Genomic DNA, 66,848 nt, shown 5'->3' with positions numbered 1-66,848 from the left:
CATAAGTACCCACAAATGCTAGTGATACAAAAGTGGGTGCTTTTCTTTCCCAACCGGCTAATGGCTTTCCAAATCATCAACCTATTGCCTGTCATTTTACCACTTCGCTGAAATCCAGGGTTATCCAGTGGGAGAAAAGGAACACTGTGGGACGTGGTGACGGATGGAAAAAATACACACTAATCATACGGGTGTCCTTTTGGTGTCCACACGGACGATTAGCCATCCGTCTAGCTTACGAAGAATGTTCAGAATTTATAATAAATTTAGAGCTCTTTTTTGGCTACGGAAGCCCCCACAGTGCTTTTTACAGTGTAACATATGAATGGCGTTACCCACGTTGCCTCCGACAGGCTCTTGCTACGCTGCGGTTGCTCATTATTACGCAGTGCAATCGCTCTTGGCTGTGAAGATTATTGGTCCTCGGCTGCTTAGAAATTGAGTGAATACCATGCTATTGACATCTACAGCTAAGCTCCTGTTATCACAATTCAGAAAGAAAATGGGGGGAGCCCTATCACATTGGGGACGGCCTGCTTTGGCTGTAGTTCAACACAAAGCGACACTCCGTCGGTTGTACATTAATAACTTTATTCCGGAGTATCATGCCGCTCACGGCATACTGTCCTTTCCAATCTTGACATTGTTTGAATTCACGCTACACTGGGAAAGCTTTCGTAGTCTTTCTGATAGCGTGGGATGCGTCCCGCGGCAGGCGCATACGCACTGCCATGCCCACATTGCAAGGATTTAAAGCCGAAAACCCTCCTAGCCTTTGAGTTTTGAAAGGCCATGAGATCGTGAAAGGATTTGGATTACTCTGATCATGGACTTTGTCGTTGGATTGCCGCAGGCCAAGGGTGAGGACAGCATCTACTTCGCTGTCGATAGACTCGAGCCCATTTAATCCGTTGCACCAGCTCCGTTGTATGGTTCTTCCAACTCAACCCTGAAAGTTACACAATACCCTCCAGATAAAAGCTTACCTATGGGAATCTGGAGTTAATTTGTGAGTTCTGTTGTGCCATTATGAACTGCCTACATATCGAGAAAGCTAAGAATTATCCTAAGGAAGATCGACAGAATGGCCCCACCAGCTGCACTCCTCTGTAGTATATGCGACTCTGTACCAACATTCACCTATTTGCATCAAGAGGTTTTGTGCTGAGTGAATTTATCATTCAACAGTACATTCGTCTACCGGTTGCTCGTCCCCGGTCTCCACTGAGGAGCCCCTCTCGCAACACTACACGGACCTGGTAATTAGTGAAGTCAGCAACGACCCTTAGTAGCAGAGAATTTTACGGAACAAGTGGGCAGTGTGCACAAATCTATCACCAAAACTCAAGAATTACGCTCACAATATCTTGATAGGCGGCGGTAGTATGTGAGTTCCGAGCCAGGTTAGGCCCCGGTGGTTCGGCAGTCTCGAAGAGATGCACCATAAGATATGCAAACGGTGCTCGCCGCCCGGTGAATAGAAGCATTGGTGACTCACTTACGGAGCAATCCTCTGTGCTGTCCTATCGGGTTCCCTCAAAACTGAAGGTGCCACAGAACTATCGATTTTGGCCCGCTAGAAAGGTATTAAAGCTCCTCGAATTGTTTACTAGCTTTACCTAGCAGACAAGTGACCCCACTGGGAGCAGATGATCTAGAAGGAGCCTTGAAGTGCTGGATGCTAGGACTAGTGAGCGTTGATAGCGCACCAGACGGGAAATCGTAGTGCAGTGGGGTGGGTAACGTCAGCCTGAATGGTCGGGGGAAGATCAGCAGCGGGCTTCGTTGTTTGTGAGACAATTTGCCTCGCTGTCTGTGCCAGACGCCATGGAGGACGATCCTCACGTTCTTCGAAGCTGTCCCTGACGCGTGGTCTGCCTGAAATAGCAATCTCTATCTGTGGCCAAAGTTTGGAGAAAACCGCCCAGTACTGTTAACGTAATCCTCACACTTCGAATTATGCGCAGGCACTCTGAGGTATGTTGCCCCTAATTTCTTTCTTTTGCACTTGTCGGGACATTCGATTAACTGTATTCTGTGCAACGGCTGCGTTTTGCGGGCAGGCACTGTTTTTCGAGGTGTATGAACACTGCTAAACTGCTGTGTTTTCTGTCATTTTGTTTGACACATTTTACTTGTCTTCTGTTTTCTTGTGGCAGGAGGTTGACACGAAAGGCGCGCTAAAGATTGTGAGCCATCATGCCCGCGCTATCTTGTTGGTTCGGTCCCCAAATCGTTGCTGGCTAGTGCGTTCGCCCTCCTTCCATCGAATTTCTCTTTATCGGTTTACGCACGCACTGTTTTTCTCATCTGAACCGTTGTAGGGTTCGTGCCCACTTCAGGACTGGGTTGAGGGTGGAAAAACTTGTGCGATGCCCTGCACGCCTAATGACTCAAGGTACCGGTATGGGACACGAGAGAGCGTGTTTTCAACTGGGGAAAAGGGAAGATAGAGCGCTTTAAGATACATATGAACACGTTTTACTATGCTAGTTTAATTCGACTAAGTTCTACAATGCAAAGACTGGGTGATTTTTCTGCTTTTCTATCTTATTCATTGAAGAGCTGCTCTATTGAAACAAGAATACGCAATGATGTGTTTGTTCGTGCTGGATGTTACGTGCAGCTGGCTGTGGATGCTCGAAGTGTGTACAGTGTGCAGCTATGAGCACCCTAGCGGTCCCTCTCCCATCATCTCAAATGCTCTGATGAGTGCGGGTAAGGGAAGGACGAAGCTTTTTTGGAAAACACTCATTAAGCTTAGATTGACTTTGTGCTGTTTCTAGAATTATGTGTCTCCAAATGAAGACCTTCGGTAGAGCGTTACGCAGGCTCTTTTAGTTCATGTAGATAATTTTACCTAAATCGTTCAGCAAGCACAATTGCTGGTTCTTAGGGGTAAATAGCTGCCCACAGTGGCGTTTGAATGCAAGGCATCCCATCTGTACACCCAATTAATTTGCCAAAATAAGCGCCTATTCACAACGTTGCCTTACTAGGACATGGGGGGTGGTGGAGCTTGAACGCTGTACTGCTATGTGTTGCTTCTGTCAGCATCCTTGCTCATCATGTGGCTATTGCCATGAGCGTTGTTTCACATACTCTCCTTCTCCTGCTTGCATTGGGCAATGCTTTGCAGATTCCCCCGCCCCCAGCAGGCAAAACAATTTACGAGGATAGAAGATCTAATAATCCGTGTTCTTTAGTGTCTTCTGGCTGTATATTGTAATTTTAATTGGAGAGCTGGTTTTAGGGAAGATCCTACGCTACTGCCGCTGCAATTAATTGCTATACACTATGAGATGACTGTTGACCTGTTGATCCTTTGAGTCACTCATTTGTTGCTCGCGATGAATACTTTCACTCTGTGGCTTTTTTAGCCCCCACGCTTTGCATAAAACAATATGAGAAAGATTTCAATGCGGTAAGGAATAATGAGAATCAAAAGCTGTAGTTTACCGCACATTCTGGCAATCAACGCATTCTTGACGAGGTCACTTCCCCGCCTGGGTTGTTTGGTCCCACAGGGGGCAGGCACCACGAGCGTGACTCATGAACGCCCCATCTGTTTTTTAGCACTTACTAATTGTTATTATAGAAATTTTGTAACTTATTCGGTTCTTGGCTCTGAAATTTTCAACTGAGGGCCTTGAGACTTTTTCTCTCTGAGGTGTGCTGCAGCAGCAGAGCGCAGGCGTTCGGATATTGAGGGAGAACACAAGCCCTTCCCTGCAGCTGGACCCCTTTTAAGGCTAATCTGAGTATATGTAAAAATAATAGAGGACTCGGCGCAGTTAAGAAGCCAGTAAGCTCTCAAAAACTCACGGCTCGTCTTTCATCGGCAGCATGGAAGAATGGTACTGCAAGATATTAGGGCTATGATACTAACCATAACAAGTGATGAATTGCGGTTCACGCAACTTAAATACCGCTTTTAAACTGAGGTCCAGCCCAGGACTCTTACCTCTCTATGGTCTTCGGAATTCGTAGGCTGCACCGTGGTGCCGAAAACCCAGAGGTACATTAGCGCCTTTGATCGGAAAGATCAATATTAAACACACGTATGCGGAACCATATTGCGTCTTTGCTTTATGCTTTGGTTTCTCAGATAAAGAGCTTTTCCGCATTTCCATATGCTGGCCGTCCTATGGTGGGGGGTTTCTGTTGATTTTTTCAATTAAAAATACGTCCTTCTCTCCTTGGGTTCCTCAGTGAAAATACACTCGTAGGATACACCACAACATATGCACCTGGCAGCATATCTCTTCCTCATCGGCTCCCTGACTTCTGATCTCCGTAAGCGACTATTTTTTCTTCCTTGCCCCGTTGCGCAAATCGTTTGCTCGAAGAGGTGACTACTGCGTTTGCAAATGGATTCACCAGGGTTGGCAATGCTTGCCCTGCCAATAGGTGGGGCGTATGGTCCCCTGCTATCTTCTCCCTTTGCTTCTTCAAGATTCCATTGTTCCCTTGCCATCAAAAGGCTCATTCTGCTAATGCATGCATTCTTCGTGGTAGCCTCCGTAGCCAGCGACATGAAGGCATCCGAGCTCTACAAAGTCGGAGGCAACTACGCAGAACCACCAAACTCAAGTATCCTTTTGCAGCAGATCTACAAGGATGAGCTGAAGACGGAAAACCTGAAGCCTTCAGATGGCACTTCACCCAAAGATTTACAAGAACAAAAACATGCAGTACAAGGACAAGAATCTGCACTTAGCGGCCATTTGAAAGGGCAATCTCTAAACGTGGATTCTCTTTCCTCAACCCTTACCACCACAACTGTTTCTCTGCCGACAACAGCAGCGATAGAAGAGGGACAAGAAGGAAACAGAGGGGAAGGAAGATCGAATGCTAAAGTCACGAAGAGTACGCTGCGCTCTGATGATTCAGCACACCTGCCAACATCAAACCCATCTGAGGGCAACAACATAGCCAGCTCTCCTGCTGAAGATGGTCCAGCAGATGGTGCCATTGCCGATCCACCTCTGTCGCCTTCTGTACTTTTTCCGCCTGATTCTCTAGGAAGTGAGTCTAGCTTTTATCCTGTGATATCTCCATATGCGTCCCAAGAACATCCCATTATATGGCCAGGGGAAGTGACACTCTCTGGACAGGGTGTGCCTCACTGGGCTACGACCTCTAGTACCATAACAAACAATATTGCGATGCAACGTGCATGGGCATCAAGAAGCCCAAGATATGTCTCCGAAAATATTCTAGCAACTATCCCTATCCCAGTCTCAAGAAGCACAGTAAGCTTTGGAACAGCGAGGAGCCCGGCTGGTTATACAGGTCAGCAAGGCCGCATTTACTCGAGACTGCCCCGGACAGTGTGGACAGCGAGCCCTAGTGCTTCTACAAGGTGGCAGACGCGGTCCTTAGAGAATGCTGAAGAAAGAAGTTGAGCGGACCTGGCTTTCTGGTTGGATACCGCCATAATTAGCTGCAAAATGGTTTGTTATTTCTCCAGTTGGTGTATTGATATTGACATGCTTTGACGTAGTGCGTTGTCCGTTTTTATGGCGAAATTAGTGTCCGCGCTGCACTCAACGGCTAGAAGCAGCAATTGGGGTACTGCACTCTGAAGTAAGAGAAAGCACTTATGCTTAAATTTTACGAGGCGTCCGTGTTGTATTCACGGATCACCGCACGGCAATTGGGCCTTGTAATCGTACTAGTCAAGCAAGCTACCAACACATTCGGCCTTCAGGTGCTTCACGAAATGGCCCATTGTTTTTCACTGCATTCAGTTTGGGCCTTTCATTCTAGACTTTTATGCATATTGAACTGGGCGAAAGTCTAAAACAATGGGGTAAAAGTATCCTTCGGCAAACAGAAGCTAGTCCAAAACTACGAATCGCAAACACCAAATTAATTTTAGAGTCTGGAGCAAAGCAGTGCGAGAAAGCAGAACTTCTGCTTACCAGGTGTAGAGGCAGATTTAGTTTAAAACACATTGGACAAAATGCGTTTTGAGCGAATCGCGAAAGGAGGCAAAGAAAGAGTGAAAGAAACCCGCGAAGGCACATGATGTAAGTGGAACTAAAATAAATCAGCATGCTACGCTTATAGAGGGGCTCGCAGAGTCAAATAACACCAATAGACAGAACCAAAGTCACAGCCATAACTTTGTTACCTATATTCCGTACCCTACGAGCAGTCAAAGTGCTAAAATCTCAAGTTTATCTTTTGGGCTGGCACGACGGGTTCGCTGTTGTATTACAAAGGCAGTCTCCCTCGATCTTGCATTATCTGTAGCTGCTGATTTGCAATTTGTGTGGGCAAATGCACTAATCTGTATTTTATAAGTTTTCCCCCGGTTTTCGATTCCCCTACCGAACACTTTCCTGGTGCAAGGAGGCCCCCAACAGAGATATGTCTGCTCGGTAGTGTGAGGGGCTTCTCCCAGCTTCTTAATTAGATAAACAAAAACCTCATGAGACATGTTCACAAATGGCAGGTTTGCTGCGCCATTTTCTCCACTTCTCTCCATTTAGTTCTTGAACAGGATCGAGGGGCAAAATTGCTTGAAGGAATGGGAATCGGTGGTTTGTTCTTTTGCTTCCTTGAACAGAGCAGCAATAGCAACACAGCGCCGCTCCGTCAGACAACACAAATACACTGCAGAGCTCAGCAAGCCCGGTTCATTACTGGGAAGGTGTTCTGGGGGAACAAGGTCAGCTGTGTTCCCCAAAAGACTCTACTGATGGTCCTTTGTCAGCTTCCCTGAAGTCAACGAACGATGTGGAGATTCTTCGTCCTTGACAGCCTCATATTCATCCAGCGCGCCTCGGCACACAGTGGATTCAGCTGCACATAGCCCCCCCTTGCTTGCCTGTAGGCAAGAGGAAAGCTGAATGAGGGAGCCGGCAGAGGAGACCGACTGAGTGCGTGCAGAGGTCTCATCTATGCGGTCTGACACACGGTTTACATGTGCATCGCAACGACTTGCCGGTCTTTTCGTCGCGACAGATTCTTTTACCTTGTACTCTTCTGCAAACATATTTGTGCACTCAGCTCCTGGAAAAGTGGTGGCATCTGCCATCACTTTTTCGATCTGCATCTCTTTAATGCCTTGATCCAAGGAGGCACCATTGCTCGCAGCATTCCACTGCACGCCAGTGACGCAGAGTGCTGCCTGGTGCAGCGCCACCATAGGGTTGCTAGCGCGAGCTAACAAGTCTTCCAAAGAACCCACAGAAAGACAATAGGCGTCGTCATCAGTGTAGTTCCAGAGTTCTTGTGACAAGGAGCCTGCATGAGCCATAGCCACAAAGGCGTTCCCATTACGCGACGTAAGAAAGGGACTGCTTTCTCAATATAGGAGCTAAAACTGAGCCAGATTCTCTACACTATCCCGCTCGTTTTCTTTGTTTCTACTCCTTTCTTAATTACGCTCATGTTTACATTTTGCACCCATTAGCTTCCCTTTACCTTTATTCACATGATCCTTTGCCTCTTGATATGGGAAGTCCGCCAGGTTACCCGCGTGCCCCTCTGCCCCTTTACCCTTTTCCTTCAGAGCTACCTGGCCCTCATCCAGGGGGAATCCAAACGTGCAAGAGCTTAACAGTGCTGCCGAGCCCTCAATCATGTATATCACAGCTTCTAAGACGTTAGAAATTAACATCAAAGGAGTGCTGGCACCGCCAGGGCTACTAGCAGTACAGGAGCTTTCAGAACATGCAGTAGCTGCAGGCAAGTGCCTGTGTGACGCTTCGACCAAAGACAGTGCAGCTCTTCCCGATTTTGATGGTGATGATGGTCCTTTGCACCCTGGGTTTGCCATGCAGTGGGTTAATTCGAGCAACGAGAATTCTAGATTTTCTGAGATATCCGTATGTTCCCCGCTTTTCTCAAGGGACTCTTGAGTGGAGGAAGTAGTTGCTGATACTGGCGTCTGCTTTAGCGCTGGGTCAACCATCTCCTCTGAAGTAGGTGCTGCTTCTGCTGCAATACCTGATGAAGCACCTTCCTCAGGAATTGATGCCCACCAGTTCAGGTCTTCGTGGGGTTGTGCTGTGCAGCTTGACATGCCAAGCCCCAATACGGAAACGGTTTCGGAACCGTACTTGGAAGAAGATGCATGTGAAGCCTTCATAGACTCTCCCCTTCCGCCATCGACATTTCCTGCCAATCTGGAAATACATAAGACAGGATACCCCTGGGATTGCGGACCGAACGGGTCCCCGATGAGGAACTCTATGGGTAGCCATGAGAGTCTTTTTCTAGCAGTAGAGACCCACATTGTTGCGAGTTCCTTGTTAGTTTGTGCAGTCTTTGTAGTGTCCCCCGAGGTTCCATATGACTGTCGGCGCTTCCTTAAATTGTGTAAATGGCTCATTTCTAAACACAGGGAAGCACCACACATTCCCTCGAATTTCATATCGAAGTAAGTTGAAGCTCTCTTGGAAGACGCATCCGGGTTGTTTGCCATTGAAGTCCCTTTGGCCTCATGTTTGCCCTGTAATACCATTACCACCGAAGGCCGAATCCTTGATAATCCAGCTAGGCCACTGTTCCCCTCTTGAAATGACAAATCCGACTTATGCGCTTGTATTCCACCGTTATCGTGCTTGGATACTCTGCCCGTTAAAGCGGGAAGCTGCTGCGCAGCACTTGCGGGGATTGGCGGAGGGCACACGGAAAATATACCAAGCTTTGGGTATTGCGTCTCATCCTGAGGCTGCGAGTGTTTTTCAGTTGGTACCATTTGTGACTTAGAATTCTTTCTTTTCAGGATTTCGGCTATGCAACCCCGCAGCAGCTGTAGCGGGGACTTTGTCGCCGGTCTCTGAGAGCGATGGCGCAAGAGAGACTTAAGCGTCGAATTAAAACGTAGTTTTGCCGTAATTAGAGGCGAAGGCCTCGTGTGAAGCAGACTGAACAGCTTGACGGCACATCTAGGTCTCTTGTGTTGAGGCTGTGGGTCCCCCATCTTTCCTATTACAACTGTATTCACTTTTTGACTAGACGCTGTTTGACTAGGGTTCTTATGTAAGTAGTGTCCAGCAGGGCTGATGCCCCGCCAGAGAGGCACTGGTAAAATGAAAACGACGCAACATGGCACAACAATGCTCGGGGGAGAGCGATTGTGCACAGCGCGTTAGGCCGCCTGTGTCTTCGTCACCACAGTGGTCCCTGAAAGGCCAAGAAAAAAGTACGAAGTCCGAAGTTCAGCGGTATGCAAAACGTAGTAAGTGGATCAAATGTGCAGAATTGTCTTTATATTACTACGGCTGATACCCCATCCTCCAGCGGCACACGACTTTGCAGGCTGTTTTTGCCCTCAGCAGCGCCCTTGGAAGAACTGACTGGGGGTGAGACAGCTAGATGATATTTGCTTAAATTTTGACCGAGTAAAATGCCTCTGGGCCTTATATTTGTGGCTTTTAACGTTTTCAATGATGATAAAGGTTAAGAAATAGAGGATTAATGGACAAAAAGATTCCAGCTGTGCTGAGGCGTTCATCGACTGAAGAGCGATGCGGTACTGAGGATGTTGCGGAACTGCTGGGGGAATATAAATGCTTATTTGCATATTTGGCTGATAATTACTACTGAGCGCCTCTTACTTAGTCAGGGCTTATGAACGTTTTTTTTCAAGCATTGCGAGCAGTGTTTTGTTTTCTTCAATGTTGTCGGGCGAGACACTGAACGCACCGTCCCCTTGTAAAGATGGAACCCACATTGCATGGGTCACGCACTCCTAACACTGAAATCGTCAATCCGCCGCTTGTCATAGCATGGTTAAATGCTTATACAATCGCTATTCCTGGTTTTGGGGACGAAACAATGCAAAAGCTTTTTCGTTCATCAGTAGAACTACAGGTGAAGGGCGGACGCGTTGGGAGCACACGCGGTACGTTAAACGATGGTGCTACAAGCAGCCGGATTGCGCATATCAATAGATAAGCTAGTACGAATATTTAAGTGGCTGTGGCCACTTTTAACTCAACGACGGCCACTGCATCTTTGTTTTAAATATGAAAATTAGAGGCGATAGCTTATGGATTCTTCTCCAGTGGATCCCAGAAGGCATACAGATTAACACGAAAAAATACCACAAAGCAGCTAATAGAAAGCCACCGTATAGGGAGGACTTGCATCAGTACAGATTCGACTTGCGGAGCTGCCGTGCGGCTAGCAACGTGTCACTCATTCTCCATTACTACCCCCAAATGTGCCAATTTTATTAGAAACAAGCCTGCCATTGCTTCCATATCCAGGAACTATATTACACGCAGTGGTTTCCATCTCCCAAGGTACTTCAGGGATGCGTGTGTTTTTCATTGCGCTGACCGTGAAAACGCACGGTTTGGAGTGGCTGTCCGTTGCGCTGGTCAAAAGGTAAACCAATTATTTGCGCCGCATGAACCACTCAGTTTGCTTCCTTACCGTGTATTGCTTTGTAACGCAAATGGACAGCATCATCTCTCCAGCACCTATATATCTACCCACACGTATCTCACATACTAGTGTGCGATAATTGGATGCGCGTGTAGTATCTCCGTTTGTACTTTTTCGTTTACTTATTCTTACTCAGGCAGAAGGTTCGATTGTATATTGGATACCTGCATCTATATTATTTGAAAAGCTCTACGCCACACGATATTTACAGGTGTCGAAACGCTTGAGGACAAGGCACCGAGTATCTCTACACGGCTCATTTGCCCGGAAGAACGAACACACAATAGAAGTCTGATGCTCTCCAAAAACATTTTGGTGCATGTTTCGTGAGCACCCTTTCTGGAAGGTATCTGGTTTTATTGGCCTATTTTAGCAATGCGTGGTGTTGAGCAATTTTAAAAAAGGCTCGTAATGCTAAAATTTGCAGCAACATATCGCTTCCTACCGCATGACGTTTTGCTTCTAGAGTCAGTATAGTTAAGACAAAGGCAACAGCAAGCGCACCTGCCTCCTATTGGATGCGCCGCCCACACTTCTAGATTATCATGTTCTTTGCCTTACAAAGTCTCTGGTCTTCTTCCAATTCCCATTGCTTATGCGGCACTTACCCATCCCATAAATTACGAAAAATAGGCGTGGAAGCATCATACTAACAAACTGGTTATTGAGAGAGTCACTCGATTCCCTATCTACTGACTTCCTCAGGATCTCCATGTTACTATTAGGAATCGTGCACTCATTAAATTCAATAATTCGTTCTGACAGTAATTGAATATAGCGGTTTATCAGCGTTTAGCGTATGTGCCGAATTTATAATTGTATCACTAATCCTCAGCTCTGTACACGAAGTGACTCCCTGCGGGCTCACGGAAGCACTGCTGGATGCGCATTATGCATAGGTATCAAGACTATCTACATAGCAGCTTTAGAAGGGATATTTTCCTCGCTGCGAGGGGCTGTTTAAAAAAAAATATATTTCAAAGATTAAACATGGTCTTGCCTCAAGTGATGTATACTACACCAGAAGCCCTCCGACATAGTAGAAGGAAGAAAAACACACGGCAATCCATTCAGCAGTTCCACCGCCTGAACTTCCGACCGCTAATGCATGCGGGTTTCAGCTCAAAGACTGGTACATCGAGCGTTTATCGAATGAAAAGACCTGAGCTCTGGGGCAGGGTGTAAAGCACATGCAAGTAGCCCCTTGGCGAGGAATAGCGTACCAAGGGATATTTAAAAGCAGATCTTATATCTAAGGGCATCTAACTGAATACTGTAGTGCACCCGGTTGTGTTTCGGAAAGTCTTCGGGTTTCAGAACGCTTCGCCTTTTTGAATGCAAAAGTAACACTAGCTAAAGTTACAACTATACACGTGTGTACCACTGTGAAGGAAGACTAGGTAGGAATCGAATCCAAAAAATGCTTGTGTTTTCGTTCTACCGAGTTAATCTTGACCACAAATGCCTCGGTGGAAACTCTGAAGAAGATTTAAGAAAATATTGATCACCTTGCAATTGATTGTAGGTGGAAGTGGAGAAGAAACTGTTTTGTCTATCCGGGAACTAGCAAAACAGAAAAGGCTAGCGTTCGAGGCTTTGCATCTCGGTAAAGGAAGAGCACTGTGGACGCACATGTGCCGTATGGAATGATCTATGCTTACTCTAAATGCCTCAGTCTCACTCCTGCATCGTTCCATGCTCCAGGGGACCCTTATCTGCACATTGGACACTAATAGTAAAGCTTCCTAGCTATGGGAAGGCAGCATGGAAATGGGAAACAGCAAGCACTTGACTTGACCCTAAAGGCAACTTAGTGGGTTTGCCACTAAGCAAACGATGATTAGGAGACATACGAACAAAGTTTGGACAAAAAGCACAGCGCTGCATATGCAAAGTTTGTGGCCCCTGCCTTCTGCATTCACATCATCTGGACATTTACTGTCAATCCAAACTAGCTGTAATGCAGCTGAAGGGCTGTTCGACTACCTGGACCAACGAGTGGAGTAAGATACTGCACGGGAGTTTTCATTTATGAGAATTGTTAGGTGGATAGAATGTTCCCACAGCACCAAACACGAAAAACAGTGTCATGCCATGTACTGTTGGGTCGAAGGTTCCACGCAAAGCCAAATGGCCATCTATCATAGACAAGTGAAGGCACGCAAGGTTAGTACGAGAATTTCGACCCACAACTCCATATGGCATTTAAATCTGATTAATATTGAAATTGTCTATGATCTGGCCTCTACACTCAGATAGTCAGTATTTAGTGCCTTTAAGCTCGACCAACGATTGAAAACACGCTTGCAATGCTTCTTATGAAAGCACGAGTGTAGGAGCATCAAGCGAGAGATTAGGAGAAAGAAGCATCTGAATTCGAAGCCCAGCTCTTCAGAACTTTCAACAGGCATCATTGCAAAGGCGGAACTGTGCAAGCGTGAAAACAGGGGTTATGCTTTCGCTTGTGGATAGGATGTTACCCCAAAGTGCATCTGTGTATGGGCCTTGCTACGCTGCGCTTCATCCACATATGGAAAAATGAACGGAACAGAGAAGCAAGTAGAGTTAATACATATAGCTGCAGCACTACCACAACATTTTCACAGAGCTATATACCTTTTTTTTGTAAGAAACTCTCGAAGCCTAACCTTAGAGAAGACTGCACGCATACCCGTTGCCAGAATATTGAGCGCGACTTTGCAGTATAGGACTAAGATAGGCGTCGTGCGGGTTCTTTTGGATACATGCATTGTTAACTCTTACGCCAAAACTCTGAAGCAAATATTTACACACCAGCAGCTTTCTGGTCTGGCTGGGCTGCTGGTTCCTGCATTATAGCTCTTTCTTTAACCTCAATAGAGGGTCTTCGCATACGAATCCCGGATAAAAGACCTGTCCGAGTCGAGCGCAGGCCTTCAATTAGGCCTCTGTTCACGCAGTGGCGAATGCCCTGTTGGATTAAGCTGACGAAGGCTGAATTGTGCTGAGACCTGACGCGTGTCAGCCCATGCATATTTCTCTCCAACATCTGCACCATATGACGTGAAGCCTAGTGTCTCATCTAGAATGGTGGGACCAACCGCGCGTCCTTGGTTGGAGTATTCTTAGCCTATTACCGTTGTCAGCTTTCGCTGATTGATTGCTTGGGTAATTGGCTGGAATACGTTAGTCCATGAGCTGAAGTAGTCGCTTGCGGAGTGTTGAAATGCTCCCAAAACTGAAGAGGACCTTCGCAAGCACTACTTCTGTTCACAAGCCACTCGGCCTTCCGCTCATATACGAATATCAGAGTCGGTTAGTTGGAAGCCATATAGACTGCTGCTTGAAAATAAAAAACGGCAACCGGGGCCTATATGCCTCCTGAGGTCAAGGCTGAGATTACGTTTTTTAGAGAGCTCGCTGCTGACAGCGGCAGGACAGTCCCCAAGCAGGCAGACACGCAAAAACAGGGCAAATGAGAAAATCAACGCGCGCATCAACAGCTGTAGAGAAATCAAATGGAAGATATATAAACAGTATTTAACAACGAACGAGGGGCCAACTCTGCACGACCGCGGAGGCGCGATGGCTCGCTGTCATACGATCGCTGAAATGTGGTATTCGGCTGCTACGAGTTAACACAAACAATGAAAACATGCCGAGTGGATCAAAATACTTACAAACTCAGCATTGCCTTTGCCCCTTGTAGAGGAATGTCTGCATGTAAATACAGCCGTTGCTTGTGGTATAGTCAACCTTAGAGCCCTACAAGAGGCGTAAAGAAGAACGCAGGGACAACATACCTGAGAATGCACGCGCTTAAGGTAAAGCTTGGATAACACCTTCACAATAATAGCCGGAAAGTTTTTGAGGAAGGAACAGATAAAAGTTAGTTCACCTGGAGTACGCCCTGCTGAAGGACAATTACCAAAGAATGCGAGGAACACCGTCCACCGCTGCTAGCACTGTTATTCACACAGAGTTGCATATTCTCTTGCAAGCAACTCACCCAACAACTACTTCTGCGTCAACAACTCATGTGGGCATTTCCCACCCCATTGCAGTAGCAGCTGTTGCCTAGTGTGACTTTTACTTTTACAATCCTACCTTCCAACACTTCTGAGGCTCCCTGCAGATTTTCTGGCTACACACGAGTGACCTGCGTGCGCGGCAAAGTCTGCGAACGTTGGGGGAAGCGTTGAACGCTCTGGGGGTCCAAAATTGATAGTTTTGTGACATCTTCGATTTTAAGAACAATCGTTAAGTCGCAAGGAGCATTAATTCAGATGTGAACAACAAAAGCTCCAAGGCACCTGGGGGCGAGCGTGTTTGTCTGTGTACCTTCGGGCGCGCTTAGTGCAGTTTGCTGATCCCATGATCCAAATATTCACGGTGCCTAGGATGCTCCTATGCGTGGGCTTGTGGATCTCTATACATACATTTACGTACACTATTTAGTCGCCCTTAAATCCCTTCTCTGCAAAAGGTGACTGCGAACCCCGGGCCATTATATGAAGGTGTGGATCGAAGAGGGACTCTTGTTGTACAACAGGGACAAAGCAACTCGTAGACGAACGAACTAATGTATTATAAGTTCACTCAGTACAAGGAAGATACCCCAAAACCAAGCAATGCGCTGTTGGTAAGCAACGAGTCGCAAATACTACAGAAGACTGCAGTTGGTGCGCTTTTCCGGCCTATCTGCCTCAGGATCGTTCTCTGAGGTTACAAGCTGGTCTACGTGTAGGCGCGTCATAGAGACTCAACAGTGCACACTAACCCCAGATCCCTATTTGCAAAGGGCCTCTAGTGGCTTCAGTGTAGCTTCCAGACGTGGGTCACGGAATAGCTGCACGACCTCCTGAGCTGCAAAACACCTGGTGCACGGGATGAATTTGGCATAAGTGCTGAGTCTCTTAGCAACGACGATATTTTCCTAATTGTTGACCTGAAACTGTCCAAGATTATTTGGGGAATCAGTCCTAATTCCTTTACGATCGGAGAGCCGCGCAAAAGCGAGTGATTTCCGGTTTGAACAGTTGGCAATCTGGACATCGCGGTACATACGCCCCCACGGCCGGGCACATCTCAAGCCGACAGTTGTACTTTGAGAGCTTCCTTACTGTAATTCGAATGTGAATATGGCCGAAAAGTACATGATTATGTGCTTTGAGCAAACCAGCACTGTGGAGTGAAGGCAAAGTGTACAGACAGAGTTCTTGTCTGAGGTAAACCAAAGTAGGTCATCGTCAATATGGTTTGCTTTGCCCCTTGCCATTCTGGATTTTGGCCCCAGTATCACACGCGTGGGAATCAGCAGCACAACATGCGCACAATTTCAAGAGATTTAGTAGTCACTACGGACGTGGCTGGTTGCGTTGTACAACAGGGAGTTGCTGGTGCGTCCCGAGCGCATCGGCCCCTCGTTGGTGATAACCCAATTATACTACGCTGTAGAAATGCTCTGTGTGAGGCGCCAAAGCCAGTGAACGAGTTTAAAAGTATCAGAGTTCTGGCCATTGTTTGTAGGGTACAATCAGGACTGACTGGCGGTCTGGGCAGAGACATGATGCCCATATAAGTATTTCCAAGAATTTTCACGCCCTCTTCCACAGCAGGGAGTTGCGTTTCGCGTACTGGCTAGCGCTGCACGGTTTCGATAAAGCAGTCCATGGTGGTTTTGGAGTCTGTTGCCTGTTGAGTGAGGAATGGTGCCTATGCGTCCCTAAAATCGGTTGCTGGGAGGCAACGGCTTTGAAGGGCATCGCAAAATCCCGAGGAGTTATAGGCTATCCGATAAGCGCTCTTCATGTGGCATTATCTTCCTCGTCCCAATTGCTTATGGACTTACTTTTTTATGTAGATCAACTTAAGAAGCGACAAAACATCGCAGCGCCCTACCTCATACTCAAAGGCAATGCCCACTCCTTGACTGCTCCAGAATTTGCCCACAATTTTTGTGCCCAAAACACGAAGTCCGAGGGATGTATATGCCCTGAAGAAAATTGAACATTTGAGTACCTCTTTAAATACTACTGCTTGTCCCGCAACAGCTAAGGCGTACAACGTTGGTGCTGCAGTGCTCTTGAAGGTTCCTGCTAAGTAGAAAGAGTTCGTCCTTTCAAATGACCACTCCTGCATCCTTAATAGACTAAATGAAATCACGATAAAGCGACTTTGCAGTTTAGCTGGCGCATTAGGAAATTTCAGCTTCGTACACGTACGCTCCAATTGGCACATGCGTGTGTGGATCACAGTTTTGTGTCTCTCTGCTGAGTAAATACGGATTTTCGAGAAAGCATCAGTAGTGTCAAGCATCAAGTAGAGTGTGGTCCGCATAATGTATTTACTGATACCCGATATGAAGACTTCGGAACTTCTGCTTCACAGCGATCTCTTTCAAGAACTTGATGCTAACACACTTGCAGTTCCGGCATCGACGTGGGGTTATACTCGCAGGCGCTGCTAGATTCTTGCACTAAGCTTTTTCCTCAATAACTTATCCGCCTGCCCCTCGGCTTCCTCTTCGCGCTGTGGGGCCTTCTGGTGCTACGGAGCACAGCTCGGGGCTGACCCGAGTACTGCTTTAATACAGTGGGCTGGACGATCAGCAGATGGCCAGCCTGCTGGCAGCTCGTCAATCTTTAGCATATCCACGGGCGTTTCCTCGATGCTTCCCTACCTCTGCTGTTGTTCAAGTTGTGAGTTCAATTGCCTTCCCTATTAAAGAACCAGCTGGAGAGCTAGTAAGACGGGATGCAAGCGCAGAACAGTATTCTGTATTGCACCGCTGGCTGCCCGCAACAGACTTTGCCTCAACTTGATCAGATGTCGACTCTAACCCGATCGCCATACGTATATTAAGGGTTGTCAAGGAAAGCAGGAGGTGCTTTTTAGAGCTTCCAATCATACTAACTTCCAAACCACAGCTGCGGAGCGATGCAGGCCTTCCACCAGGTCTCCCATGATATACCTGAGATTGATTCAGACGCACGACAACAGAGAAGAAAACGGACCATGTTGATGAAACTCAGCCTCGATTCGCAGTGGCATACAGCTGCGATGGCCTTAAAAACTCGCGTTTTTCCGCCCCTTTGAGAACCTGAGTTTTAGGGACAGCTAACGACCGAACAGGCATGCACTTCCAAGGCCTCCTCTTCAATCACATAGCAAATTATCATTCAGTGTCAAGCAACTCTAGCAACCCTTGGTCACCAATGTGAACTGGGTTTTGCACAGAATTGGCTTGTGGTGGGTCTCCATCTGCAGCACTGTTCTCTGTCCTTCCCTTGACCAAACCACAGCCTGCATGAGAAGCTTCAATGTTTCTTATGTGTGTTTCCGTGCTCGTCAACCAGCCTGCTTCCGCTGAGTCTAGTTCCGTTGTCCAACCTATTTGGTTCTATGCCTGCGCTTGCACTTCGGGTGGTGTTTGAAGTTTCGCTGCAGAAATTTTATTGTTGAATTCTCAAGTAGCTTGAGCGAAATCAGAATACTCCAGTAGGGAAGCCTGACACTATATGTGCACAGTCTGTCGATGAATAGGAAATAGTTGGACCGAACCATGCGGGGCTACCAGCTGTAATGCTTTAAGTAAGGTTTCCATAGGGAGTTACGCAATCCCTGACTCAATACAAGCCTTTAAAAGCCTCCCAGTTAGTGCGTCCCAAAAGAACTTCTGACATTCCTTGCCCGTGCCCCTTGAAATTCCCGATATGAAGAGAGAAAGACACCTAGTGTGGGTGCCGCTACACCCTTTGATCCCTCAGAACATTCACAGCTAGCTCACCACAGCATCTAGCACACATGCACCCAGCATTGCTATGTGCAACAGACCCCACCCCTAGCTCTCGCTTTCCCGCGACGTCCAGAGCTATGAGGGCCGCGTGCAGGGAATGCACGGAGCTTGCTTGAAAAAGCACCCAATAGCTTTATGCTAAGTTTACATTTGTCTTGGGTGTAGGGTCTCCCTATGGAGAGCTTAGATGAAATGTGTGTGTGCACTCGGGCTACAGCAATACAGTGACACAAATGAGAATTGTGATCACCACACAATTTTTGATGCGGTGAAACACCGAGATTCGCAGACTAAGAGAGCTTTTCTTGCAGCCTTAGGGGGCTCGTGACTCGTAGACTTGGTGGTGCCTAGGAACACGGATGGAAGCGGTCTGCTTGCACTGTCATAAGATCCCCACACATCGCTTAGACTCAGCACTGCATCCTCAAAGCACGCATGCTCGTGAATTTCTCGATAACTTTGCCAGTGTGTGAAACACCTGTCGATCGTGTTGCATGCAGCACATAGACGGCTAACACCCAATCTCGTGTAAATGGTCTATTGGATTGGCAAAATGCCACGTGTTAATGCAGAGCAGAATCGCTGTTTATGCAAATCCAAGCCAATCAGCTCGAAAGACTGATATAAGTACTGCGTTGCACGTTACCGTTAACATTAGCTTTACGCAGAATCCAGCAAGGAGTCAAGCTCCACGATTCTGGTGGACTAACCTGTGAAGCCCTGCTGGTGGCCAGCCCAGTAGGCACAGTTTTAGCTAAACATGTGTGTTGACTCCGAATAAAGCTAATGTTTTCGTCTAAACGGCAAAGTTTGCAGAATGTACCGCGGTGAGGCCCAGTAGACCCGTGGTGCTGCGCTGTGGGCATTCGAGGGCCGGCCCCATCGTCGGGGCTGCGACTTGAACTTCCGTTCTTCTCCCACGAAAACGAAGCGCTACATCCTTTCCCACTTCAAATTGGTATCACTAGCTCAATTGCTTTGGTTCAGCGACTGCCCAAGTGGCAGCTACCCCAGTTACCCTTACGGACTCCACCTGCCCAGGAGGAACACAACGCGGCTTGCTCTCGGAGAGGCTCACTGCCGCAGATGAGGGCCCCATAGCCTTGTGCTTTTTGGCACTCTGTAGCATGAGGCCTCGACATGAGGCAGCAAATTAGTTAATGAGTGTGTATTTTGCGTCTGGGAGTCTACCTAGGGCTTTTTCCAGATTGGTGCATGACGAGCTCGACGGAGAATGCACACCGTGGAACCCTTGAGCCGTGATGTACTGCTGTAAGATTACTACGAAGGGGGCAACCGCCATTCATTTGTACACGATACCAGTTTATCGCTGGAAAGAGGAAACATCTCATCCTTCTGTGCTTAGGGAACAATTAGCAGCGCCTCAGGCGGCAGGAACTATGGGCCAAAAGAGAGACTATCGCCGATCCCCAGCTACACATTCCGCACATTGCCTTCATCTTTACTAATGCCGAAACTCTCTTTTCTGCATTATTACCTGATATTCCAAGCAGAACAGCCGCCGCCGCGCTCTCACACCGGCGGCTCGGCTATCCTTCCTCCATTTCTTTCGGCTCAGCCGAGCGCGGCATTCGCGCTGCAAGGATGACTCTGAAGGTGGGAGACAAGGTAGCCGTTTACGGCTACCCAGCAACGGTGAAGTATGTCGGCTCATTCCCCACCTGCAGGACTGCCGCTCGCGGCTCGGGACGACTCACAGGTCCAGTTGTTGGCGTCGAGTTTCACAAGAAAGGCGCAGGGGACTGTGACGGCACTTACCATGGACATAGATACTTCCAGTGCGCTCCGAGAATGGGGCGCTTTGTGCGCGAATTTTCCGTGAAGTCATACAGCCGTAAGGCGCGATACTTTTCTTCCGCGGTGCCTCGGGCACAACCCTCTCTCCATGCCCCTTACATACAGCAAATAGAGTGCCATTTCGTAGCCTTTACCCTCCTCAATCTTCTGCAGATTCTCTGCGTGAAAGACTCTGTGGCGACCGTGGCCATCTCACCACTGTGTGCCCGTATGGTGGCCAAAGTATATGCACACCTTCGCATCAGCCCTATCCCTAATGTCTTAGCACACTAGGGCCTTTATACAACCCCTGGAAGAAGCTGAAAGGCCCCAACAGTGTTACTGTACATACACGCGCTTAAAGCATTGACGGTTTCAGCAAGAAAATCTGAGGGACGATAGTCGTGCATTTTGCATGTGTGTGTTCGGCTGCTCAGCGGAAACCTGCGCTGCCATTCGCATCCAGGCCTGCTACCGCCGTTACCGAGCGGCTGAGACATTCCAAGAGCTGGCGGCTTTTCGATTTTGGAATGAACTTGACCATTTTGAGGAGAAGGACGCCCTTGTCAACAACAGGCAAGTCCCACAAACCATGGTTTATGTCTAGCTGGACTGGGCCTGCGTGTAATCGCGGGGTGGATCACATCGTCTTGTGCTTCCTCACTCCGCTGTATGTTCTCTCTCTCTCTCTCTCTCTCTCTCTCTCTCTCTCTCTCTCTCTCTCGAGGGTCCTTTCTGCGTGCAGTTCACCTGAACCTCAACTCAGGTGCATGTTGCTGGCTAATGCATATCGCTTGCTCTCATAGGGGTATGTGTATGGGCGCAGTTGATCAATCTTCTGCTGCACTATGTCCTGCAATCGGTCTTGCGCTGCATGTCTTCCGCCTACCAGAGATGTTGGCACCCCAACTCTCAACACGATTAAAAAGCAGATTCACGAAGCAGATGTCTTTGAAGTTGGTGATGTACCCACGGAGAGGCCGCACTCGGGCAGCAGCCTTCAAGTTCCGGGGGCTCCAGGAAGCGCTGCTCCAGGTGGCCGTTTGGCTAGACGACGCTCATCGACGAGAGTTAGTTTGTGCTTCTAGAAGCAACCGTTGAACGTACATGAATCAGACCAACCGATGCCTGAAAGACTGCTTGTCTGCTTCCTGAGTGCCTCACTACCGCGGGCTAGGCACTGCATATTCTGATCTGAGCCCCTACTGGGACCTTAGGAACAACCAGTAAACGTAGCAAAGGCGAGAAAATGCTCGAGAGATGCTTCCTGAGTCTGTACCTGGGCTACAGTGCACATCCTTTTAAAACCATCCGTCTTTCACTGCTCCTCAGCGTGTCTTGTGCCTCTTCCCCACCATGCGCCGGTGTGGCTGTGCTGCCACGGCCTTTTTGCCAGTCGTTGCGAGCTGCGCGGCGCGGGGGTTCCTCTTTTTGTGCGGTTGTCTTTCCCTGCATCGTGGATTGCACGGCTATGGCCCCTCTAGCCGCACCCCACAACCTCAGCCGTCCACAACTCGCGCCCTTTCACTGCGTTTCCTGCAGCGTTCGCAGCAGCGTCAGAGCATCGACGCTTCTACTATTGCTGAAGAGGGTCTTCCACCCGGCTACACGGGACCCCACCTCAAGTGGCCCATCACTAGGGAGTTTGCTTTGGACCTGATCGACCATTTCCGCGAGCACTCGGATGTGCGTTGAGTTTAGAGAAGGCACAGATCTACGAACTACTTACCTCGAGGCAGACAGCGCTTGCAGTGCACTGTGTTTTCAGGAACTGCTGCCGGCAGTTGTCTCATCTCAACAGAGTGTCTGATTGGAGCATGTTGGAGTGTTGATTCTCACCTCCCACGTACACTGATAATCAAGCTGTCCGCGGCATTTGCCTTCGCTTTTGCGCTCGCCGTAGGTCCCTCTGCCTCGCAAGTATGCGCTGGAGCTGGTGATGGCGGTGGAGGAACATTACAAACAGACGATGAAGGGTGCAGTTGCGGAAGTCGAGATCCCGAAGAAGCCCGGTGCCCGTCTTGTGGTGAGAATAAGAGACGAAAATCACATTTGTCTTCAACGTGGACTATTGCCAGTGTTTCTGGAGGTGTTGTTGGGAATGCGTGCTTTGGACCAATCTTCACTAGGTTGCTCTCTTTGCCCTTTCCTTGACTTCTAACCCCTTTCGCTCCTTTATCGCGCTGCTGTTGTAGCATCACGGTGTGCAAGGCGTGCACTTTTTTTGTTCCGTGGCCTTCTTACGCGGCTTTGTCAATTCCTGCCTCTCGCTGCCCTGGGATGTGTTGCAGCTCGTTGGCGACACGCATGGACAGCTGAACGACGTCCTTTGGATTCTGTACAAGTTTGGGCCTCCCTCTGCGACGAACGTGTATGTCCCCCTAGACATAGGCTGGCGATGAGTTGTACCATCTTCTGCAAAAATTGCCATTCGCCCTCTCAGAGTCAGAGGGTTTAGCCTTGCGCAAGGCGGAGCGGTGGCCGGAAATTGTAGCCACGCATGTATACGCTTATTATAGTGTATCCTTCAGGGGCGTTGTATGTGGATCGAGACGACGGACGAGCCGGTGGTTTCGTTTTGCGGTGCGCGCTCAGGTATCTGTTTAATGGAGATATAGCTGATCGAGGCCGCAGTTCAGTTGAAATATTTCTGCTTTTGTTTGCCTTCAAGCTGCAATGCCATTCTTCCGTGATTATCAACAGAGGGAATCACGAGAGCGCAGATATGAATGAGGTATACGGATTCGCTCAGGAGGTGCGGCAGAAGTACGGCGGGCTGCTATATCAGAAGTTCCAGGATATTTTTCACCTGCTACCCCTCTGCGTGGTGCTTGAGAAGCGCGTGTTTATTGTGCACGGAGGTCTCTGCCGAAAGGACAACATCACACTGCACCACATCGATCAGCTGCACAGGCAGCGACCCTGTCCGGCATCTCCCCACACCTTCGAGGACACCCTGATGTTCGATCTCCTTTGGTCTGATCCACAGCCAGACCGAGGTAGGGGATGGAGCACCAGGGGTGCAGACTGTATTGCATTTGGCCCCGACGTGACCGACGCTTTCCTCACGAAAAACAACCTCGAAGTCTGCATCAGATCCCACCAGGTGAAAGGAAGCATGGATCGTACACCTCTCCTCATCTCTCACAGAAATAAGTGCAAATTCCAGAAACTGTGTAGCGCCGCCGAACGGGTATAGGGCGGGTTGCGCGCGATGCAGATCTGTGTGATTGCCAGTTGCTGCTTCCTGCGCAGCCTTTGCGGTTGAGCAACGACAGCCAAAAATCCTTGTTCCGTCGTGTTATTCTTGTATCAGGCCTTTATGTCCGTTAGAAGGGCCGACGTTGAGGGTCTCAATCCCTGGTCATCGGCAAATGTGCCATGCGTATGTATTTCCGTCTTGTATTGCTCTGCTTCCCAGGGGGAAGCTTACATGCTGAGCATGTCTAGAATTCGTCTCCTAATGTGCTCCTTGTTGCTTTTGTTTGGGCATCCGTTCAGGTGCCGACGAACCTTCGAGGGTTCGAGCCAGTGCACGATGGGCGCTGTGTGACGCTTTTCTCCGCTTCCAATTACTGTGGGACTACGGGTAATTATGGGGGCGTGATTATCTTTGAGGCCAACCTATCATTTGAGATCCAAGAGTACATGGCGCCTACCCTGCAGGAAATACAGCAGCTGCACCGTGAGACTTGCGCGGCGACACAGAAGGTGCTGTTGCAGAAGAAGATAAAGGAACTAGAGACTCAGGCGAAACGGGCAAACAGACGGTCAGCCGCGGCAAGGATGAGCCAAGAAATCGTCCAGAAAATGTGCAAGATGGTATGCGAGAAGAAACAAGACCTCTGGTGGTGTTATTTTAATATGGACGCTGAAGGATCGGGGAAAATCACACCCGCGCAGTGGCGGTAGGTGAACCGATTTATTCAAGATTGAAGAACATGCAGAGGAAAAGCAGAATGCATGTGCATGCGTATGGCATTGTTTGGCACTTCGCTCGTGACTAGCTGCTTGGTACATAATGAAGTGTATATATGCTGCTAAACAGGCGCAAGAATGTTCAGCCTGCACCCAGCATTGTATAGATATGCCTTTTAGTACAAATACAAGCGCATATCTCGGGACCCGTGTAGATATCCATGCTGCATGCCACTGTATTAATGTGCTTGCTGGGCTTGATAGTATTTAGTTGGATGTTTGTTCATTGGCAAACGCTGGCGCACTCGGACGATTGTTTGAGAATGGACACGTGCTTGCTATTTGAAACCTTGCGCTTTCCCTTCTGCAGAGAAGCATGTTCAATAGTACTGGGACAGGAATTGCCGTGGGTGAATATCATGAAGTGTCTGAAGGCGGTCAGCAAGGATGGATTCGTTCATTACAATGACTTCCTGTATCGATACAAAGTTGATTTTAGGCCACCAATTTGCAAGCACCTTAATTGGAGACAGGAATGCGTTGCAAGGGTGCGTCAGGAAGAGTGATCATTGTGGGGTTGTTTTATGGTTGCTGCTGTGCGACTCTTCATTGGATTTGCGGTTCGCGTTGTGAAGGATGAAGAAACAGGGATGAGGCCTTTGCTGAGTTCATCTAGGTGTTGTGCATCATGCACCACTTATTAAGATACGAATGAGGGTCTCTATGTGGTGCTCAGGTGTTCGAGTCCATCATGAGCGCGGATTTGAGTTTAAAGGAAACACTGATGCTATTTGACAGAAATTGTGACGGAACGGTGTCGGTCAGAGAATTCAACGAGCTCCTGTCTGAACTAGATATTGGTAAGAAGGAGCACACGAAAGACCATCTCTGCCTACGCAGGCTAGATAGAATGTTTAACGGGGAAGCAAAGATAACGTAAGCTCAAGTAGCCGTTTTCGTGGATCCACAGTGGGCAGCAGCAAAAGCAGACTCTTTCCCAACCGAAAGGGTGTAGGGGCTGCAGCAGAAGCAGCTGCACAAGCAACCATCACAGTGCCGTCATGTCGGCGCAACAGGTGCCTTTTGCTGTGTACTGTCTGCTTTGTGCTTCTTTGTCTTTTTTTTCTGATCTTCCCGTAATGTATGCACAATTTTGCCGTGCCTTGATGCCCTGTGCCTGCTTCAGTTCTCCCACTCAACTCTTTGTCCTCGACTGCTGCCCTTGCCGTGTCTCGCTTGTTCCTCGATGCACGGCATTTCTCTGGAAATTTGTTCTGCTTCTGTATGTCGCAGGTCTCAGTGAACCCCAGGTGCGTATCCTTATGCGCCTGATCACTGCGAGTCCAGCGTTTAACGCTGCAGCAGGCAGCATCGACGTTGCGGAATTCCTGGGCAGATTCAAAGTTGTGTACTCAAACTCAATTAAGGAGGAGTAAGTATGAAGGAGAAAGATACAGAGACAGAGAACAGCAGCCAAAGGCGGGGAGATGGGCGGAGGCATCCGCAGAGAAAAACAGCGAAGCAGTCTCACAGATAAAGTAGCGGAGCCTTACAGCACAACCAAGCACATGAATACACGTGCACGTAAAGCCACCAGCTGATCTATAATGCTTTGTTCGAGTTCTCTTTGTTCTCTGTGCCTTCCTTCCCGCAGCCCTCAGGCGAAGACTCCCTGGTTGAGCCGAGCGCTGCACTGCATTGGGAAGGCAATTTTAGCCGACAAAGCAGAGGCTGCGTCTCGTCACTATGAGCAGCAACAGTTACAGGAAGGAGGCTTCATGGGCGAAGGAGGCAGCAGAAGAAGAAGCTCGGCAGACAGGGCGGTTGCACTCTTCCAAAAGTTTAAAGATTACAATGAGGGAGGCGACGGTGAGGGGCATCGACATATGCGACGTTTCTTGGTTGTGCTCTTTAATGTACATGGGCTACATTCCGTCGTACCAACCCTTTTCTAGTTCTCTGGGAGTAATGCTGTTGCAAGGACGTAAACGTGGTATGGTATTGTGCCATTTAATCTCAAAATCCTAAGCGTCGAATGCACAACTGGTGCTCATAGGATGCTCTTCTTCATATGCTTAGCACCTCCAAGTTTTCTGAAAAAGTCTACATTGGTCTGGTGTGCCCAAATGCGGAGTGTGCATTCTTTTGTTCATATTCTGTTCTCGCTTGCTGCTGAGTCTCATGGCTTTCCCATCTCCAGATTCTGCTGATGGAAGTGAAGTATCTGTGTTCCTCTGCATTTATCTCCGTGTGATTCTCTTCGTCTGTGATTTGCACTATGTCCGTGGTATCTTCGATGTGTTTGCCCCTCAGCTTCGTTTTTCCTTTTTATTAAGTGTAGCTGCTGTCAGATTTTTCTTTTATCTTCCTGCATGTGCGTGCTTGCGTCACTTTTTTCTCTCAGGTTATTTGTCATACGATGATTTTATATCTGGTATCAAGCGCCTGAATATAGACGAAGAGGAGCTTGGCTTTGCCCTCACCGATGCGCACCTTTACAGAGTGCGTTGTTTGCCTTTTGAGTACCCTTGCATTCTTAAATATGTTTTGGCATGTCCTAGGACGATTTTGTTTTCTTTCCTGCTTTTCTAGCGGCACTGCCCACGTATGTTATACTGTTCGATGCACGTATGTGATTCCTTCTCCTTTTCTCCTGTAGGTGGTTGAGGCGATCGACCTAACGGGTTCCAAGCGCATCAACTATCTGGAGTTCCTTCAGGCATTCCACGTCGTCGACAGCAGCTCAAAGAACAACCTTGCTGAAGAGGTACGCAAGGCAGAGCGGCGAAGAAAGGGAGCTATCTGATCTGTGTGTTGGTTATTTAAATTTAACGTCATAGGTTGCTTGTTTGTTTTTTTTATTTATTGTGTATACTCTGCCCCTTACTGAGAAGGAAAGGGAGTGAATATGCGTGCAAGGGAGCAAGTGATATACGCTTTGGTGATCGAATTTGATTTTCCAATTTTTTTCTTTTTGCGTTCGTCGGTGATTTCCTGTTCTGTTGTTTGTTTGTGTGGCATTTGCTGCGCTGCAGCTGTGGGGTCAGATCTGCACGACCCTTTTCCAGCACTCCAACAGCATCCGGAGAGCTCTCCATCAGTTTGATCCAGACTTGACTGGAAAGGTGGACTCTGAAGACTTCCGCTCCGCCCTCGTGACGCTCAATACTGTTTTGGCTAGAACAGAGTGCGTTAGCAAATCCAGAGCATATTTGAGGGAGCGAAGAGAAGGAAAATGATTAGAGAGATATTTGTGAAGTGCACGGGTTATTGGGACAGTGAGAAGGGTCATGGCGTCAGTGGGATGACAAGGGGCTACAAATGAGACGCGCAAGGAATTTCGGGCAGAACGGGGGTAGAGCAGAAACGACGAGATTGTTAGAGGAATTGCGCACAACAGAAAGTCATAGATGAGACGGGAGTGATGGACCGAGGAGCAACGGGACCGATGCTGCCTGCTGCGGTTGAAAGGAAGAGGCAGAGGCTAGGGAAGAGGCAGAGGCTAGATTTCTGGTGTAAAAGCTAATTGGGTCACTCTGTGTGCTAACCTCTAGTTTTGGATTGATCTAACGTGCGCCAACTTTAGCGCAAGGCTGTAGCGTCCTCCTCTCTTGTGTTGTTTCCTGTTTGCCACTTAGGGCACCCCTGACCGAGGAGCAGATCGATTTACTCGTTAATTTCATGGATCTAGACAGCGAAGGAATGGTAGAATACGAAGAATTCCTGGATTCGTTTATTCCGGTTGACAGTTACTGCACCGGTCCTAGTGGCCTGCCGTGCCTTCCGGATGCAACAGAAGCCGCTCCTGCATCCACATCGTCTGCTCCTCCTGCCACTGCTCCTAATGGAGATAACTTTTCTGCGAAGCAAGCAGGCTTGAAGGTTAATGATGGAAAAGGTGGCAGCAGCGGCATCGCCGATCCTCAGAAACCCGCAGCAACAGCTAGTAGCACTGCGAAAAGCAGCAAGCATTCAATGGAAGTTGACGAAGGGAACAGGCGGTTCACGTTTAGTAGCCATGTCGGAAGGTAGAGTAAAAGCATGGAGAACTGAGTTGCCGCCGAAAGATTCAGATGTGTAGCCTGAAACCAAGCCCGAGCTACGCAGGGTGTTTTCAAAAGGGGAGCGTCGACAGGTGTTCCAAAGTAAAGCAACTCCATGGGGATGATGTAAATCAGCAGGGGCCTGGGCGTGTTTGTCGCTTTATGGGCGGTGTGGGAGTGCGATAGCAGAGATCGAAGAGACGGACAGCACTGTTGCCAACGCTGTAACAGTTTCAGCACGCAATTATTCTGAGGGAGAGTGCAACGGAAAATCGGAAACGGTGGGAAGCGGCGAGTCAGGAAGGCAGTGGGAAAGGCGGATTTACATCAAGAGTACTTTCTTCTAATCTTTGATAAGCGGTCGATTCGCCTTGCTTTCCCTTCCCTCTTCCTGGGCGTTGTCGGGGACTGCACCGGGGCACAGTTGTGCACCTTTTTTCTTCTTTGAAGGTAAGCAGCCAGCAGCGGACCAAAGAACAGCGAGGGGGAACGAGACACGAGACAGGCAGGGTGTTTCTCGGCCCCTGTAGCAGACAAGAAGAAACTGAGAAGAGAGACGTAGCGAGGCACACGGATATGCGTGTTGTGCAGTATCGTTGTCTGCTTCCCTTATTTTGCCCGCGCCTCATTCCTGCTCGTCTCTCGTTTCGGCTGTTCTTTTTTCCTGTCTGATGAGGATGCGCGTTCTTGCCACGATCTTTACTTGTGTTGCTTTGGGCTCTTGTTCGCTTGGCGGTTCGAGGGAGGGGCTATGGCTGCCAGTTTTGCTTCCCCTCCCAATTTCGCGTATTCCTGGGACATCCGCCTTCACAAGTTGCATCTTAACTTCGCAGTGGGTTTTGTAGGTGGGCGCGAGTTGTACGCATGGAGACAGATCCGTTCATGTGCCTACTCTACATCCCGTTCGCATAACATCCATTTGTAGCTGTATACAGACTAGTGTACCGGTAGGGGTACAGGTATACTTGCACACCTGCTTTTCTATACTGTAGAAAGCAAGCAAGTAAAAAATTCTCAGGCACTAGTCGCTTGATGTCTGTATGGACATCGGTGAATGCCTACACAGTAGTCAAGAGACATGTAATACCGGGAAAGCCCATCCACTTGATCAAATCCCACAAAACAGATATGCCTATCTGCATTATAGACTCAGTACATTCCCTCCTTTAGCCGCGCAGTTTCCCGGTGTGCGCGTGGCTATCTTCACGGTCCGTCAGTGGACGCAGGGCCTTAAGGACGCCGTCAAGAGACAGGCCTTCTAGTGGTACGCAGTCATCCAGGACAAAGCACCCCTGGCGCGTCCTTACCTATGGCAAAAGACACATGGGTTCAGTCCCCAAAATTGATGGAGGGTTCGGAAGGCGAGGAGGGTACACCGGATGGTTGGCAGACGCGTGCATATCACTCGGGAGGGCTAAGGGCCGGGACGGGGATGTAGAGCAGCTATCACCCCGACATAGATGTGCACATAAAAAGACGCCCAGAGAGGGGTGCAAGAGATATATGGGAAAAGAGGGTAAGAAAAGGCTGCATATGATTCTGAGGGCGGAGAGGGGTTAGGGGACGACCACGGGTTCTACCCCTTAGGATCAGGCAACTAGGAGCCAGACAATAACACAGGGAGCCGAGGATACGCGTGGCCTGCACGTATGAGCAATTGGTATGCCTTACGAGCATTTGCAGATGGCCAACTGTGCCAAGTTCTGCAGCGATGTCAGCCGCCAACTGGCGGATATAGGTGCCCTTCGAGCAGCGGACGGCGAATTCGAAGTCTGGGAGCTGAAACAAGCTCGAAATGGCGCACAACAAACACCCGAGCACGACTAACTGCACGAATGCAGCCGAGACGATTGATACAAATGCCCACCTTGAATGCAGCTCAAACGTTTTGGATCAGGGAAGGACTGTGAGAGTAGTACACGCAAAGCGAGTTTGCAAAAACATTGGTGCCTTTTTCTGGCGTGGCTACTGCCCTTCGGACTGTTTACCAGTACTTCTGCGCGTCTCAATATTTTGATTTGGTCGATCGAGACGAGAGAAGCCGGCGGCCTGTCCGCAGGTGTGTAAGCAGTGCCCTCCCGAGCTAACTCGTAAGAATGACGCCCCCGTATTCTCTTCGCTGAGTTATAACATCCGCAATTCACCACGAACGTGTAATGAATGGTCAGGCGTTCACGTTCGGCGCCAACAAACGAACAAAGACTGCCTCCCTGATGAGACTCTGAGAAAGGCACGGCCCTAGTTGTACATCCTCAATGATGCTGCAGCTACTGGGTTTGCAGTGGCCGACCAAAATAAATTAGCTGGAGCCACCAACAACGGCTAGAACAAAGCAGCTTTCTAAGGAGGAAGGAAAGGGGTGTAGAAACACCAGACAATTGAGGCACGCTGATAAAATATACCGAGTCCGTCCGCTGGAGAGGCAGCGATCGAGCCAGAGGCCGAGCAAGCCTACCGGAGAAAAGAGGTGGTTGTTGTAGATACGACAGACCGTTGAATCTCCCGATAACTTGCTCGAGTCGTTCGAAGCTGACGGTTTCCCAGGGCACCTCCCGCACCTTTTTTCCCTTAAGGCACCAACAAGAAGAGTCAGCGCACATCGTTCTGAGGTTTCCATCTAGCCCCTTGGAGGCGGCCACGCCGCAGCGGACTGTGGCGACAGCGAGCGGCAACACTCCAAAAGGCGAGACCGCAGAACAAATATACTGAACTGAAGCAGCGGGGAAAAGGCTAAAGCAGCGCGCGCACAGTAGAAGGAAAGCCAGCGATAAGGAAGCCAAGATGGAGTCGATGACGCGGCAAGGCGCCAGGAACAGAGAGGCGATGCACAAGGGCCACACGGGAGAAACACAAGGTAGAGGGGGTGGCTCTGAGAGAGTCTGTCTCTCGACCTCAAACCTACCGCAGCATCTAGCGTATCTGTTTCTATTCCAAGGCGAACGCGTGCTACGTATTCCTTGGGGCCTACAGAGGCGCAAACATCAATGTACATACGAACGACCTTATGTCGTTCTCTGTCGATTTTGTCGTTTGGGTGCGTCCCCCAAACCGCATCTAGTATATCTTGTTCTCTCTTCATTTCCGCACTCTATGGAGATGGCACTGTCAGGGGTGTGAACTCCGTCCTGCGCCCCTTCTACCGACTCCCTCTCATGCGGTCTCGCCTGTGCTGCTCCTATTGTTGCGCTCTGCCTACCGTCTAGAAGCCCCTTCAGGTGTGCAGTTCCCCTGCCGACGCCTAAAACCAAGACGCCTGAGAAAAAGCCACTCAAGCCCACAAGAAGAAGTAGGTGCCACCGGTCATAGTTGGTGAAAAAGCATTACACTAGACGCAGATGCCCTCCCCTCCTCCGTAGATGAAGGACGCAGAACGACCACCAAAAAGCCTTCGAGGGAAGTGCCAAAGGAACAACACACAGCTTGGGGGCGCCAGCCCAACTAAGGGCACACAGAAGGGCGCAGAGCAAGCAGGAGAGAGAGGGAGGGGGTAGACACAGAGATCGAGAGAGAATGCTTCTGAACAGCTAAGCAAATATCACATGGGGAACGACCCCAATGTGACGGGGGGAGGTAAGATGAACAAAACTGCAGCTGGGGGAAAAACGAGGAGAGCATTCTGACAGGCGCAGCCTTGAATAACGCGAGACGCGCGCGGACGGACGGAGGCAGGCAGCGGTAGGGAAGGGCTGGCATATGAGGCAGGTGCCTTACCGGACGCTGGAGGATCGAGCGTCCCACCATGACCAACTCGCAGCTTCTGCCTCTGCTGCAGCTCTGGAGTTTGAAAATTTGTTCCGTGAAGGCACTCGCCATAGGAAGGTTTGTCTGGCAGGCGGAGCGGCTCTGTCTCGTGGGCACTCGCTCTCTCTGAGAAGCGTGGGTACGGAGTTTTGAGTATATGGCGGACGACTCGACAGACGTCTGCTGAAGTTATTCCCCTGGGCTTTAGAATGGGTAGCAAGCCATCTATGCACCTTAAGTCGTGAAACATGTCTCCATTTTTTTTCCTCTCTCTGCGTGAGGCCTCATCTTCCCGTAGAGTGGCCACCAACTGGAGGAGATCTCTAGACGCCGGGGTGTCCACTAAATGACTAGGCAGTCCTTCATGAAGCCCCCTCGAATCCTGTACACCTGCAGATGCATTTGCCCAGCTGGTTGACGTCGCTGCAGCTTCCACACGAGACGAAGGGCAACGATGGAACCAAGGCGATGCCCAAGACGAAGCAGCTGACGGAGGAAGGTATGCATCCGCACACGGTTCCACGATCCACACCGCCACCTGTGTAGCTAGTAAACGAATGCCCCGCATGCCATTCCGGATGAGGGTTGGGACTTTTGTTTCTGGAAAAGGCCTCCGTTGCTGATGCAGGAGAGCGTAAGCAGATAGAATTGCGGGAAATACGGACACAAGCAACAAGAGGGCTTTCAGAAGAAGAGAGAATGAAAGCAATCAATCTTGGCTGAAGGGTTATTCGTCTTTGAGAAATTCCTTCCCCTCCACTTTCGGTGGGCCCCCCTTCGGACGGCCTCCTGTATGAAATGTATTAGGGTACGTGTCTGGTCAGTGCTGCTGCTTAACAGTGGCCCTTCGTTGTTATATCCAGAATTATAACATTTCACACATTAAAATAAGAAGGCAAACAGGTAGACCGTGCCCTGTTGCTATAGCTGCCCGAAAGGTATCGATGCAGTATGCAAGGAAGTAGCACAGGATAGTGGCATCCCACGAGTATATATTCTGCTCCTCCTGCCCCCCACCTTTAAAAAAGCATTAGAAGAAAATACGGTCAAAATCAGACAAGAATTTCGGAAAGTTGCCCATATCGATACTTTGTGCTCTGTCGGCTGAAAAGTTTATACGCAGCTTTCCGTTTAGCTTCGTCCCCCCATGTAGTAAGAGTGACCTCACAACTGGACTCCCAAAATTCTGGTATAGCTGGTGTGTACAGACTGCTAAAATGTGAGAAGCCATAATTCGGTATCGCCAGGTGCATGCAGAGGGACTGATTCTCCGTTTCAGTATTCTCCAAACGGGAGTGCTTAAGGACCCATATGCACGCCTATTAACCATTCATTGATGGCAAACCTCCATTTGTACCATGCTTGCAGCAAAGCATAGGAAACCCATTTTTCTTCGGAAAAGGCAACCCTCTAATTTCACGATCAGAAATACGCATATAACGAAAAGCATGTTCATTTTGTGCTTTATTTCGTCCCTCAAAGAAGTGCAGTACCTTCCTATTTTCCTCTTCCCGTTCGCTGTTGTATTACCTTTCGCTGACACTCAGGACGCAGAGCCATATATTTTCCCTGTGCGTCCATTCCTGCGATTTGGCGGGTTAGACTGCGATGCTGGCTTCACAGCAGACTGCATGACTTTATTCAAAGCAACAGGACCTCAGTTCATGCAGAGAACCAGAATCTGCCAGTGGGCAAGACCAGTGCATATACAGCTGAGCGCCGTGCATCATGCACTGAAGCCAGCAGTAGCTACTGCAGCACCAATGCTTGCTGCTAATGTTGGTTTTGCTGTTTCTCTTCTTAGACAAAATCATGGCACCAAGCAATCACTATACCTTTTTTTTATTGGATAGGGAACAGGGAAACCTTTTGGCCGCTGCAGCATTACGTAGCTTCCTTTGTGAGAGGCACGCAGTAGCGAGAGTGCTGCAGTTGGGGTGCACTCAATGAGGCTGACACAATACAAATCTGGTTTCTCTTAGGTGGTTCTTAGATCGGGAGGCAGCATCAGCTACCACTAGCAATGACGCAGATGGGCGGCGTTTTGCTGTGAGGCGGTTGCGCGTGTATCTAGGTAAAGGGGAGGACAAAGACGAATAAAAGCTCTTTGCAGAACACTGTTTAGTGGGTGTTTGTATTGCCACAGGGAGGAGCATTGCTGCGAACACCGTTGGCCTTTGCAGTGCCAGCCACTACCCTCATCCCTGCAATGTAGCTTGTCCTTCTTTGCTGTCGAACTGACATATTTCTTCCATCCACCTTTGTGTGGTTCTGGAGGTACCACCTGTGAGCTGCTGATGCGACTACCGAAAATGCCACAGCGGACACCGCTGGAGCTGCTATATTATTAGACACAATGTGGTAGTGGCTCTTGCTGCTGCTCTGTTGTCGCACAGCGTCTACGTGACCTACCGTTGATTAAGCAGCAGCCGAACAGTGCAGCGCCCAGCATGGTCTGCTATAATTAAGCCTCCAGAGAGTCTGAGTGACCAATACTGTTGCTTTTGATGTGATCATCTTGAGTTTCTGGTCTCTTAGGCAGTTACTAAAAGAGGCGTACCTTATGCATCCACTGCTGCACTTGCCCTCCCAAGCATAGCTACTGATGATGCTGCCGCTGCTGCTGCAGGCCCTGGTTTCTGCTCCCCAGTTCCCTTGTAGGACAGTTCCTGTAACAGATAATCAGCTGCTGCTGCCGTACGATGCACGCTGCAGCCCATTCGATTGGAGCCCCTGAGAGCTCGTAGAGACAGTGCTGGTGCTACTTTTTCGGGGGAGCAGGATGTTGTCTTGTTGCAGTTACAAACCAGTCGCTGTATTTTCATGTAGCGGCAGCACAGCTTCAAGCACAATGAAGCCTTAACGACGACGGCGGTGCCCTGGGGCGGACAAGTTTGCTACATGGCCTGGCAGTTGTTCTTTTATACGCTTGGTCTTCTCCTACTGCCCCTACTTCCGCAGCTGCCCTTCTGTGGTTAGCCTTCATTTAGGGTCTAAAGTAGTGAAAGCGTACATGAGGCTTACTGCTCAGCAGCGGCCTTAGGCATAAAACGTTTTGTAGTTTATGCGTTTTCCTTGGCAGCCGCGACGGACCTGTGTATGCTGCTGCTGCTTGCGTTCCAGTTCTTCCGAATTACAGGCATGCAACCGTGACTGACATGCGCTCAGTTTGCTGTGCTTTGGTAAAACAGCGTGGGCTGCAGAACTGCCCAGTTTCTAGTGAGAAGAGAAAGCCGTGGTGAGTCGCCATCAAGATCATCAGCAGTAGCACATGCGAGCAGGAAAGCACTGTGGCACATTCATGATCCCGTGACGCATCATCACATCTTGCACCTGTTGCACGTGAACTGGCAGCGCAAACGGAATTGCCGAGTAAATGAATGGCAACTACCACGATTGTTATTGCGTTCTTGGGTTTTCGAGCCCTAGAGTTCTTGAGGAATCCGCCAATTTCTAAACCCCCCAAAGCTTTATCGGCGCTCTATTGCAGCTGTGTCAAGTACGCAAGTGCAGGTGTACTAAGGTCTGCTGTTGCCGTTTGACGCTACCCTTGCAAGGCGGCAGTCAATAAACGTGTCACTACGTATTCGCGCACACTTGGTCAGCAAGTTGGCTGAGCAGCTGGTACTTCAGGTGCTGTTTGCTCTTCGCGAAGTTCCACACAGACCTTTATCGTGTCCGAGTCTTAGTTGTTTTGCCTAGATTAGCAAGCAGGATATTGAAAGCAGAAACAATCCAAGGGCACATACTTTCGGCCTATGTGTGGGCGCATACCATTAGGTAGGGTCCTCTATTCCCCTCTTGGGCTGCACATAGCAATGTCGTTGAATTATGTGTGTGTATTAAGGAGTGCAAACTGCTTGCCTTCGGCCTAACAATACGGCAGATAAATACGATGAAATGAGGTGCCGGCGCACTGGGGATCCCCCTTTTGCTACACTCTCAAATACTGATCCTTGCAACTAATTTCTTCGGACGAAAATCCTCTAGATGTGAAATTTTCGTCATGGCGATAGCAGCACTTGTGGATCGAGGCGAGATAGTTATCCGCTGTTCCTTCAAACCCTAAAGTGCCCCTTCACTCCGCCTTTGAGCCCATGTTGCGACGCACCTGGGGCACCTGTGTGACGTGCCGTTGCCGCCCACCTTTTTCTACAGCCTGCTTTGTCTGTCCTTTCCCACAGCGCAAAGGAACCTGGGACAGCACGCTCCCTAGCTCATAAAGCTTCATTCCTTCATCATCCCATGCTATGATCCTCACATGCTGAGCCTGAAGTGTTCTGCTTTAGAGCTACATTCACAGCAGCTGCCGGTCGAACGAGCGAAGAGGTTGGTTCCAGACCCTTGCAATACCTCTTGATCACTCAGCATGCGCTGCTCTGCCCTTCACATGGGTCGTGCGACTTTCTTGAAACAGGCACTGCTGTGAACCCTTAATCCGAGCTTCTCAATTGGTAGCCACCAAAACATGGCACTTGGGGAGAATCGCTCTGAAGCGCAAGGACTTTATGCCGGGAACAAGTGCAGGTCTTAAGGCGGTGGGCGTTCAAATTCCGCATGCGGCAAATACAGCTAGTTTAGCACCTGTGAACTTTCCAAGATTGCCTATACTTGCGCCCTGCAGTCATATGCCACACACAAAACCAATGGTCTCGTTTGATTCAGACAGCAGCAGTTAAATCCTGGACTGTGGCGGGTTCCACTCCAGTACGGCATTACCCTCATAGTGTGGCTGCTCGTATCTGATCCTGCTGAAGAGTAAAAGGTTTTGTTCAATCTTCTTTGGATAAATGCTGTGCGCCTGTGTTCTAAATGCCAGGCACAACTAGCCGTGAATGTTCAGGGTGCGTAGACGGTGCGGCAACGCGAACCCTAGCTGCCCCTCTTGCCTCATGCCACAACCCTTAGGAGTATAGGGGGCAAGAGAAGCAAAGAAGTTGGCGGCACGAACTCTCACTTATTTCCAAATAAAGGCTGCTCTGTGTCTGCTGGCTTAGGTCTCTCTGTTGAAACCCTAAGCAGTGTGGGATACGATCAAAACGCACGTGCACAGTATCGGGCCAAGCTACGTTTTGAAGTGTTTTGCTACACTAAATGTATCAAAACTCCACTTGTAAAAGATTGCCTGCTTGATTTGCCTGTTTGTGTATCTTATGTACTACAAAGTTGTATTCCCATGATACAAGAAAACCCAATGTTGCATGCGTGTGTGCTAGAGGTTATGTCAAACTAGCTGTGGATGCTCCGAGTACGTAGTGGGTGCAGCTACGAGTAGTTTAGCATTCGTCCGCCTTTCTTGTTAGGATCTATGAGGGACATAACAGTATAAGAAGAGAGCTCTTCTGAAACATCCCAAAACTTCTAACAAGTTTGCACCGCCTTTGGAGTCAAGTGTCTGTCTACTAAAAGACACTGAAGATAGCTAGTGTATTCTGTCATGCTAAATGACTCGCTTACAAAATGACCATAACTTGACCACTAAGAACCACCCTAAGACATGTAGGAAGGAGGAGCTTACCGACTGCACTCATGTGCAGTATTTGTGACTAATCTCAAAAAATCCAATCGCTTAATTTGACGGTTTTACTTCTTTAGAGCAAGTTTAGATAACAATAGAATAACTGGATCTAGGTTGCTGTTTCCGCTTTCTGGCTTACAATTAGGACGCCCTCCCCCGCTTCAGACCTGGATCTGGTGCTCCGGGGACTGCAGCCACCCATGACAGTTGAGCGCCTCAAGGAAACGCTCCTAAATGCACGCGAATGTATATGAAAAGCACAAGAGAGCCAAGCACGGAATTCATATTAGTGGCGGCTCTCTGTGTAATGCTTTATGTAAAGTCTCCGCGGGGATATACCTTCGCTAGGATAACTACAGGTTTGTGAAGACGTTATTGGGTGTTTATCAACAAAAAATCAGCCTCTGAGACCCTCGCCCCTCAAAGTTGTCCATGAGCAGAGCGATACTGCTAAGATTTTCGCAGCTGCACCCTGCAGGCACTCCGAAAATTTACAGGCAGCTGCGCATAGCACCTAGCAAAAACACGCACAACATTGTCTCTTTTTGTACCATGGTAAGACTAATCTGCACTAAATAAGATAGAAAGCAGAAAAGCCAATAGGTGAATTCATTACCATTCTTAGACAGGTATCCCTAGTGTAGTAGAAAGTTTCAAAGCGTAGCTTAGCGCGGTACAGGCATATTAACGGATTTGGCAAGAACTGACAAACATAATTCGCTTGTCTGTTCGTATATCTTATCTTTTTAAGATTAGTATTATCACGATACAAGAGGACGCAATGTTGTGTGCATGTGCGTTAGAAGCCGTGTGCAACTTGGGGTGAACGCTCTGAGTGCCTAAAAGGAAAAGCTACAAGGATTTTAGCAGTCCCTTGCGTTCATGTTAGGGACTATGCCGTGTGCAGCCAGTGAAAGAACCGAAATTCATGAGAAATTCCTCAATAGCGGTCTATCTGGTATGTATAAAGCCTACAGTCAAGTGTCTCGTGACGGTGATCTAACATGGGTCGCTATCGACACAGTCTTCCCGTTTTATTATACGCTCCTCTTTCCTCGATTTCATCCCACAAGCTATGTTCTATACGGGGAGAAATTCCATCCGTAGTGCAAGTGACTAAGCCCTCTTAGAAGTCTGGATAACTGCAAATAGCCACCAAGCCCACACGCATACAGCATCGACCGTTGTGCTCAGGAACCGGCTGTGCTGCGCCAATAATAAAGCAGATGAACAGTCCACTCATGATACAAGGCATTCGTAACCCTATAGTTGGCGCATATTGGTGCAATTGTGATCATCCACTGGTACTCAAGCCGATGTAAGAGCAGGTAAGTCACACGCTAAGAGGAAAGCCGGCGTAGGCAAAGAGGTTTTAGCCAGTGAAATAGGAAGGAGCCTAATAAGGGGGAAATGAAATAAGCAACAGATGGTCTAATTATCTATTTGGGCATAAATGGGGTCAATACGACCAGAGCTAGGTGCTTTACAGAACACTGCAGGCTGGATTGCTATGGGACACCGTCTAGACCAAGTTAATTACTTCAGCGGCAATGAGAACAGTGATTCCGGCGAGTCAAAATCTAAACTTCTGTTTGTGAATATATTTTCTTTTCATCGATACTGTTTTCCCCTCTTCTCTCTCTAGGCCTCCCGCCTTTGCATGCAGTCAGCATAAGCGGTGGCTGCCTTGGGACTTCCCGGGGTCAAAGCTGTTCTCATGTGGGCAGATCCTTTTAATAGACTTTTAGTTTTACTGTATGATTTCATCTTCATGATTTTTTTGAATCGGATAGCTTAAGTCAAACTGCTTTGTTTCCTTCTAAAGCTTGTTTTTTTGTCTCGCTTGGTTTTCCACTCTATCTCGTATTTCGCCCTTCTGGGAATCCCCCAATCTCTTGAAACAAGGCACTAAACCCCAGTATCTTCTGCACCACGGTGTTTGATTAGAAGGGCTCTTCACCCTTCCTACAGCTGTTTCCTCTAGAGCGGGCAGCCTCTTCTTTTGAGGCTGATTGTGGCCGTGATTTCAGCGGGCATTATTTATACTGCAGCCTTCACTATAGGGGCACTACAGCTACTGTGCCTGTGGTATTATCGTCGGGATTAGCATCACCCAAGAAAGGCGCAGTGAACTCACACCTGCGCCGTGGTCAAGCAAGCAAGGGGAACGAGGTATATTTATTCATTAGGTTTTGCTCTTCTGTTTGATCCCCTTGATGCGAGGGCTGCCCAGTGCAGATAGGGGCCTTAATCACTTGGCTTCAGCTGCTTCTCTTCCGTGTAAAGCAGCTTTACAACGAAGCAACCAAGGAGAACATCAGTCCGGGAGGGAGGAGCGTGGAAGGTAACAGCACCACAAATTGTACAGGAAAACGAAAAGAACACTTAAAGATGGTGCGGGCATTAGAGGACAGAAAGTGCGATTTGATTGCAGCCCTAGAGTCACGCACTTCAAGTTCAAAAACGAAAAATGCGGCGCTGAAGGCTTTGAAGAAGTTTACTCCAATGCCACACAAGGACCTGGATGAGGAATTCGACCAAAGGCAGTGCAACATGAAGAAATACGTGCAAATGCAATACTTTATGTAAGGCAGCACAATCAACCACCTTCACGAAAGCGTGATGTCAAAAGAGCCACACTTCACTATTCTGTGGGCCTTGAATGCCCATGTTGGAGTGTGTCTGTGCTACCTAGACAACTAAATTAGCAGTCAGGCGATTCCGTTTCTTTACCTGTCTCTTTTGCTTGTTCGTGTCTTTTCTTTTAAGGTGCTGGAGATGTGACAAGGCGAAGGCCACAAACTGTAAAGTCCTGTGGAGCACTTCAAAAGGCAAGGCAAATTTCCTGCGCATGTATTTTCCCCACCCCCCTTTTCTTTTGATTTGCTTCCCGAATTTTCAAAGATAACGGATAAGTAGATGTGTATACAGGGACGTTTGCCGTTTTCATTTGTCATTTGCAGATTGTGTATAGGCTGCAGAAGACGTGTGTCAAGTTAACCTCATACTCAATTCCTGACAGAAGTGGCGTTCCGTCTGTTTGCCTGTGGGAGCCGCATCATCCGAGCTCTACCCGTGCATGCTTCATAAGTGTGCTCTTTTGTGCTTGTGTGCATGCAGGACTGAAGATCGTATGCCCCGCTTGCTACAATGCCTTGCTAGACTTTGTTGAGTTGCAGCGTGCAAAGAGGGAAAATGCAATTTATTTTGACTTCCAGAAAAAAAAATCGCAAAAAGGCGATGCGAAATAGAAGCTATTGCATGTAGAGGTAAAAGCAGAAGCTGCTATGAAGTATTAGTGGACGAAGGCTTTCTGGCGAAGAACTAATCGGCCTCGCTAGGCCATTTTCCATACGCGCTTCCTGAAGCCTCAGGGAAGCCGAGAAGGAATATTGTCGCCTGACTCTAAAACCTTTTCCTGCAAACGTTTTAAAAAGTTAGCTCGTTCTTCATTTTGAGCGCATCTTGCGATGTAAAGCTTGGATATTTCTTTTTAAAGGACCTCTTTCCTCAATGCATGCTCCGATCACCCACCACCGACTGTGCAGACGCGGACACCCCGCGCGAGTGTCAGTTTATTTCACGCTGTTGAACTCATGCCAATAAGAAATCCAAGGCCATCGGAATACACATGCGTATGTCAGGAACGGGGAAGTGTTGCCTCAACTCATTCACTTGGCAACTCCTGCGCTACAGGCTAGCAGGCCAGTCATGATGCTAGTTCGTTGGACGAGTTTAGGGTCATCCAACCCGATCAGTTTTCACAATGAGTTCACAATAGTTGATCTGGCAATTAGCAGCTGTACTCTGCTACCGTCTACACTCTACCACAATCGTTTACATCCAAAGACCTGTTTGCACCCCTACCCCCGTAATTTTCCCCAGCTTTCCTCCCCCTCTCCTCTCTGAAGGGGTTTGCTGCGCACCGATTTCCAGAGCACTCTACGCGGAGGCTACGCCGTCGTGGACGCTGGCTCAGCTTGTCATATAGGAGCTGCTGGCCGCTTGCCTCCACACAGGAGCTGTTGTCCACAATGCGCCTCTTGCTAACCTCCCAATGTACTGTTAGCACGCACAGCCGACCCATAAAAAGCAACCCGAAGGACCAATTTCTACGAATTCGTGCATAAGTAACAGGCGAAGTTACACGTAAACACTTCAGTTCCGCTAGTTATAACTACGCAATAGGTAAGATTTAGCCGATTGGTTTTTGCCGGTTCATGTGCATCTCTTATCTAAAGCACACTGATCCCAACTCCATAAAAGGAAATGCAATGTGTGTGTGCGCGCATATGAGCTAGGTGCTATATGCAACTATCCAAGAGTGCTCGAAAAACCTAGAGGGTGCAGCAAGGGAGGCTCCAGCAGGCCCTCTCCACGCACTTTAAACACTGTGAGGGGCGCAAGGACGGAGACGCAAAATCTTTCTGAAAATAGCCAATAACTTCCTATTTGAAATACGCATTGGTAAGTCTGAGTTAAGTGTCTCCCTACGGACACCTTAAATGGAGCTTGACTGCAGCACTTTCAGAACGGTCCGTCGGTCTTTCTCCAGCGCCACTAACAAACTCCCAATCCCTCTGGTTCAAAATAGTGGCAGAGAAAACACCGAAGCGTCAGGCGAGGAAACAGATGTGTGAGTGAGTGAAAGAGCACTGGTTACTGCCGATGCGCCGCATCACTGCGGGCTACCAGTTCGTCAGTCATCCGTTCTTGCATTTACTCGTCGCTCCACAGAGGCGCATTCGAGGCGCAAGCTACCGGAACATGACAGCGGCCAACTCGCTCGCCAACTTAAGCTCCGTCTATCTGGAAATCCAGGGAGATACAGCAGGCGCCTGTGAGGCAACTAGCCAAATCGCTGCATAGCTAGCTAGCAGCCACCACCAGTCTGCTGGACCATGGCATCAATAACATCTCCATCTTCAATGCCCAGATCCATAGGCGTCTTCTCCGGTTTGACACGCTCTCCATCATACAGAAACCGCACAGAGTCAATAGACTGACCTAGCCTGTTGCAGTAGGCCGTCATGAGCTTTTCCAGCTTTGTGCGGCGCTTGATCTTGAAGTACACCTCGCTCCCGTCCTGAGGCGCAGACAGACAGAGATACAAACTGGGAGGAACCATGCAGCGCGCACACATCCGCATGCCTGCCTCGCCACGAAACCTCTTCCTGAACAAAAAATATGAATCCTCCGGTCCGACATTCGCATAGGCCTAATTCGTTACATGGGGGGGGGGCGAAGCGCGTCCAGCTGTCGCAGAAGCGAGAATTCCCCCCTGCTTCATCCCCCAGACAGAAAGGTGGCCGCTACCAATCGCACGAGCTGCAGCTTTTCACTGACAATAGCGTAAACGGGGGGTGGGCATGAAGGAGACGCGGCAGTTGCACGGAATGTGGCCCATGTCCAACCCACCAGCCTTCTCAACCCCCCTAGTGCGTCACGCGAGGTCAAACGCATCACTGGGTAGCAACTGCCTGCCACCCACACTCCTCCCGCCACAACCTATCGCCGCTGAGGTGCCAACCCCATCAGCGGCAACCGTAGACTTCGAAGGGGAAAGCAGACAAAGTGCAATTTACCGGGGACCGGACTTTGAGCTGCATATGCTCCTTCTCGGGGTTGTCTCCGTCCTTTTTATCTTCAGACATTTTCGCAACAGGTTCAGGAGCACGAAGGGAGTGGCGCGAGAGGCAACTCTGCCTTGACGGCGCGTGCAAGTGGGGAGCGGCGGCAGCAAAGGCAGCCGCTGGAAAAGAGAAGGAATCCAACAAGCAAAAACCACTACTCCACGAAGAGTCCACCCCGGTAACACAAATAACAACAGTCAAAGAGCGCGGTCAGCCGTGCCACGCTAAAGTGCAGGAGGCGTGGCGCAGCTGCGGATGTGGCTTACACATACCATGGGACTGAGACTGCCGCAGCCCCTCCACCCCGTTGCTCCATCAGGGGACGCTAGTGCAGCTGTAGAGTTCGGATTTTGATCTTCCACTTAGAGCCGGGTTTAGTGGCAGCTTTGCTTCACAAGCCAGCAATCGAACAGAGCAAGATCAGCGGCAGACGAAAGCGGCGGAGGGCAGGCCCTAGGCAGCGCAGTCTCCTGGCTTCGGTCGTCGCTGCATTCCGTCATGCCGTCTGCCTTCTCAGCTGTTCAATAAGCGCGAATCAGACCATACGCAGTGTTTGCTTCCAGAAGTGGCCCAAGGGTTGCCAGAAGCTGGCAGAAGGCTGAGAAATTCGAGGCAGACAGCATGCTCCGGCGCACTGCGCCGGCAGCAACGGACTTGGCGGTTGCAGCTACAGTCGTTGCAAGTGGGGACAGGAGTACAATAAATCGAGAGACAGTCCTCACGCTGAACTCCACGCGTGTGCCTTGCTTCCTTAGCCTCCAGCCCCCTTTGCGGCTTCGGGGTGTCACTGCAGGTGCCTTCCAGGGAGAAAGCGAGGCGTCTTCGACGACAATCCCAGCGGGAACAGCAGGAACAGCAGCAGCAGCAGTAGCAGAAGCTCCACCGGAGGCGTCTAGCTCCGCTGTACATGAGAGGAAGGCAGATCATTCGCGCGCTTTGCCAGCTTCTGATGCTGCCTCTGAGCTGAAAGCCGCTATTGATCCCGTGGAGGTTGTCTTGCCGAACACCCAAGCGAGTGGTGGACAGTCCACAAGCATCCGATCAACGACATTCAGCAAGACTTCTGCTACTGTCTTCGAAGGGGGCACAGCTGTGGAGGAGGAAGCCATCATTGCATACGAAGAAGTGAACCTGCAAGACCTGGAGTTTGATGCCTTGGATCAGCAGTTTCTGTATCCGTGCCCGTGTGGCGATTTATTCGAGCTGACTGTGGCAGACTTGCAGGCGGCTGTGGCTGCTGCTGCGAGTCCATCTCCTGCTTTCAGCGGGTTTGCCATTGCCTCATGCCCGTCCTGTTCATTACAGGTGAAAGTTCTCTTTGAAATCGAGCAGCTGAGGCATTTGGAGCAGCATCTGGGCCTTACTCTTTTGCCCGATGGCGAAGCGTGAGAACGCGGAGTGTACCACGCAGCAGCAGTAGCATCTACAGCGGCACCGACTCGACGAGGATGGAGAGGCCAGCGGCTCCTGGAGTCGTGAAGGGTCGTCCTCCGACTTCAGCCTCTCTTTCTGAAGCTGCTTCTGCTACTGGCGTGGCAGTGGAAAGTCACAGATCCTCATCGCTCCACGGGCAGCCTTTGCAGGAGGTGAATGCCCCCTTTCCACTCTATGTCAGGCTGAAACGGCACAGGACGGAGCCACCTCCACCGTTCTTGTGCGTCTTACGACCTTCGAAGCGGCGAGAATTCGCACAAGGGGGGGGGCCAAGTTCAACCCTTTCGGGGGATACCTCTGATCCTTTGAGTCGAGCGCTTGTGTTCAAGTATGTGGATGCTGCCCCTCCGCCTGTGTCTCGATGCCCACCTCCGGTTACCCATCAGCATCAGCATCAGCAATATCAGCAGCAATATCAGCATCAGCAATATCAGCAGCAATATCAGCAGCCTGGCGAGGCCGTTCGGCGAGCATCGGAGGAGGAGGTCGTGCATGCGATCAGCGTTGAGAAGGAGAAAGAGGGAGGGTCTGTGACGAGAGGCGAAGGCGCACAGGCTCAGCTCCTGTCTTCACCGGACGTTTCCCGAGAGGAGGCCTCTTCTTCTGCAAGGGAGGTAGGCGTCGAGGAGAGTGCCACCTTCTGGAGTGCCTTCAACACACCCCTCCGTGCCGAAGTCTTTGGCCTCGCCAAGGATACCTCGGCAGCGGGGAAGGCTGAGCGACGGGGGGTAGCAGCCTTAGAGGGCGCTTATCATAACGCCATTGAAGAAGCTGTCCGAAGCCTTCGACGGTTCCGCGTGGATGGCTCCCAGCATCAGGCTGGCGAGGACCTTTCAAGCTCCTGGAACACCCAGCAGCACAGCAGTCTGCTGTTGCGCGATGGCGTCGCAACTGCCAACGTGATCGACGTGTGCTGTACGGACGGCCCCCGCGGCGCTGCAGACTCCGCGGGAGCAGGGGCAGACGCAGAGGAGTATGACTATGATCTGTATGCCATTGAGTGCGATGGCGAGGGGTATGAGGATATCCGACGAAAGGGCACGCAGGACTGTTGCGGGAGCCTTCTGGAGTCGCACAGGCGCCGTCTGTTGGAGCTGCTGCAGCAGGACAGCAGTGCCGTTGCGTTGGTGGAAGTGGAAGACGTGGATCCCGAGACGGGCACTGTCGTCCAGCGTAGTGGCGGCATGCAGTTGTTCCTTGAGGAATACGGTGACATAGATGACAGTGCCTCAGGTGAGTGTGTGTGGAGAGTATCAGCGCGCGCGAATGCCAGAAAGCGTGGCAGGCGGTGGTATGTGGCCAACATGCGCATGGCAATGCACACAGAGAGTCTGCTGTGGGTGCAGGGAAGGATTGGCAAACTGCCGCCCCGCCCTCCTGCGCGCATTCTCATGTGCTGTGTGGACAATTGTATCGATAACTGCGTGTTTGAATGCTCGGTTTTGGGATGCGTGGATTCTGATTTCTTGTTAAAGTGGATGGATAATTGCATGAGTACTTGCTATTCATTCATCTGGTGCGTGCGTGCGTGCGCGCGCGGCTCGTTTCTGGGGGTTGGGGGTCGTGGTTTGGGGGAACCCGCACACAGTTGAACGTGTGAGGAAAGCACATAGAAATTGTCTTGTGCACACGTGCGCTGCAGACGAGGGCGGGGAGATTGACTACCCGAGTAGTGAGAGCAGTGGCGACTCCTCTGGGAGAAGCCGTAGCTCAAGGAGAGGCACTTCGAACTTCATGCGTGAGGGATCAAAGTCTTATCCGGCGTGGGATTACGATGAGGACTTGGGGTGTTATGATGATGAAGACAGAAGCAGTGCTTCAGATGGCAGTGACTACTATGACGAAGATGAGTATTGAACAGCAATGAGGGTCCATGCCGGCACAACACACGCGCGGCCAAAACTTTGTGTGTTTTCGTAGCCAACACATTCCCACGCGAGGGAAAATTTTTCTACCTTTCTGAACTTGCCATCTACTCGCGGTGGCATTTTGCGGGCTGCTGGGATTGCATCAACAAATAAGTAACTAAGCTTATTCATGCGCATTGGAGGCAGCTAAGTAACTCGCGCCGTTGAGTCTAATTAGTTGAGACGTCGCGTTCTCAGGCCGTCAACAGGAAAGCAGAAACGAATCAGGGGTGTTCAAAGATGCCTATTTAATAGAAAGCCGCTCGATCGATGCGCGAAGTGCGTGCAAGGAGAAAAATCTTCTTGTTGATCAGCATCAGCGAAACTCAAGTGGCAGGCCGGCATACCCGAAGAGAAGCCCTTTTGCTCTAGAGCAACTGGCAAGGGGCTTAGGCCAAAGAAGGAGGCACTTTTTAGCAGACGCATGAGTGATGCACTGTTCAATACATAGTGGATTTTCCCAATAGGAGCACGTGTTATCCTAAGTTTAAGTGCAGGGTTGAGTGCGAGTTGCATGATGCTGCTTGTATTCGCGTTCGTGCTTTTTGGCGCTGATGGTGGTGCTGTCTAGGCGTGCAAAGCAAAGGCAGGACTACCGGCGTGAAGCGGACTACCCATGTAAGCATTCCTTTATAAAAGGATGCTTCAGCAAAATGCTGGCGTTGACCCTTTCATCCGGCTTCCACTTAAGAAGACTCGTAATGATTTGCACCAGGCTTTTGTCTCTGTCGGAAAGAGAAATGGGGGGAATGGCAACCACGATGTATGGATGTACTCACTGCGGTGGGCAAAACGCATGCAGCACATCTTGTAAGTTCAAAGGCTCAGTGTTCCGCATTCGCCTGAGTGCCTCTTTTGCCAGAACCTGAAGAAGAACGAAATCAAGCAACACAAGAAAAGTGCACCCAATGCTCATGCCCCGTACAGCAAGGCAAAACCAGGTGGGCGGCTCACTCGTGTTGTCGGCCGGCATCCAACACAAAGGCTGTTAATTTCTTCCCTAAATCAATTTTAAACATAATGAGAAAGTATAAGAACTGCGTTTCTTGAATCTCAGCCCATTGTGGTGTTTCCGCGTTTTTCGCACTCATTCGGTGATCCAAGAAGCTCTACGAGCGCCATCAGCTGAAACACTTCAGAAGCGAAACCACTCTCTCGGGTATGCTCCGCAGGTTTTGCCTGAGTGCAAAATGGTACTTCGCATTCCAGCAAAGGCCGCAGACAAATAAGCTCGGCAAGGAGACATCCTAATGCTGAAAGACGTGCAGAAATGTGCATACGAGACCACTGAATCTATCCCAGCACCAGCAGGGATGAGGATGCTCGGAAATTATGGGTTTCGCTTTCGGCTTTGTTGTCTTACACCAGAGATCCACGGCCATCTACATTAAAAGAGACATCAAAGCAAATGCCGGAATACCTACATTCATGCACTGGAGTAGTTTTTGCTGAAATTATTCTCACTGAATATTGAGTCGCGCCCAGAAGTAATTCAGGTGCTCTGTACCTAAAAATGAACACATTGTTTTTCTGAATTCCTTATTAGGTGCTGTGCGACTATTTATTTTAAATTGCCACTCTACGGGCCCCACCATCTCGAGCAAATGTATGGCATGGAATGTTCGTCCTTGTAGGTTAGCCGCTTGCTGGAGCCTGATAATTTTGTCTGTCTTTGGGTTTCTCGCAGGCAACAGCAGCATGTATACCCATATCGCATATCCGAACGGTCATTGAGCCGTTTGGTTTGTCATCAATCTAAAAGGAAATGGAATGGCTGGTTCCTATTTGCAATAGACGAGAGGTCCACGCAGTACCAATACATTTTCTGGCTTGAGGTCGCGATGGAGGATCCCCCTAGAGTGCAGCTCGTATACTCCGTGAACAATTTGGCTAGCCATGTGGCGAATCCATGGAAAAGTATTGCCTGCAGAGTTATCTGCCCGACGTTCTTTTCTAATCTTTGAAAGAAACGACTGAAGTGAACACCCCATGTACTCCATTAGAACGTTTTGCACTGTGAAGCCGCCGGGCGTCGTTGAGTAGAAAATTGAATCAGCGGCTACCAACGACGCGGATCCGCGGCTCTCTTCCATGCAAAGAACTTCCCTAGAAGCTGTGCGCTTCCATTTTTGTGTTCTTTTCAGCGCTTTTAACTTTCCGGTGGAGGTGTCGCGTACGAGGTACACTTTCCCAAACGTCCCTTGACCCAGCAATTTTTCAACGTGAAATTGTGGGCGTATACTTCGAGCTTCATTCGAATATAAGATATCTATAGCCGCAGACATATTTGAAGGTCTTTTAATGATTTTTAGTCAACACTGAGCAGGTTTAAGGTGAATTGAATTCATGGTACTACAGCAAACCGATGAGCAGGTCAGGGCTCCCCGGTGTATCGACCGAGTTGCGTGCGATTGATCTCGACATGCACCAAGCATTTCCAATGACAATAGCATCAATTCTAAAAGTCGCTCGTTTAGCTTGCGAACGATTGTAAAAACAGAGCTACGTGCCGTGCCATGCAACTGCCTCTTAAAGAAAATGTCGCCCAGTGGTATTCATAGGTAAAGCGGCTCAAATAATGACGACAGTTCATAAGTAGCTACCGTAGGTGGCTATGCCGGTTTGCACTTGTAGCTTTTATTTGTATGTGCCCTTGCATTCGGTGATATGCGTGCTACGTGGCCAGTCTCATGGAGTTTGCAGAAATGAACCGAGATAGGGGCCCACAGTGTTTCGTGTTATAAGCTTCGGCGTTCGCATTTAAAAAGTAAAATCAAATAATAGAGCAAGCGATAGAATTCAAGAATTGTGGCGCTGAACTTTCAGATCAAGGCAGCGTTTCCCCTACCAGTGGTTGCAGTATAGGCAAATCCAGTGGTCTGCGTGACACTGACTGAATAGACCCGTGGTCCTGTTCCATTGCACATTATACGATGTGTTGATCGCGAACTAAAAACAAATAAGCCGTATGATTTTAAATGGTGGAGAATGTTCTGTCTAAAGACGGCGAAGATAGCGCGGACGATTGCATGCTTTTGCAGGGCTCCCCCGCATCGATGCTGCGGACTGCTTTCAGTTTTTTGTGCTTCGGCCTATGTCTTCTTCAAGGTATATGGCGTAGAATGTTCGTTTTATACTGCTGTATACCAGATGTGTGTGCTGGATCTGGGCTTTCTACGCAGTGGCGCGTCAAGCCCAGCTTGTAAAAAAAGTGTTCAGTGTTTCCTCCTTCGTGCAGGAGCCAATGCGGCTGAAACTATACTGCTGCATCATTTGCATTCCTCGGGCTTGGATTCAGTAAAACAATATATTGGAATATTGAACAAGCCACCTGCACGTCTCCTGTTCTTCGGTCTGAGATGCAAGCGCATGTGGCATCTGTGTTTGTTTAACCTGCTGAATGTCTTCATTGGGATACGTGAGGCTAAGGATGGGGGAAAGACGTGTGCGTTACCAGACCGCGGATTACTCTTTCATGCTAACTTCAAGTTTGAACTCACCGAATGCAGCTAAGCTTATTTCTGCAATTGCTGCCCTTTTGCACAACCAGATCGATGCTGACGTGAAAAAGCCAAGAAGTGAAAATCCAGAATTTATGGTCTTTGACGAAGACATGTATCTCGAAGGTTCGTGCCTTTAGAAAAAAAGAGATATTGTTAAGCTTAATTGATTACTCGGTGAAGTTGGAGAGGCCGTTTTTTCTCCCGCTTGCCACTTCAGCCTGATAGAGTTTGTAGGCGAAACAATTTACGCCGTACTTCCGCAACTTACTCTCGCTACTATATAGTCGTTCTCTGAGGCGTGACTTTTTTCTTTTTGTGAAGGTACTGACGCGGGTCAAGAGAAGCTACACACCTGCCCAACAGTAGAGGAAATAGTTGACTTCTTTTCGGCTCTTTATGATGCTGCTCAGTACTCAGCGGAATGCAACGTTCTGGCCCTTTTGTACATCAACAGACTCATAGCCTTCTCGGGTTTAACGCTCAACAAATCGAATTGGCGCCCAATAATTTTCACTGCTCTACTTATTGCACAGGTCAGCGGGAAATTACAGAATAATTTATTCCATGGCAGCTTTAGAATCGTTTCCCACCCAAGAAAAGTGCATTATCATGTATTAGTACGAACTCAGATGCAGCATTGGCCTATCCCATGTTGTTGCATGTGCTTGGCGCTTTTCAGAAGGTGTGGGATGACAAGCTGTTATCTAACGCTTCTTTCGCTTTTATATATCCGTTCTTCACTCGGGAGGAGATAAACAAACTCGAGGCAACTTTCTTAGATCTACTGCATTTCGAGGTGGTCGTAAGGCCGTCCATCTATGCCATGTACTATTTCGAACTCCGAGCGGTACACGAGGTGAGCCTGTTCAGTGAGCGCCCTGTAGTTGACACTTTGGTATTTCTAATTCGCAGCCCTGGCAGTAGCGTACTTATCTAGAGAATCAGCAAAAATAAAGTGCGAATAACCAATTCGCATTAAGCCGTTTTTGCATAACTCATCTCATACTGTCGTCTTGAAGACATGCACAACTAACGAATACCCGATCTTGCTAGCAGTGTACGAATGCTGGTGTGAGACAGCAAGCACAGGCCGGGTGCAGTCGGCTGTGCGTCTGCCTATTTACTTGTCCTCCTTCGTCAGAACCCAGCCAATTTTCTCGAGCCACTTTCTTCCGAGTCTGCTCTTGCACTTGAGGAAAGATCTCGCCGCTTCCAACAAACGGCACATCAGCAGTTCTTGGAATGCAAATCCATGACGATGATCTAACTTAAGCTTGTAGAGCAGCTGCTCTTTTCTCAGTACACTAGATGGCCCGAAACAAGGCTTGAGGCCTGGAGTTGTGGTCTTGGGGTGTGCACCTCAAGTACAGGTGGCTTTGTTTTATAAAGAGTGTCACAGTCTTGGTGAGAGTCGATGGGGAATGGAAATTCCTGTGATTTACATCTAAGCAACAATAGCTGTCATACGTTGGAAGAATTTCCCTCATCTACTGGGAGGATGCTGGACTGCAGTGCCGTGAGCACTTCAGGAAGTACCTGCTCAAGAGAGGAGCAACCAACATAAGGCGACAGAGTCCCCTGAATGTTTATTTGATATTCAGTGGCTTTGCCTATGCTAGATCATACGGTGCATTTTGGGATAAGTGGGTTACTCGCAGCTCGTAGTGCCCTTCAAATAGTCCCTAGACCAAAAGCTGCCTGCGTTGTTTGTTAGTCACGCACGAAGCAGGGTGGCCGGGAGGAGGAGTAGCAAACAAAAAGAGCAAGTGGATTAAAAGGAAAGAACTTACTTCAGCCTGCATCCAACTCGGTTCCGGGAGAGACAACGAACGGAGAAATGGCGGGTTCCACTGCTTCGCTTTATACAGATGTCCTGCAAAGCCCGAGGAAGGGAATAAGAACTAAGTTCAAGCTTGAGATCCCTCAGACTGCCTCATCGGTACTTTCAAGGCTTTGCATTCTACATCGAGGTTTGCTGGCGTAATTACAAGGCAATTCATGCAAACCCTGGTAACGCTCCCTAGCCCAGGTGCCTTATCCCGAGGTGCCTGACGATATGCCCGTTCCCCAGCCGCGCTTTTAACTGTTTAGAGTGCAGCTTGGCGTCGATATGCCTCTCTAAGGCTCTGTGCAGGACTCTAAAGGTGGAACACTGCAGTGAGGAATGCATGTAAAAAGTTGCTGAAAAGTTGCGCTTCGCGAAATTCTGGAAACCCACCCCGCAAGGATACGATTCGCTTTATTAGTGCCTCAAGTTGTTTTTCGCCCACTAGGGTTCATACGCTTACCATAGTCGCACAGCACGGTGACGATGGTGTGACCGGGTCCTAATGCCTTCGCGAGGCGCACAGCGCCTGCCACGTTTAGTCCAGAAGTCATTCCCAAGGGCAAGCCTTCCTGCAAGAGAACACAGCAACCGAACGAGTTACATTCGCCGCAAGTTCAGGGGCAGGGGCCTCTGTACCGGGCAGAAATTTTAGAGCCTCCAAGATGCAGCAGCTGAGCTAGTGAGGATGCGCGCTGGTCGCTTGCCCCTGGCAAAAACGTTAATGGTTTGAGCTCTAGCGCTATCTGTCGGGAGGGTGGGTGCAATCGGGGGTATGAGACGCAGTGGTTAGCTAGCCGACGCTTCAGGACGCATTTTTCGGGACAGGATGCAACAGGTGTTTTCCTCTTCGAGGTACAGAAGCGCAGTCGCCAGTGGCAAGTGTTTGTAGGGCTGGTGTGGAGGGTCCTGCCTCTTGAAGAAGGCGGTGAGTCCATGTGAGCACTTCTGCATCCGGAACCTCGCATGCGAAATCCGGAGAAAAATCTTTGAGGTTGCCGGTCACGCGGTTTTGTCCTGCGCAGATACATATACATATATGCATATATGTATACGCGCAAATAGGCGCTGTTTGAATAACATGCATGAATTTCCTGTTGCCGATCGCGCATGTCCACGAGATCATCCCGCAAGTGTGCGCCGTTTAGATCGCCATGTTTGATTGCACTTGTTGCCTCTGCGGCTGCGTGAGATTGACTTGCCCACGTTCTCCACAATAGAGGTTCCCTCTGCGTCAAGCGTCCCTGTGGTGTAAAGTCGGAACAGCCCGGCTCCCTGGATGTCGGCAATGCCAATGCAAGGCCATCCAGAGGCGACCAAGTGTGCCAGACGCTTCTCCGTGACAGATTTCGAGGTTGGCAGGTGGATGTCGCGTGTGCAGTGTATGGATCCCTGTTTTGCAGATCCTCCTTCTGCAGCGAGACTGCGCTCCGGCAGAGGAGCGTCTGAACAGGCTAACGGGTAAGGAGAAGGCGACTTTAGGAAGGGCAGTTTCTCCTTGTCCGGTGCTCTCCTGCCGCGCTGCAAGCAGCTATTCAGCCGAAGGCGAGAAGCAGTTCCCACCAGAGTGCCCCCTGTGCCAGCTGCACAAATGAACCCGTGTATTCTTCCTCCTGTTTGCTGCCTGAAAAAAGCAGATGACGCTGCTGCCGCGGTGCGTGTCAAAGCAGACAGGATCGCTTCGACGGTATTGGCCTTTGCGGATGCGCATTCGGGCTTTACTTTTACACTCTGTGGGTGCTTCGCTAATGGCAAAGAATCAGGCAGCAGTCCTTGTTTAAGCACTTTTTACTTCCTTAGGATGGAAGGGGGGAGTTGACTCATAAAGTACCAGATCTCTTGCCCAGTTGTCTCAAAGTGCGCCTGTCGATTTGCCTGCGGAAAGCCAGAGGAGGCCACTGTTGCATGCACTTCATGCCCCCAAGCGCCCCTTTTCCTCGATTTCCCCGCAGCGCTTAGCCCAGACAGCACCCCAGCCCTAAGCGTGCTTTACAGACGTTCCGGATCGCAAAATGGAATTCCACAGGAGCCAAGATCGAAGCCTAAAGTCGCTGTCTGGTGTCTCAGAATCTCAGTACAAGAGGTCGTGGAGTGCCAACGAAAAACAGCAAGACAACCAGGCAGCACCATTCGCAGCAGCGGCACTCAGCAGCGACACAGCGGCGGGAAGGAAGAAGCAGCGGCGGCTTGCCTGATTGTCAAACTGCCCACAATAGAAGCCGCCTATAGTGCTGGCCAGTCGCTCAGCGATTTTCGTGTAATGGTTGGGATGTGCTACTTTTTGGAAGGGCACGCGCAACACCACGGCACCTAAGGTCATCAGCAGGTCCTGCAAGAGCAAAGCAGGCAGCCGAGTCGCAGAGGCAGTCCGGGGGAGTGTTGCCTCTGCGTGGAGGGAGAAACGCATGCAGCCTCAAGTGTACCTTCTTTTCTTCTGTTTGCGTGTCAGGCATCACGCAGACGACCCGATACTGCTTTGCCTTGGCGGCAAGTGTTAAGGCAATGGCGGTATTCCCAGCCGATGCCTCCACCACCCAGCCGCCTTGCTGCAGCTGTCCTAACAGCCGAACAAAGAAGCCACACAACAAGGTAAGAATAGTTTGGCGTTCACACGCTACACTGTGTGGCCTGGCCGCTAATCTGCTAAGAACGTTCGACCTAAGCTGCACCGGCGGCGTGGTGCCCGTCGGCGCAGAACGAAGGGCAACAGGCAGTAGGTCAGGGGGGGCGGGAGGGGGTTGCTGCGGCGAGAACGAAATAGCTCTCTACTTTGCTAAGTCTCACTGGGGAGGCGGAGAAGCCACTACAAAACGATCTACTTTGGGCTACTCCCACCCACGCCTTTTGTGCCTTTTGCTTTCGCGTGACACGGAAGTGCTGGCTGCCTTGCCTGATCTTTCTGCCCTTTGCAGCATGTACACTGCAGGCCGGTCCTTAACGGACCCCCCAGGATTCAAGAATTCGCATTTCCCCCAAATGTTGCAGCCAGTCTCTGCCGAGGCCCCGCACAACTTGAGGAGAGGCGTCTCGCCGATGGCCTCTCTAAAGCCTCTACAGACTCGCAGGGGGGAAGCCTGTCTTCTTGGCAGCTGCTCACGACGAGGGTTAGCAGAAGAAGTCAAAGGGACGGCTGTGCTACAAGAAGAATTCGAAGGGCTAGCTACCGATCTCACCGTAGCTGCTGCCTGCTGGAGCCCTTGGCGGCACTTCTCCACGAGCCTTCCCAGTGCCATTGGCAGTGGCCTGCGTGTTTGCACTCCGACAGAAGTGCCTTTGCCCCTCCGGCTTTCTCTGTGCTCTGCCGTAGGCCGTGTGCCTCCTGAGTTTGTGAGGCTGACAGGCGTTGAATGCCGGTTATGCAAGCTGAGATGCTCTAATGTGCGTAGATCTACGGGTCCACTATGACCCAAAAGGGCGATTCGCTGTGGTGAAGGAGCCTCTGACGCGGTGTAACAAGATGCAAGCAGGCGCGGCAAGCAGTTGACGGAGGACACAGTGGCTTTTCTTCGTGAGACCTTCTACAAATACACGAGTAGAACGGCTTTAGGAGGACGAACAAAACACTGTGGTGGCAAGGGAATGGTGTAACATGGGGGACTGTAGCGCCGGTGCCGACTAACTGCGGAGCCGACAGGACGGATCATTGCTTCAAGGGATACCCCGAAACACGGAAGAGGGCGTTTTCTTCTCAGATCACATGAATTAAGTTGCACATAATGGCTGAATTTCGCTGATAATAGTTCTTGTAATTCATTTGCTCCATTTCTATTAATGTAGCTTCTGCCTATCATGCTCCTCATGCGTTGTAACACACGCCGGGCCACGTGCATGCGGGCTGTACATACACCTCACAGCCCGTTCTGGAATTTAGTCTTCCCGTTGAGTCAAGCCCTTTAATTCTATATTAGTTGCTCGATGCGCTCTGAATGGCTCTTTGTACCAGCTCGTTGCGGCCTTACCGGCTACCGGAGGCGTAACATCTCGCTTAAGCCGCGCAATCGCTCTAGTGGCAAAGGAACGGGGCTTCAGAGCACGCTGCAAGAGGCCATACCTACCATTATTAAAGCCTAATGTTTCGTGGCCTCGTGTGACGTCTGCTTGCTTTCTTCTTCAGGGCACCAAGCTTCCCTGGGCTCAGATTTTTAAACTTCGATCCCTTCTGTCCCCCTTACCGCACGTTGATTCTGACGCCAGGGGCGTCACCACAGCGCCCCTTTCTTTCCCAATGGCCGTGTAGCCTCATCTTCGCATCTTAGGGCCTCTGTCCTCGCCTCTGTCTGCACCCGCCTTTCCCCCTTGTTCGTTGTCGTAAGATGGAGCTGGAGGAGATCATAAAGCCGTACAGCTTGGCCCCTGAGAGGAACACGACGCGTCCAGCTTCCGACAACCCGCAGGGGATCCCCAGCAGTGCGAAGCGTCACCAAGTGGATCCCAATGCCCTTTCAGGCGAGGCCGGGGGCGTCCAAGGGAAAGTTTCTCTTGAAGATTTACCAGATGAAATCGACACCAGTGCAGTCGAGAAGATCCTTGAGCAGGCGGACGAGGTGCGAGCTTGTCTTCAGCACTTAGGAAGCACGCCTTTACAAGGCGTGGCTGGCGAGAGGGTAGCTGCGGCAGAGTTCGGTAGAGTGGTGCTTTCAAACAGAGGGCACGAGCAGATGGCCGCACCGTCACTCACAAGGTTTTTCACATTTGCAAGGCGTATGGTGGCAGCTTGCGTATAGAGAGATAGGAATTTTGTCATAAAAGCCCCTATTTCCTTGCTCGCGAGGCTTCGTGCATGTGACCAGTCGGATACGCTGTACCTGCCACCATGGCTCCTGTTCGGTGTCGTTGTAGGTTCACGTCGAAGAAATAACAGAGGCCTCCATCAGACGCTGCGCCGCTCAGCTGGAACGGCGCGTAAAGAAAAACCAACATGACAGAATCAAGTTTGCTTCCAACCCGGAAAAGTGCGTGCTGGGGTAGGGGGATGGACTATCTGCTCGTGGCGGCTGTTTCAATCTGCGTCTCATGACATCGGCAGATGACTCTTTAGGCTGGAGTAGGAAATGCATGACAGTGGTGCTGTCTGTTTGCACGCCAAGTATCTTGGCATTTCACAGGTTTGCGCAGTCCCATAGGCGTTTGTATCGAGTGTAAAACAAGGTTTTTGTCTGTGCGTTTCTCGCCTTCGCTGTGCAGATGGATTAAGTCTGAGGTTGATTTAGATGAGGAGGTGAAGCGCTGGACTCAAGTGGCTGCCGATCCCTCCCTGTTCCCCCTGTTGTTCGAGTCTGGAGCATTTGAAGTACTTACGTCGCTGCTCTCTCACGCCAATACCGACTTGGCGGTAGACGTGGTTGAAGTTTTCAGCGAACTGACAGAAGCAGACAGTGTAATGGAAGCTCCCGATCCTCAGGCCGTTGTCGACCAATTGGTGAGCTTAGTAGAGGGACCCCTCCGATGCGCGCTTCCCACACAGCTGGATGTATTGCGTTGTGTTGTGTGCTGTCAAGCACATACATGTGTACACAATATCTCTGGGAAGCGTTTCGCCTTTGCGTGCTAAATCCACATTTTGTGGATGTGCAACCCCCCCCTTTTGCAAAGCAGCATTTTTCGCTTTGGGGGCTCAGAGTGAGTAACGATGGGATACGGGCAGGGGCAGGGCCTTCTATATATATATATATATTATGTATATATTATATAAATATTATATATATATTATATATATTATATAAATATTATATATATATTATATATATTATATAAATATTATATATATATATATATATATATGTGTGACACGTATATGGAGTTGAGTTTTTTCTGGGCCGTATGCTGCTTGTGCTGCCGTGGATAGGTGGGCAGCCATCTGCCGGAGATGGTGGTTGACTTGTTGTGTCGCCTGAAGGAAGGTGAGGGGCACCAGAGCAGAAAATGCGTAGCCTTTTGCGCCACAAGGAGCGGATAAAGAGGGGATCCTAGACAGACAGATGTATAGGAAGGGGGTGGGTGGGCTTAGGCTCTTGAAGGTTTTCTTGTTTAAGAACGGCCTCGCAGCGACGATGGGGCGTAGAATGGTGTGGGTGGTGGTGTGTTTATTAGCGTATGTTTCGCCTTCTGTAGCGCGAACAGCGTGTCGCTGGGCTGGTGCTGCGTAGGATGCCCACTGCGGCAAGCGTTGGCTGTTTTCGCACATATTCTTGCTCCTCCTTGTGTAGTGGGGGTAGTGTTTGGAGCTGTGTGTCTGTGTGTGTGTTGCCGTGTGGATCTGCAAGCAGACGGCAGCGAAGATGACGCCTTAGGCATTAGCAGCTGTCTGTCGGTTGTGGAGAACCTCCTGGAGCTACAGCCCTCCCTTGCCACCACATTTGCGCAGGCGCAGAAGCTGCCTGCTTTTCTTTTTAAGCGCATTCGTCCGCCTCCAGTGGCTGCTGCTGGCTCTGCGGGAGCGGTGGGAGGCACTGCGGGGGGGGGCGGTCGCGTAGGAGTCAGCGCGTATGTGACGGACGGCACGCGATTGCATGCGGCAGAGGTTCTGGCGTCTTTGCTGCAGCAGCTGCAGCCGCAGGAGAAAACGCAATTGGGAGGCAGAACAGGGGGGGACGGCGTGGACAGACTTCTAAGGGCTGTTGCACCCTACCGGAAGAAGGATCCAGAAAGCGCGCAAGAGGTAAGGAGTAAAAGCATCCGTAGCCTCAAAGAGGAACTGGAAATATGGAATTCTGGAGGGGAGGCGAGGGGTAGGGGGGATGTTGGGGGATGTTGGGCACGTGAGGGGCCTAACTGGAGGGGTGAGCGGCGAATACACGTAAAGCTTGGTAGAGGAAATGATGGCACTCAGTAGATGCAGATAGCCCTGTATTGGTAACGTGATACGATTTTGGCTGGCTGGTGCGCAAGGAAGGCGTTTACCGCTTCGTTTTTCGCAGCAGCTTAGGAAGGCCTTGTGACAGTAGGATCTGCGGGATAAAAGATGCCTTTTGTGTGAATATCTTTTGGCTTCGTATAATCGATCAGAAAGTGAAGCGTTGCGAGGGTGTGCTAGCAGCGTGTTGGCTGTTGTTTCTGTATTAGTTGAGGGGCGCCCGCGATGTCATACGATTTATCTGCGCGTGTTACGATTGTGCATGACACGCATTCCTCAAGTCTTGTGCCTCCTGCCTCAGGAGGAGCTCGTATTAAACCTTTTCGACGCTCTATGCAGCCTGCTCCTGGTGTAAGCCGCTTTCTCGCCTCTTTTGCTACAGGCGTTGATCCAGCCTAAGGTGTTGCAGCTTCGTGGGAATAGACTCGAGGGCGAGGCCATGCTGCTGATAGCCTGCCGTTTTGCCTTCGACCTTCCACAGTTGCGCCTCTGTGTCTCGTGTGTTTGCCTGTCCGCTGTTTCAGTGAGTCGAACAGAGAGCTTCTTGGAAAGCAGCAAGGCGTGGAACTGATGTTGCGTATCATCAAGGAGAGAAGGTGTGGTGCCTTGGACTGAATCTTTTGTCTGGTCTTCTTTCCACGGCACCATATGATCGTGCTTCGAAAGAGTCGCTTCCGTGTAGAGGGTTGGCATCTACACTGCAGCAAATGCCTTTCTTTCTTGGACTGCGCATCTACACTACAGCAATGTTATAGGCATATAGAGAGCCTTGACCACCCCAATCATCAGGCGCTCTACAGCAGGAGCAGCACAAGCCTTTAGTTCACTCCGACAGGCTAGCACACCTCTTGAGTGGATTTCTTGCCCTATTGCGTGTATCCCTTTATCATTGTTATCCCCGCGTTCGTACCATCCTCTCTCTCGGCGTTAGTGTGTCTGCATGTTTAGTGTGTTTTTTCGCCCGGCTCTTTCCCTTCCTGCACCTAATGTGGAGCTCTCTGACGAACTCCGTGTTCATATGCAGGTTCTTCACTCCGCAGGCAGTCAAGGCACTCGACTTCGCGCTGATGGATTCGCCTGCCAACTGCGCAACTTTTGTCGAGCGGCTTGGTCTGCGATTCCTCTTCTCTATGTTCCTCGGAAAGGTCAAGGAAGGAGGGCATAAACCGAAGAAGCCAGATGATCTTATTGGTGAGGATCCTAGGCCAGTCGGATTTCAGATGATTAGTCTTTAGATTTTACAGTCTACACCTACGGAAATTCGCACCGTTCACGTTGTAGCATGCACTGCCAACGCGCACCAAACAAACTGAGTTTCACATTAAGTGACAGGAATGGGATCAACTTGTTAGCCAGATTTATGGAAGAGGCGTAGGCGGGCTGCCGTCTGCCACTTGTTCTTTTGGAAAGACTCAATACGAAATAGCGCAGACGGCATCATAATCTGTCAAGCAAGAACGTACGACGTTTCGGGTTTGGAAAATAGCGCAGTTGCCGGTTTTTTTGCTGCGCTCCAGAACATGTTGTGTCGCTTATTAATTCTCTTCTGAAGAATTGCACAGGCACTCCAATCGGTGCGTTGCCTTTTTAGCTGGTAAAAGTAGATCACGCCTGTGAAGCTCTGAGGTGTTGGGGCAAGGGTAAAACTGTTTTGCATGTTTCTGAAGGGCGTCGTTTGCGATGAACTGTGTAAACGTGATCATCTGCGTTTGCGCTTTTCTAACGAGTTTAAGTGCTGCAAAGTAACTCATGCCCAGCCTAAGCTTTTATTACAATCATCTGACGAAGTGTAGAGTGGGGTGGTTCATTCGCATTGCCACGCTCCCCTGGGCCCTCTAAAAGCTCATATTGCATTGTTGCCGCCTAGATATAGCCCAGTTTTGTATTTGATGTTCGCATGTTGGTGTAATTCTTGTTGCCTGCCTTGTTCTATTTGCACGTCTACTCGGCTTCTGGGTTTGTCTGGTTTTTGGTTTATGGTGTTGCTAGTTTGCGCTTGCTGGGTGACCTTTCCGCTCCATGTATTAGCTCCGTATCCTCCACGGCTTTTTGCATTGCTTTCTTTTGTTATTATCTGTACTATTTCTGCCTGTTTATTTCTTTCCTTCTCTAGCTCGGGTATTAAACAAGTTTCAAGAATGCGGCTTTGAGAAGATCGAGCGCCTGCTCGAGTTACGGGAGACATTCGCCTCGCGCGCAGGAAAATCGAAGAATAAAAGCCAACCGAACGAAGAGCTGCAGGAAATCAACAAAGAGGCAAGAAGCAACCAGGGAGAGGAGGGACAGAGAAATAGGAGAGACACACTGTAATAGATTTCAGGACGCGCGGTGATTACATCCTATTTGACTCCTGCTTTTTATCCTTGCAGTTTTTCCTTCCCGATTACTCAGTAGCACCTTCCATTTTTGTACTACGAGCGATGCATTGTGCTTTTTCTTAGCTAGGAGTAGACCCGGAGGAAAGGCGCTACCTAGACGCTTGTGAAGCCGGGCTTTCGGTGTTGCAGCAGATAGACTGCATCATTGTCAGACTGACGAACGCAGGAAATGCTATGGCAAGTTCTACTTCTTTTTCTTCCCAGTCATCGTTTCTATGAGTGTGTTCGGCGTCTGTTCGCCTTTATCGTTTTAGTTTACGCCTTTGCACGTGTGCGATGGTTTTCTTCGTTTGAGGCTTTGGAATGAATTGAGGCTGCAAGCTCTGTTTGTTAATTGCACTACTTTCCGGCTACCGGTGCTCGACTGCTCATACATGGTGTTTGGTCGATTGCACCCGTCTTTCCCTTGTGAGGCTTGCGCTAGTGGATGTTATGCTTTCTCGATCCAAGTTTCTGCAAGTGCCTTGCCTCATGTAAACTTATTCTTCTTTTTGCTTAATCTTTGCCTGCACTTATGTCCCTGCGAATTGCCCTCAGGTGCGAATGCGGCTGATGGATTTGATGAAAATGAAGAATATAGACCACTGCAAGATTGAAGCAGTCCTTCGAGGTCCGTGCTGCACAAGATCAAAGTAGACGTTTTCGTGCGAGATATGTTTCAGTTCACTCTCCTTTCGTCACACATTTTTGCAAAATCACTGGAAAAATCATTTCAATACAATTTAGAAGGTAGATCATATCTTTCGTAGACAATTTGCGGTGTCTCGTACATTTCATGGATCCTGCTTCTTATTGCGAGATGCATTTCCTGTTTCTTTCCTGATGCATGTTTTCCATTTCTGCCCGAGTGATAGTGCTACATGTCTTTGATTATTTCCTTTTGTGCCGTCTTCGTTTCATCCTTTGAACGATGTGCGCAGAGTTTGCAAATCACATGGACGAGCGGGCTTCGGCTCAGAAGTTGGAGCTCTTGAGTTTGGCGAAATACTTTGACGAGGCTTGGAACGCGCCTGATGAGGAGGAGGAGGAAGAAGAATAGGATGAGGCGGTAGAAGACATGAGGGATTCAGATATAGGAAAAGAGTGGAGTTGAAAAGAACAGGAAGAAAACTGAAGAGATAAGGGGATTGGGAGCCGCAGATGCTGCGAACTATGGCGATTGTCGGCTTCCTGGAAGCTTTAGAGGGACTGCACAGCTAGGACTGATGGCCTGCCAAATTATTGCGCACTGGAAGGAGCGAGAGGAGGAAAAGTGGAAGCCTAAAAGAATAGCAGCAAAACATAATTCTGCTGCTTCACGAGGCTGATTTGTTGAAGTTGCAGGCTTGCCTTCATCTCTTTGATCTAGCATCTTTCTGAAAATCGTTGCATGCCGATTGGTCAATTAAAAGAGGAGCGCTGGTATCAGAGCTGCTGCTGTTTCTTGTGCTTCTGGTGTACACGCTTCTCATCTCAATAAGGTAAATATATCTTGTGAGTTGTTTTAAATAACTAGGTGTACAGTGTCGTGCGCAGGTTTACTCGTACTTCTATAGGCATACTAAAGCTCAATTCTAAATATCGAATTTGGCGCATTAAAGTACGAACGCTAATGGCTCTTCTGAAAACAACCGTCATCTATGATCATAAAATAATCTGCCTGTAGTTTGCCTCATGGGTATACACCGACAGAACGGAGTATACATTTGGGGTTAGGAAAATCAGCGCGTTGGATTTCTCCGTGTAGAAACAAAGCTATCATGCCACTTGAATGGGCGGAAACTTTGGCAGCAAATATACGCCGCGTTTCACAGTTTACCTAATTGATAGATCCCCGATGCTAAGTGGCGACACAGCAACACGCTACCCACACAAGCAGGCCCTTATCTCTTCGGTACAATAGCACCATCAGTACTGCTCGTTTATGCACACCTCATGCTAACCCGCCACTGGCTTTCATAGACCATGGGCTTCATTCTGCTTATGTAAGATTGCGAAGCAGCAGGCTAACAGCCACCTTTAGGCATTTGGTTGACCGCGGAAACTCTTTGACGCTTTGGCTCTAGTCAGACACCCGTCTGCCAGAGGTACACATGTATAGGGCATAGCGAGGCGCAGCAAGTTATAGGAAGGTAACAAGGTCGCATTTGCATAGGCTAAATGAGTGGCTTTCCCCCGAATAACCTCTACATTTAGCCCAGGTGTCCTAGATGTGGCACATTGAGACATGAATGCACCTTTTGAGAACCTAACACTCCAAAAAGACTAGCCATAACTACTCAAGCAACAGAGGGAGCTCTGCATGGCTGAAGCGTCCGTCAGTCACCTTTTTTGCATGAATAAACCTCTGTTTATACGCGACGGAACTGAGCTACAGACTGACGGGTACTCCATAGTTTCAGGCACAAGCTGCCCCAACACGAATCCTTGAGCAAAGGCACACCAAGTTTGCTTTTGAAATCAAAATAAGTAAATCCGAAAGCATGCAAATGTCGCGTCTACGACGGCGCATGTCTAAACGCAATATCAGGGAACGTTCAGAGTCTCACCCGACATGAATTCCTTGTACACTAATACTGCATCGAACTACAAGCATAGGAAATCAATATAGATCTCAGGCCTACACAATACAGAAAAGGCAGTGTGGGGTTTTGTCTGTAGACCAACATCGGCAGGCGGAGACGATCAAGAACAAAGGAAGCACTCCTGAAGGTGACAACCTGGTGCACCGCTAGCGCTCCTTGGCCTAAAGGCAACACAACTTTTTTTCCTGCCCTCATGAAACGGCACTTAATGACCACTTTACTCTGACCCTCCCATTAGGAAGCTTTTGCTGCTTCAAGTAGGGCCCACCAAAACCAACTCTCGGACTTGACGGCTGGGGCATGCATACAGTTCGCATATTTTCATAGAATGCACGTACCACAGGTTGCAGCAAATTACACCTCCATTAAATTGCCAAGCAGCAACCTACTTCCTGAGTTCAGAAATAAACTCGGATACCTTTGCCGCCACTGCTGCAATACCGTGAGCCAAATCATACGCTTAGCGGAGAGACTAGAGGCTCTACCACTGGCAGCTCCCACATCCTTGTCTTGCCTCACGCAGGAGACGCTTACAGTATGCCGGTGCCCCACTGGATTATTTTTTTACACACAAAACCCAACAAATGCAGAATGTGGCCAGGACAGGGCAAACTCCACGATCCAATGCGCAACACACTGTATGCCAAGCCTCTTCGCAAAGCCAGCTTTTAATGCTGTTCACACAAAAATGGAAGCAGTCGCAACAGATTAAACCGATGCAAGGCCGTACCACGCTCTACGTTAATACACGTGAAAGCGCATACAGCGATTCCCAATCCTGTCCTCAACTACCCCACGAAATCTGATTCGCCCATCCCAACGGCATCTAATCGCTCGCTACAAGACCTTTGCAGATGTGCCTATCATCATCAACAGGAAACGCATCACCATTGCTCTGTGGTATTTTCGTTAGTCCAGCACTATTTCGACGCGAAACGAAACGCTTGCTTGGTTTCCCTTAAAGCATCCATAGTCCACCCGTCACACAAACACAACTCCAAACGCCTTGCTGCTGCCAAACAGCCCTACAAATAACCAGCAAAAGCCACAGAAAAGCTCCGTTTATTGCCTCGTCGTAGCGGCATGCGTACACATTAAACTGAGGACGAGTGTCACTGCCTGCGAGCAAACCCACCGTCTAAAGCACAAGTGACGGAATGCCGAGCCATAAGAATGCAAGCTTCCCCCCACAAGCCTCAATCAATTGTGGTCGCATGTATGGCCTGGATGAAAAGCAAATGCAACTTCTCGGCTAGACAGCTTGGTGCTCTAAAATTACCTTTCAGCGGGCTAGCGGCCAACAACCTTAAGGTCCCTACTTGTGGTCTATCGCTGTATTGCCCAACAAACGCTGCCAACACGCTCCTACACAAAATGCACTGAGACACGCCCTTTGACCTACTATGCAGTTGATTTTTCTCAAAACCAAGAAGAGCCTTCTTGCTGAATCTATAGAGACCACGTAGAATGATCACTCAAGCGGTAGAAAAACCCACATGAGAAACACCACACTGATAAGACGGAACACGAGGCAGTAGATTCCTGTCAATGGAAAGGCATTTCGCCCTTCTTCTGACTACAGCCCTTAACGTGATATGAACATCCAAGGCGAGCCAATAGGCGCGGCAGGCCAACAAAACAAAATACTACTGTACACACTATCCCATTCCGCCCCATTGGTATTATATTTGCACGAGTTGAAGAACGTTGTTTGTTGGTCTCGCAGCAAAGCAATCAAGCGCCCCCATATGCATGAACACTAGCTCAAACCATTGGCGGCTGGTTCTATGCGACGCGTCTTCACACACAGACAACTGCGACCATCCGACAAGGCTGCAGTAGGCTAATATACCCAACACACTTCAGCCCTTCTCACAATTGTGAGCACGTAGGCCATCGCCCTTGCCTAGCCTAGCCAGAAGAGGGTTCACTGAGCCAGCATTCGACCTGATGTACATCCAGTGCCGCCCTGGCTGTGACCATTTCCTCAGCCCATGACCACGAGGGCCAATGACTGAATGCGGCATAACTGGTTCAGCCAAATTTCCTTGCATTCCACTTTCCAATTCCCTTCAGTTCGCAACTTGTGCACTACTGTGCACCCTACGGAATTTATGTAGAATGACCACTTCGCTCCTCTGGCTGAGCTTACAAACATCAATATAGCAAGATGCATCTAGTGAGCAATCTTTAATGTTCACATACACACACGCACACATACACACGCCTGGCTCTGGCTACCCGCAGAGCAATTTTAAAAAGATATATAGCGTCGAAGGAAACTGCTGCAGAGACTGTCTGTGCTTGCCAAAACAGTCTACGTCGAGAGTAAAAGTGACATTGCATAGCACAAGATATACATCGTGCGGGTTCAATGCGAGCCTACCATGCACATACACCATGTAAACTCCTATACAGCATCACCCATTACTGCCGCCCGACGCCCTGCGCAAATCTGCCACTCACGCGGAAATCCTATCATGCCGCAACATAAGAACGGTTCCCTTAACATGATCCCCACCTACCGCGTGATAGCCTGTAATAAGCTCTGTGTAGTGGTGGACCAGCTTGCCGATACAAAATCCAGCCACAGCACGAGCTTACCTCGGTTCTTACACTTTCGTCAGCAACGTTTGCCTCCACGAGGTGGCTTTCTTAACCACGCAATTGAAAGGCACCCCGAGTGTAATACTCAGCATGATCCTTACCGTCCGTGCGCACCAAGCAACAGTGAAGACGACTATAGTGCAGCCCAGAACTAAGTGATGGCTCAAACCTTAGGCGCATCGGCCGCGGCGGAATCATTAGCTACACCCGATATAGAGACTCTCGAGACAAAGTGCGTACTAGCTGAGTCATGTAACGCGCAAACTTTTCACATCACCCGACTCAACCCAGCACGGGATGTCTGATAAAAGCAGCTCCTTGTTAAAGCTTCATACTCTGTAACAACTGCCAGATCTTCCAAATCGCAAAACTCAGGGCAATGCTTTACATCTGCTAACCAATCATTTCCCTTGGCCCCGTGCTAACAGATCTGATGCGAGGGCCGGTATATCTATTCTTACCATGAGTACAATCTCATCCATGCTTATCTGCTTCCACAGAACCTGGCCCCCTGTGAACTGGTGTACTCCTCCCGATCAGGGCATTCCACTGCGCACTCTAAATGTACTAACAGCAACATTGCCGTACAGCGACCAGCGAAAATGCATTTGATTAGCGCACTCTTGCATCAATAATCCAGAATACTAAATTGAAACAGCAGTGAAGCCATAGAACACCGACTGCACACTAACTGTTCCTGTCCACACACCCACACACCCACACACCCACCCACACACGCACCCACACACCCACACACCCACACACACACCCACACACACTCACACACACAGACACACACACACACACACCCTCATACACATACACATACATGCACACCCTCACACACATACACACACAAAAGCCCGATACCCTTTGGGCATGCACATTGCAATGAGCAATATCAGGAGCCACAGGAGGGTCAGGGTGTGCTGCGTGC

At 49.4% G+C, this 66,848-nt stretch overlaps 9 protein-coding genes across 9 annotated transcripts; 5 read left to right on the top strand and 4 right to left on the bottom strand.

Annotated features, from left to right (window-relative positions):
- The first annotated feature begins 19,795 nt into the window (after positions 1–19,795).
- On the top strand, positions 19,796–27,937 carry LOC34619603 (serine/threonine-protein phosphatase with EF-hands 1). Its single transcript, XM_026335758.1, has 16 exons — positions 19,796–20,045; positions 20,425–20,563; positions 20,880–21,057; positions 21,539–21,673; positions 21,891–22,013; positions 22,279–22,358; positions 22,583–23,093; positions 23,489–23,895; positions 24,276–24,453; positions 24,642–24,765; positions 25,199–25,337; positions 25,587–25,774; positions 26,310–26,407; positions 26,565–26,672; positions 26,941–27,092; positions 27,544–27,937. The coding sequence occupies exons 1-16, from the start codon at positions 19,796–19,798 to the stop codon at positions 27,935–27,937; spliced, it is 3,204 nt and encodes a 1,067-aa protein (XP_026191543.1).
- A 1,834-nt stretch (positions 27,938–29,771) lies between these two features.
- Positions 29,772–32,257, bottom strand: LOC34619602. Its single transcript, XM_026335819.1, has 5 exons — positions 31,488–32,257; positions 31,145–31,215; positions 30,851–30,912; positions 30,404–30,515; positions 29,772–30,067 (listed from the first exon to the last, which is right to left on the bottom strand). Exons 1-5 carry the CDS (start codon positions 32,255–32,257, stop codon positions 29,772–29,774), a joined length of 1,311 nt encoding a protein of 436 aa, XP_026191604.1.
- A 7,341-nt stretch (positions 32,258–39,598) lies between these two features.
- Positions 39,599–40,458, top strand: LOC34619601. Its single transcript, XM_026335741.1, has 3 exons — positions 39,599–39,792; positions 39,977–40,038; positions 40,328–40,458. Exons 1-3 carry the CDS (start codon positions 39,599–39,601, stop codon positions 40,456–40,458), a joined length of 387 nt encoding a protein of 128 aa, XP_026191526.1.
- A 1,622-nt stretch (positions 40,459–42,080) lies between these two features.
- LOC34619600 (small ubiquitin-related modifier 1) lies at positions 42,081–42,864 on the bottom strand. The gene is made up of 2 exons (XM_026335808.1): positions 42,793–42,864; positions 42,081–42,293 (listed from the first exon to the last, which is right to left on the bottom strand). Exons 1-2 carry the CDS (start codon positions 42,859–42,861, stop codon positions 42,081–42,083), a joined length of 282 nt encoding a protein of 93 aa, XP_026191593.1. The 5' UTR covers positions 42,862–42,864.
- A 249-nt stretch (positions 42,865–43,113) lies between these two features.
- Positions 43,114–46,131, top strand: LOC34619599. Its single transcript, XM_026335798.1, has 6 exons — positions 43,114–43,181; positions 43,380–44,223; positions 44,456–44,518; positions 44,585–44,768; positions 44,821–45,507; positions 45,917–46,131. Exons 1-6 carry the CDS (start codon positions 43,114–43,116, stop codon positions 46,129–46,131), a joined length of 2,061 nt encoding a protein of 686 aa, XP_026191583.1.
- Positions 46,132–47,234: 1,103 nt separating this feature from the next.
- On the bottom strand, positions 47,235–48,466 carry LOC113146937 (cyclin-dependent kinase B2-1-like). Its single transcript, XM_026335790.1, has 6 exons — positions 47,996–48,466; positions 47,888–47,936; positions 47,774–47,834; positions 47,646–47,688; positions 47,545–47,563; positions 47,235–47,434 (listed from the first exon to the last, which is right to left on the bottom strand). Exons 1-6 carry the CDS (start codon positions 48,464–48,466, stop codon positions 47,235–47,237), a joined length of 843 nt encoding a protein of 280 aa, XP_026191575.1.
- A 1,145-nt stretch (positions 48,467–49,611) lies between these two features.
- LOC34619598 (cyclin-Y-like protein 1) lies at positions 49,612–50,951 on the top strand. The gene is made up of 4 exons (XM_026335786.1): positions 49,612–49,807; positions 50,006–50,217; positions 50,364–50,540; positions 50,826–50,951. Exons 1-4 carry the CDS (start codon positions 49,612–49,614, stop codon positions 50,949–50,951), a joined length of 711 nt encoding a protein of 236 aa, XP_026191571.1.
- Positions 50,952–51,145: 194 nt separating this feature from the next.
- LOC34619597 (cysteine synthase 1) lies at positions 51,146–54,742 on the bottom strand. Its single transcript, XM_026335778.1, has 9 exons — positions 54,395–54,742; positions 53,933–54,055; positions 53,701–53,838; positions 53,341–53,384; positions 52,712–53,133; positions 52,423–52,526; positions 51,973–52,081; positions 51,475–51,557; positions 51,146–51,220 (listed from the first exon to the last, which is right to left on the bottom strand). The coding sequence occupies exons 1-9, from the start codon at positions 54,740–54,742 to the stop codon at positions 51,146–51,148; spliced, it is 1,446 nt and encodes a 481-aa protein (XP_026191563.1).
- Positions 54,743–55,822: 1,080 nt separating this feature from the next.
- LOC34619596 (beta-catenin-like protein 1) lies at positions 55,823–61,779 on the top strand. The gene is made up of 12 exons (XM_026335767.1): positions 55,823–56,053; positions 56,349–56,461; positions 56,694–56,928; positions 57,355–57,409; positions 57,776–58,167; positions 58,664–58,713; positions 58,887–58,958; positions 59,387–59,553; positions 60,476–60,618; positions 60,804–60,917; positions 61,278–61,350; positions 61,661–61,779. Exons 1-12 carry the CDS (start codon positions 55,823–55,825, stop codon positions 61,777–61,779), a joined length of 1,764 nt encoding a protein of 587 aa, XP_026191552.1.
- Positions 61,780–66,848: the final 5,069 nt, after the last annotated feature.

This window comes from Cyclospora cayetanensis, unplaced genomic scaffold (assembly GCF_002999335.1).
Source record: "Cyclospora cayetanensis isolate NF1_C8 unplaced genomic scaffold, CcayRef3 CcayRef3_contig_116, whole genome shotgun sequence".
In the NCBI taxonomy this organism is placed as follows: domain Eukaryota; phylum Apicomplexa; class Conoidasida; order Eucoccidiorida; family Eimeriidae; genus Cyclospora; species Cyclospora cayetanensis.
Note: the sequence above shows the minus strand (reverse complement) of the source record. Positions and strands in the feature narration are given on the sequence as shown.

Excerpts from the sequence above, each read along its gene's own strand:
- LOC34619603 (XM_026335758.1), top strand. The coding sequence starts at position 19,796 with ATGACTCTGAAGGTGGGAGACAAGGTAGCCGTTTACGGCTACCCAGCA. Across the intron at positions 25,338-25,586 it reads TCAAACTCAATTAAGGAGGA|CCGAGCGCTGCACTGCATTG; the intron begins GTAAGTATGAAG and ends TCCCTGGTTGAG. Across the intron at positions 26,408-26,564 it reads CCGATGCGCACCTTTACAGA|GTGGTTGAGGCGATCGACCT; the intron begins GTGCGTTGTTTG and ends TTTCTCCTGTAG.
- LOC34619597 (XM_026335778.1), bottom strand. The coding sequence starts at position 54,742 with ATGGCACTGGGAAGGCTCGTGGAGAAGTGCCGCCAAGGGCTCCAGCAG. Across the intron at positions 53,134-53,340 it reads ACAACTGGGCAAGAGATCTG|GCAGCAAACAGGAGGAAGAA; the intron begins GTACTTTATGAG and ends TGCTTTTTTCAG. Across the intron at positions 52,527-52,711 it reads CTCTATTGTGGAGAACGTGG|GACAAAACCGCGTGACCGGC; the intron begins GCAAGTCAATCT and ends GTATCTGCGCAG.
- LOC34619600 (XM_026335808.1), bottom strand. The coding sequence starts at position 42,861 with ATGTCTGAAGATAAAAAGGACGGAGACAACCCCGAGAAGGAGCATATG. Across the intron at positions 42,294-42,792 it reads AGCTCAAAGTCCGGTCCCCG|GACGGGAGCGAGGTGTACTT; the intron begins GTAAATTGCACT and ends TCTGCGCCTCAG.
- LOC34619596 (XM_026335767.1), top strand. The coding sequence starts at position 55,823 with ATGGAGCTGGAGGAGATCATAAAGCCGTACAGCTTGGCCCCTGAGAGG. Across the intron at positions 59,554-60,475 it reads GAAGCCAGATGATCTTATTG|CTCGGGTATTAAACAAGTTT; the intron begins GTGAGGATCCTA and ends TTCCTTCTCTAG. Across the intron at positions 60,918-61,277 it reads CGAACGCAGGAAATGCTATG|GTGCGAATGCGGCTGATGGA; the intron begins GCAAGTTCTACT and ends AATTGCCCTCAG.
- LOC34619602 (XM_026335819.1), bottom strand. The coding sequence starts at position 32,257 with ATGCGGGGCATTCGTTTACTAGCTACACAGGTGGCGGTGTGGATCGTG. Across the intron at positions 31,216-31,487 it reads ACATTGGGGTCGTTCCCCAT|TGGCTTTTTCTCAGGCGTCT; the intron begins GTGATATTTGCT and ends TGTGGGCTTGAG. Across the intron at positions 30,516-30,850 it reads CAGATACGCTAGATGCTGCG|GGAAAAAAGGTGCGGGAGGT; the intron begins GTAGGTTTGAGG and ends TGGTGCCTTAAG.
- LOC113146937 (XM_026335790.1), bottom strand. The coding sequence starts at position 48,466 with ATGTCTGCGGCTATAGATATCTTATATTCGAATGAAGCTCGAAGTATA. Across the intron at positions 47,835-47,887 it reads CGTTCGGATATGCGATATGG|GCTCCAGCAAGCGGCTAACC; the intron begins GTATACATGCTG and ends CAAAATTATCAG. Across the intron at positions 47,689-47,773 it reads CCATACATTTGCTCGAGATG|GTACAGAGCACCTGAATTAC; the intron begins GTGGGGCCCGTA and ends GTTCATTTTTAG.
- LOC34619598 (XM_026335786.1), top strand. The coding sequence starts at position 49,612 with ATGGGGGAAAGACGTGTGCGTTACCAGACCGCGGATTACTCTTTCATG. Across the intron at positions 50,218-50,363 it reads CTGCTCTACTTATTGCACAG|AAGGTGTGGGATGACAAGCT; the intron begins GTCAGCGGGAAA and ends GGCGCTTTTCAG. Across the intron at positions 50,541-50,825 it reads AACTCCGAGCGGTACACGAG|AACCCAGCCAATTTTCTCGA; the intron begins GTGAGCCTGTTC and ends CTCCTTCGTCAG.
- LOC34619601 (XM_026335741.1), top strand. The coding sequence starts at position 39,599 with ATGGTGCGGGCATTAGAGGACAGAAAGTGCGATTTGATTGCAGCCCTA. Across the intron at positions 39,793-39,976 it reads GTGCAAATGCAATACTTTAT|GTGCTGGAGATGTGACAAGG; the intron begins GTAAGGCAGCAC and ends TTTTCTTTTAAG. Across the intron at positions 40,039-40,327 it reads CCTGTGGAGCACTTCAAAAG|GACTGAAGATCGTATGCCCC; the intron begins GCAAGGCAAATT and ends GTGTGCATGCAG.
- LOC34619599 (XM_026335798.1), top strand. The coding sequence starts at position 43,114 with ATGGGACTGAGACTGCCGCAGCCCCTCCACCCCGTTGCTCCATCAGGG. Across the intron at positions 44,769-44,820 it reads CGGAGGAGGAGGTCGTGCAT|GCGCACAGGCTCAGCTCCTG; the intron begins GCGATCAGCGTT and ends CGAGAGGCGAAG. Across the intron at positions 45,508-45,916 it reads CATAGATGACAGTGCCTCAG|ACGAGGGCGGGGAGATTGAC; the intron begins GTGAGTGTGTGT and ends CGTGCGCTGCAG.